The sequence below is a fragment of the Pelecanus crispus genome, chromosome 17 (genome assembly GCF_030463565.1).
Source record: "Pelecanus crispus isolate bPelCri1 chromosome 17, bPelCri1.pri, whole genome shotgun sequence".
In the NCBI taxonomy this organism is placed as follows: Eukaryota; Metazoa; Chordata; class Aves; order Pelecaniformes; family Pelecanidae; genus Pelecanus; species Pelecanus crispus.
The window spans coordinates 6874175-6932559 of NC_134659.1; the positions used below are offsets into that span (position 1 = coordinate 6874175).

General features: G+C 65.1%; 2 protein-coding genes across 2 annotated transcripts; both read right to left on the reverse strand.

The window, feature by feature from the left end:
* Positions 1-6651: 6651 nt before the first annotated feature.
* On the reverse strand, positions 6652-8160 carry GOLT1A (golgi transport 1A). Its single transcript, XM_075722485.1, has 5 exons — positions 8136-8160; positions 7393-7484; positions 7106-7284; positions 6877-6940; positions 6652-6690 (listed from the first exon to the last, which is right to left on the reverse strand). The coding sequence occupies exons 1-5, from the start codon at positions 8158-8160 to the stop codon at positions 6652-6654; spliced, it is 399 nt and encodes a 132-aa protein (XP_075578600.1).
* A 3841-nt stretch (positions 8161-12001) lies between these two features.
* On the reverse strand, positions 12002-30349 carry PLEKHA6 (pleckstrin homology domain containing A6). The gene is made up of 20 exons (XM_075722451.1): positions 30248-30349; positions 30047-30151; positions 29876-29948; positions 29242-29342; positions 26721-26857; positions 25988-26476; positions 25093-25603; positions 19334-19402; positions 18822-18902; positions 18403-18552; positions 17797-17892; positions 17219-17330; positions 16917-17056; positions 14504-14630; positions 14263-14372; positions 13771-13953; positions 13433-13597; positions 13054-13187; positions 12771-12913; positions 12002-12117 (listed from the first exon to the last, which is right to left on the reverse strand). Exons 1-20 carry the CDS (start codon positions 30347-30349, stop codon positions 12002-12004), a joined length of 3144 nt encoding a protein of 1047 aa, XP_075578566.1.
* Between the last annotated feature and the right edge of the window lie 28036 nt (positions 30350-58385).

A 58385-nucleotide genomic window follows, 5' to 3' on the forward strand; every position in this document is an offset into this window, starting at 1 on the left:
CTGGCAAGCGTGGCTGGCAAGGGGAGCTGTGAATAGCTGGGAGCCACCAACCCGCGCTCCCTGCAGTTAACAGCATTGCTACGCGTCAGCACCCGGCCATCGCTAAGGCGGTGGTGCGCAGGGCACGGGCCAAATGCCTGCCGGTGTCAATCAGGAGAGCTGGTGGGGGATGCTGACGCAGGTAGCGGTGGCTCGGGTCTAGACGGCGGGCTGGCCAAGGAGATGTCCCTGAGCTCCGTGCTGCACAGGAACGGGGGCTTCTTCAAAGGGCTGGGGGTGGGAACAGCAAAGGGCACTCAGCCGCAGTCCCCTCGGGCGCACGGACACCAGCTGCAAGCTCACCAGACCCCACTGCTCTTACGGGGGCTGCTCTGAGCACAGCGAGGGGGAAAAGCCCCCCCAGCTCTGTTAAACCAGTGAGGGAGCAGAGCCTTAGTGCAGAGCCTGGGGCAGAGAACAGCTAAACTCATTGCACTTGTCGCATATGATATTAGATCAAGGTACAAGCGTCCACAGCCTGGCCGGGCACACCACGGTCGGGAGGAGCAGTCTGTTCTCCGTCTTGAACAAGCAGGGCGCAGAGGAGCCCAGCATGGCTCTGGGCGCCCGAGCTGCTGTGCCCAGCCCTGCCCTGTGCTTTGGAGGGGAGATGCTGCTCAGAAACTGCAGTGGGGGCTGCAGGGGACTCCCAGCTCACATAGAATCACCGAATCGTTTAGGTTGGAAAAGACCTTTAAGATCATCTGGTCCAACTGTTAACCTAACACTGCCAAGTCCACACTAAACCAATTAAGGGGAGACTAGCAATTTCATGTTTCCTGGCTGTGTTCCCCCAAGCGGTGCCCAGCCCAGGGTGGTGGGTGCCGGATCAGGCCCCATGGCTTCCAGCCCAGTGCTTGACCTCAGGGAACATCGGTGGGAAATGACTGCGAAGGCAATAAAAATGTTCTTGGAAGAAACCTGATGACACACTTGCCCCTGCCTCGAAACCCCCAGATACGCAATCATGCTGGCACGCTCTGTTGGGGATGGGATTTGTTTAGGCACTGCCGTCACCCTTGTCCAGGGCACTCCGGTGCTGGGGGGGTGAGGAGGGCACCCCATAAGCTGCAGACAGCTCCCTTCCAAAACCGGGGCTTTGACGCCTCCTTCCCCTGTGGGATTTTGGCTGCGGCACTTGGAGCCGGGGGAAGGCTGACCTTGTTGGGCACCGAGGTTCTGCCCCGCGGGTCGCAGCCCTGCTCCCCCCGGCCCTGACGTCTTTTCCCACGCTGAGCCCCAGTGCTGCGTCACTCGGGGGAGCCTCCCGCCCCGGCGCAGGTTGCAGCGAGGCGCAGAGGTCAGGAGGCAGCAGCCCAGCCCAGGAGCCGCAGCGGTGCGAGAGAGCGCCTGGCAGGGAGCCATCGGACATAAATCCCCTTCCCGGGCATCCCGTGGGCTCTGCCTGCTTTGCCGAGCCCCTGTTTCCCAAAGGAGAGGCCGGGGTTGCAGCGTGACTTCAAAGGAAAGGGGCCACGTCAGCCGGGGGAAGGGGGTCCCAGGATGCGGGGCCGTGGGGCTCCGGTGTTTCCAGCTCCCCTTGGACCCAGGGCCAAGGGGAGGCACGTCTGCAGGAGCCCTGAGGAGCGTTAGATGCTCTGGGCATGGCTTTCCCCCGGGAGGGACAGACGGACTCCTCTCCCGTGGGGCAGCCAGGGTGGGATGCAGCTGGGAAGGGCAGAGGGCTGCGGGTACCAGGGAAAAGGCAGCACCAGCCCGCTCTGGTCCCGGAGGAAGACAGCCCTTCCCTGCCACAACCCCCTTGGAAGGGAAACCAAGGCATAAACAGGCAAAACCAACTTCCCCAAGCCCATCAGAGAACCGAGGCCTGTTGCCTTGCAGTGGCCAGTGCTAGCCCCGAGGCTGACCTGCCTCGCTGGCAGCACCAGGGCTCGAGGATGCCCCTCAGCACAGGGCACCTTCCCCCATGCAAGGAAAATCCCCGCAAGGCATTTTCCAGTCACCTCCGCCAGCAGCGAGCCGGGATGAGCAGCTGGTGCATGGGAGCAGCGATGGAAAGACCTGACACGGGGCTTTACATGACCTGCAAAGGGTGCGTCTGTGCACAGGGTTAGAGGAAGCAGGGGAGGGAGAAGGAGCGCTGCTCCGCTGGCTCCAAGGGCTGGAGCAGGAGCCGTGCGGAGAGCCAGGCTCTGCAGGGCAGCACGGCAAGGACGGCTGCAGGGACATCAGCCAGCTCTGGGACCCTTCAGGAGACCCAGATCTGCAGGGAGGATGCTGAACTCTTCCCACACAGCGTCGAAGCGTCAGGCAGTTCTAACCAAAGCATCACTTAACCTGAATTTGCAACGACTGAAGGCAACAGGCCATCAGGCAAGGCTGCAATCTCCCCGCTCGATTTGTGCGCTGCTGGGGGAAACCTGCTGCAGTTTGCTGCAAAGGGCCGGGGTTTCGTACACTTGCGTATCCTATAAAGAGCAGCTCATCTGGAAATAGCAGGGGAACGCTCTTAAGTTATTTCCCTGCCTGCTTTCAAGGAGCCAAACAATTGAGCTAAGAGTGAATTCGAAGAAAATGCTTTCCAGAGAGAAACAAATGCTCTCCTGTGAGATAAATGTGTTCCTCTCTAGTGTTGGGCTGAAGAAGTGCATTTCTTAAAATAAAATTTGAAATATTAAGTATTTCCCTCTCTAAATAGAATCATTAGGAAGTTTTACTAAATAGCCTTATTTCTTGACGGATCTTTTAAAACAGTAAAAAAAAAAAAAGGTAGATGCGTTTCTGTCCTTCCCACACATTTTACACACTTTCCTAGTTGGTGAGTTGGCTGGTAGTAAAAACACACAAGACTTGAGAAGATTTTTGTTCCAGGTGACTGAAAAGCTCAAGCACAAAAGCAACTTTTGGGAACGACTTAGAGGAAGCTCTGGATGGCACCGACACCGGGGGAATTCGGCCATTGACGTCAGCAGAGCCGGGGCTTCACCCAAAGTGTTTGCTTAAAACCAAAACTGCTCTGGCACGGCACATTGAAATCGCAATTTACGGAACCAGAGGGAAAACATTCCCCTGCAATAAGCTTCAGAAACGCAGGCTGGGGAGAGCAGCGCCGGCTCCGGCTTGCTGCTGCCTGCTCCGACCCAGAGGCAGCTGACAGCGGTTCCCCAGGGTCACCTTGGAGCCTGATGGGAAGCATAGAATCATTGAATCATCACATCATTTAGGTTGGAAAAGACCTTTAAGATCATCCAGTCCAACCATTAACCTAACATTACCAAGTCCACCACTAAACCAGTTAAGCGTAGAGTCATAATTTCATGTTTCCTGGCTTGGTGGCTGGATTATTTTTTAATGAAGATAAAAACTAGGAATCATTAAGGTTGGAAAGGATCTCTAAGATCATCAGTCCGACCATCAACCCAACACCCCCATGCCCACTAAACCATGTCCCAAAGTGCCATGTCTGCCTGTTTTTTGAATGCCTCCAGGGATGGGGACTCCACCACCTCTCTGGACAGCCTGTTCCAATGCTTGACGATTCTTTCCATGAAGAGATTTCTCCTAATATCCAATCTAAACCTCCCCTGATGCAGCTTGAGCCCATTTCCTCTCATCCTGTCGCTGGTTACTTGGGAGAAGAGCCCAAGACTGGAGCTGCCGCCCAGGGACGATGTTCCATCCTGGCTTGATTTTCCCAGCAGGGCAAAGTGATGGGACACACACCATGCTCATCCGTGCTCGCTGCCGTGAGGATGGGGACGTTAAACAGGAGGGTTCGCATTATCCTGCATGTGAAGTCTCCAGGACTGCTCCTCTTTCTTCTGGTGAAGCCCTGAAGATGAAGCTTGACCAAGGAAAAGTTGCTCTACAGACAAAGTTTTCAGCTGGGGTGAAGCAAAGTCAGGAATTGCAGCGAGGCGCTAGGGAGGCTGCAGCTCTCATTTACCTGCGTCCATGTCCAAGTCCATGCTTCCTTTCCCACCTCTCCTCTGCAAGCAGCTGCCTAGCTCTTGCTCTGCTCCAAACCCCTCTGCTTTATCATCAAAGCTGGTCCTGATACCAGCAGGACTCAACCCACCTCTACCCTCCTCCTGCCCACAGCCAAGCTCATGCTAGGAAGTTGCTAGCTCTTATTTTTTTCCCCCTCTTGAAAGCCTCCCACCACAATCTGCACTCCAAGTAAAGGCAGCCCCTCCAAGCAGCAGCAAGGGAGCGCTTCCCCTGAGCCAGACCCCCCAGGGATGCAGAGCAACCATGCCCAGCCTTGGGGGGGCTGCCCTGATTTATACCCGCCGGGGAGCTCGTCCGCTGTAACCCAGGGCTCAAGCTGGTTGCTGGGGCTGGGGTCTGGGTGCCCACATGAGTTACCCCACATCAGCTGCGCTGTCAGAGCTGCTCCCAGCTCTGCTTTCACCTGGTGCAAACCCACTGCAAACCTGGGCACCGGTGCAGTACCTGCTAAGTGCCAACAGGCCCTGCCACCAGCTCAGTCAGGCTGCGCTTCAATCAAGAGGGAACAGGTTTAACTCAAACTCATTAATTAATTCTTGCAAGTTAAGAAGGGTATCTGCACAGGGACCGGCTTTGATGTGATTGCCTTGGTTTAATTAAACTCCTGCTTGCACCCAGCTTCCCAAGTGCTCATAGAAACCTGGCTCGCATCCATCTAGCTTGTGTCTCTGATCGCACAGACCCGCTGAGTTATCCAACCAGTTCTCCGGCAGTGCTGGCTGTGCTCCTGGGGAGAGGAGTTTCTGCAGCCCGAACAAAATAGCTCCTTTAAAATCATCTGACGTTAAGCTAGGAGAGCTCCCCACTGTCCTCGGATTCCTGCCTGCCGTGAAGGTCTCCCTGCGAGCAGCCGGCCCCTCGCGCTGGGGGACGCTCGTCCTCCAGAGCATCCAGCAGCACAGGTCCTGCCACGGGCAGGGTTTAAAAGCACCTGATGTATCTGGGCCTGAACAGTTCTTGTGGCCAAATCAGTTCTTGAGGCCAAATCAGCTGCAGAGAGGACACAGGGGGGACACGGTGGGCAATGCCACGTGATGGGACCCCCAGCAGCCGGCCAAACCAGCCCCTTTTGTCCCTGCAGAAACAGGCTGGAAAGCAGCATCGCCCTCCCAGAAGGTGTGCTGGGGCTGTGAGGATGTGTGGCAGATGAAAAGGCACTTTGAATGCCAGTGGATGGGGCCGGATCCCTCTGTGGAGCATAAGCCGTGGATCTCCGGAGTGGTGCAGACGCCGGGGGCATGGGTAGGCAGCCAGCCCCCGCCAGCACCCATGCTGGCATTGGGGTGGGCACAGGGTGCTGGAGATGTTCCCCTGGCTCAAACCCTGGCAGAGCAATCCTGGTGCCCACCACCGCCGTAGCTCCCACCAGCTCCATCCCTCCAGGCAACAGCCTGCGGGTCCAGCTCCGCTCCCTCCTGGCCGCATCCCGCAGGAAACAGGTCTACGGGAAATGCGAGTCCTGGCCCGTAATGCTCAGAGATATCAGCACTGTAACTCTGTGTCATTGCTCCAGGCCCTGCTCCCACCCCAGTATCTCTCAATTAATTAATAACCCCGGATGTCATTTGCTTTTTCATGGTTGCTGAATTTGAACGGGGTAATTTACTCTCCCCCGATCAGGTCATGAAATGTTAATGTGGTTTAATGGGTGTTTTCCTAACCTCCCCTGCCCTCTCCCGCGGCTCCCTGGGCCCTGCTCTCCGCAGCCCACATCCCCCCGGGACGCTTGGGAAGGCAGCATCACGGCCACTGCCTGCGAGCCAGGGCTGCCCGCACTGGCCAGCGCTCGTGGCCAGGGCAGCCAGGGCCGTGGCCACTGGAAGGTCCCTGTGCGACCTCCAGCCATGGCCATGGGAAGGTCCCCATGTCATCTCCAGCCATGGCCATAGGAAAGTCCCTGTGTCACCTCCAGCCATGGCCATGGGAAGGTTCCTGCGCCACCTCCAGCCACGGCCATGGGAAGGTCCCCATTTCACCTCCAGCCATGGCCATGGGAAGGTTCCTGCGCCACCTCCAGCCACGGCCATGGGAAGGTCCCCATGTCACCTCCAGCCATGGCCATGGGAAGGTTCCTGCGCCACCTCCAGCTGCGGCCATGGGAAGGTCCCCATTTCACCTCCAGCCATGGCCATGGGAAGGTCCCCATTTCACCTCCAGCCATGGCCATGCGAAGGTCCTGGTGCCACCTCCAGCCATGGCCATGAGAAGGTCCCGGTGCTATCTCCAGCCATGGCCATGATGCCTCTTGGTGACACTAAGCTCCTCTTAGTGCTTGGTGACACTTGCTCCTCTCCTCTCCAGAGCTGGAGCAAGCCCTGAGCCACAGGAAAGGAGCACAGTCTGAGTTTGGTCTCAGACACATTTTTTAATTAAATCTTTCAACAGGGGAAGACAAAAAGAATAAAATAACGTTAATAATTCCAGAAGCCTGTCTGGCACAGTGTCTGGTGTGCAGAGCCTCTCTCAGGAGCTGCTCACAGGAGCCCTGTGGGGCAGCGAGGCACCGTCCCCGCAGCGAGGGTGGCTCTGGCCGGCACCGAGGGTCCTGGGGCCGAGAGAGGCGACAGCTCACCGCAGGAGAGCCGGACCCAGGGCTCACTTGCGCTGAACCATCTCCAGCGATTCGGCCCGTCTTGCAGGTCACACCATGGAGCTGCTGTCTCCCACCTTCTGCAAGAGCTGCAACAGGGACAGATCCTGATTAGCAGTAAAATCCTCCAGCGCACCCTCGGGGGGCTGCGGAGAGACCGTGGTGACCTTTTCTGTCCGGTCCCAACCATGGCGATCGGGATTGATATCACCCAAGGACTGCAAATCCCAAGGGTCATATCTGCCCAGGAGAACCGTGCCCAGCGCCCTGCTCACCTTGCTCAGCACGGGGATGTTTGCCAGCGAGCCCAAAAACCCAAAAGCCACGGGGAAAAAACTCCTGTAGCAAAACAAAGGTCTCTGTTAAACCCCGTGCCAGGATTTCACCGGGATGGGAGCAGCGGGGGCTCTGCCCAGGGCTGCAGGGCACGAGGCTTGCCCAGCTCCCATTTGCCAGCCCAGGGCACCCATGCCACGCCGGGGAGCCGGGTGCTGCGGGACGGACCTGAAGAGGGTGATGAAGCCGTAAGCCTCCAGCAGCATGCCCAGGAGGGGCCACCGCATGAGGACGACGAGGACCCCCCCAAAGAAGAAGCTGGTGCCCTTCAGCTTTGGCCGCTGGAAGAAGAAGGTGAAGGTCCTCCTGAAGCCAATGATGAAGACCAAGCCGGAGAGGAAGAGGATCTGCGAGGATGAAGGGGAGCAGGTCAGAGAAGCACTGTTCAGATGGAGCCTTTGTCCATCCTGGGCATCCGTGCCTGCTGTGGGGAGCACCGGCCCCACTGTACTCACGTTCCCGAAGGCCAGGAGCACCGAGTCGAAGTACAAGAGCATCCCAAAAAGGATGAAGAAGAGGCCGAAGCCAACCAGTCCCACGCCGATCCCTGTGGAGGACGGGAGGAGGGCTGAGACGGGGGCTCGGGCACACAGCTGAGGTCCCACTTTGGGCTGCGGTTGCTCTCCTCAGCACCTCCCTGGCCCATTCCCTCCCAGAAATGTGGTTTGGATTTGTCTCCAAAGCTTAGAAACAGCCTTTCCCCCTGCCCAAGCCTTGGGGAGACTGTCAGGTACCCCAGAAATTCCTTTGGGCTGCCAGATAAAGAATAAACCACAAAAAAAAATAAACGGGAAGGTTGTCACTAGCATTTTTCTGAACAGTGGCACGACGGGTGTCGGTGCAGGCAGCCGGTGGGAGAAGCTGGCGATGCTCTCCGGACGAGCCAGGCACCTCCCCGTTGCTGTTCCCGATGCAGACCGGGGGCAGAGGGTGAGGGCAAACCCGGCTCTGCGGCACCCGTGGTGCTGGTCCCCGCGCACAGCCCTGCCTGGTCCCCACGTCCCAGCAGAGCTCTCCCCTTGTCCCCCCGCCCCAGGGATGGGGCTTGCTGTTGCACCCTCTCCCTGCCCCGATGACCCCGGTCAGCAGCCTCCAGCCCCGCCTGGGCACCGTGGAGCATCCCCACGGCGCGCCCTGGTCCCACGGGGCCGGGCATCGCCGCCGGGACACGGCCACCCCAGCCCGCCCGCTCGCTTACGCTGGAAGTCGGTCAGAGACACCATCTTGCCGGCGACGGGGCTGGGCGAGGCCGGGCGAGGGCGGTTGCCCGTCCACGTGCCTCTCCAGTAGTGACCCTTGGAAAGGCCTTTAGTCCCCACGTCATCCTGCAAATCATTAACAGCCCGGCAGCACCTGCCCCGCGCCCGCAGCATCTCCTTCGGAAGGGATGCGGTGGCCGGGCATCGCCGCAGGCTGACGTATGGAGGGACCGGTGGCCGTGGGTCCCTGCCTGGTCCTGCCCCAGCCTGCACGTCCTTCCTGGGAAGGGATGGCTTGGAGCAATCCCCAAAATAGGGGGATGCACGTGGCTGCGGTGTCCCTTGGGGTGTCCGAGTGGTACCTGGGGCACCGTGAGCCCCCGGCTGGGAGGGAGCCCTGCAGGGCGCTGGGTGCTGCATGCGCAGCTCCCTGCAGCGTCATCACCGGTGCATCGCATGGGGCAGGGACGCTCCCAGCTCACAGCCCTGCGGGACGGGGGAGCTCGGCACCCGCCGTGCCCCAGCCCCGTGCAAGCCCCAGCCCCGTGCAAGCCCCGGCTCCCGGGGTTTGCTGCCCAGTGCAGCGCCGATGGCTCAGCCAGACCTGCTGCCGGTGGCTGATGCAGGGGCCCCGCATGGCACGTGCCACCCCCCAGGGACCTCTACACCCACATCCCTCGGGAAAGTCCGCAGGGACCAGCTCCACACATTTACAAATGAGCCGCTTTCATTCCTTGGCTCTACACAAACTTGCCGAGTACAAATGTGGGGTTTTTTATTCCTCCAAGAGGGCTGGCTATTGAGCAGCTACAGTTAAAATAAACCCCACTGGGCAAACGATCCCCCCAAAACAGGGCGAGGGAGGAGAAGGTGCCCGCAGTGAGCTGTGGGCAAGGCAAGACCCTTCCTGAAGGGTTGAAATGCTGCAGCCATTCGTCCGCTGCCTCTCCAGCCTAATATTGAAGTGTTAGCTGAGGGCACCTCTAGACAAAAAACACCGACACCTTGTTGTTTCTTAGATACTTTTATTTCTCTAACACTAGCAAAAAAACCCAGAAAACAAATGCCTCCCTTCCCACCCTCCCCAGTGCATAAATAGATTTCGTCCCGATGCAAATCCTTTCTCGGTTACAAGTCACTGGTATATGAAGTGTTATGAAAAATAATAACCAAAATAAAATTAAGAAATAAGTTTTTTTTTTTTAAAAAAAAAACAAAACAACAACAACCAAACCAAACCAATGACCACCGGGTTCCACACTAGGGCGGCCGTGGGGTTCCGGTGCACGCCTTGGGGAAGGCTCAGACCCGGCCAACGCGGTACGGCCGAGCCGGAGCTCGCCGGTGGCTCCGGGTATGCCAGGGGCAGGAGCACCGGGATGCTCCTCATCCCCTCCGACCCCAGAGACGGGAGGAATTGCTGCCCATGGGTCTGCGTGCCTGCTCGGCTCCCCGCCGGGCAGCACGGGCTCTGCGTGGGCTGCAGCCGTGCACCGCGGTCCCCGGCACGTCCCCGGCGGTGTCCCCACAGCCGGTGTAAGTGGGGTCTGCCCCGGTTACACGAGCTGGGGAGCCCGCCCCGGCCGCCACGCCGCTGCACTCAGGGACAGGGAAATAAACACGTCATCTCTTAAAACTTACAGTCTCTTTATATTTTATTTTTAAATAAATTTGCTTTTAATAAAAGCAGAAAAAATATATATATTTTAAATAGGTTTTTTTTTTTCTTCTTTTTTTTTTTTTCCTTTTTTTCTCTGATAAATTGGCAAAGAATCTGCTTTTGTAACTCATTGGCAGGGCTGGTGCTAACAACCCCGCGGAGAGATTAGCACAAAACAGTACCTCCCAGAAAAGAAGAGAAAAACAAATATAGATATATATTATAAATGTATAATTTCCATAAAACATATATTAAGGCATGTAATAGCAAAATAAAGGGCCAGCTTTATGAGCTAAGAGGGCTGCGGGAGGCTTGGGAGCGGAGCGGCACTCGGGGCTCCTGGGGTCCTACCAGTATTGCTAAACGGGGTGCGTGGGGGGCGATGGGGATGCAGGGGGGGAGCACGGGGCAGGGGTCCCGGCGGGCGGCAGGAGCAGGTAGGGGAATAGCGGCAGGAGGGACGGCGCCGAGCTCCTCGCCCCATCCGCCTTGCCCGCCCCAGCGCGGGATTCCACTTCTCCAGGCAGTTAGCCAGCTTTTTTTTTTTTTTTTCCCCTCCAGGAAGCTGAAGAAAAGGGTAAACTTGCTACAGGAAACCCAAATAAATCAAAGGGTCTGGAGTGCAACGGCAAAGTCTTGGGGCGAGATGCGGTGCCAGATTTTCAGGGGGGCCGAGACGCAGGCGACGGCGGGGCGGGATCCGGCGCTGCTCCTGGTGCCGAGGACGAGCCCCGCTGCTACCGCCTGGCCCCAAGCCCCTTCCCCTTCTTGTCACTGTCCCCATCCACCGCAGAGGGATCCCTGCCGAGCCCCCGCCTTCACCGGCCCACCTCGCACCCCAACATCCCGCACCGCTCCTCTGCTCCCGCGCAACGTCCCCATCCCCGCCCAGACCTCCCGCTCCGTGCCAGCGGCGCACCAGTGCCCCGGGCAGCCCTCGCAGCACCCCCATCCTGAGCGCACCGCTCCCCCGGGCACCCCCGCGTCCTCCCCCCAGTCCCATCTCCACCCGCCCTGTCCCCGACACAGCTCCCTCTTCCTCCTGAGCCACCAGCGCGAGGAGCGGTGGGGCAGGCCAGGCTCTGCCGGCTACCACCCCCAGCCAGCCAGATGCTAAAAGCAGATTGAGGGCACAGGGAGGGGAAGAGGCACCCGAGGAGCAGGGATGGAGCATCCAGGTCCAGCGTAAGGTGGAAGCACCATCCACGGTGGGGACTGGCCGGTCTGCACCCAGAAGAGCCCCTTCGCAGACCTTTGGGAGACCAACACATCAGCACGGGGAGCCCTACGCTCCCCCGGTGCTGCCCCGGCAGGGAGATGGCCGCTGTCCCGGGGTCCGCCGCTGCAGATGCCCCTGCCTGGCCGACATGCAAGCCTGACGCCCCAGACACCGCCGATCTGTCCCCGTGCCAGCTGGCAGCCCAGGGGCTCCTCGGGAACCACGATGCAGCGGACAACCTCCCAGCACCCGCACGTCTCCTCCGGGACAGGGCAGAGCAGCCGGTGCTGCTGGCGATGCATCTCCCCGCTCGGCTGTGCCGGGTGGTCTCGCCGTCAGTGGGAGGGAAGGGGGTCCAGGAGAACCGAAAACGATGGCGAGAGGTTCGGTGTCATGTCGGCTAAAACGTGGCCCCATGGAACTTGATGGCACCGGCAGCAGCCAGGGCTTGAGCTGGAGGGAGAGGAGAGCAGGGCTGAGCTACACGTGGGGTGGCGGGTGGTGGGGCAGCCCCTGTGCCCACCCCACAGACCCCTCCCACCCTGCTCGGAGGAAAACCTAGCGCAGATTCGGCTCTCTGCTCCCAGCTGCCTGGGGGAAATCTCCAACTGAGCAGGGGGACGCTGTGTCCCCCTGCAGTTTGCAGCCACCAATGCAGACGTGCCAGGGCAGGCGTCCCCCAGAGCCTGGCCCCAAGACCACCCCCCCTTTTTGCTCTGTGCATGGGTCCCCCTGCCCGCAGCGGCCTGCTGAGCCCCCCCTGCCCACACTGGGGTCGCTGGCTGACCCGGCCCAGGGGCTTCGCCTTGGAGGACACTTGCGCTTGGTCCATGGGAGGAGACGGGGCTGACGTGGCTCGGGAGACGTTAGCTGGAGCAAGCAGCGATGGACAGACGGCGGGCACAGAAGAGGCACCCCCCGCCCGGCCCCCCAGGATGGAGAGAGGATGGGATGAAGTACGAGAGAAGAGGTGCTTACTTCATGGCTCAGACACGCATAAAATGGCTGTTGTCGGCGACCCGGGATGTTTCAGACGAGAGGGGGTTGGTCGGTGGAGTCGGGGAGGCTGGGGAGGTGGGAGGGCTTGGGGTAGCGCATTGAGCTGGAAACAAGAAATGGGAGAAGGGCGTGAAGAACACAAGCTGCCGGCAGCGGCGAGGGGAAGGAGGCGACCCAGCGAGAGGTTAGCGGCGGGGAGGAAAGGGAGAGGAAGGAAGGGGGGAAGCAAGCGCGGTCAGGACAAACAGCCACAGCGGCGCCCGGCCGCGGCGTGCACACGTGAGCTCCCTGCAGGGCTCCTCATGGACAAGGTACGGCGTGCCGCCACGCTCGCTCGGGCACGGCGTGCCACCGCGTGCTGCACGGCCAGGCGCTCCCATCCTGCGGCCGCGCCAACGCTTCCGACAAGGTGCCGAAACTCGCGCCCGGCCGGCGCGGCTGCTCCAGCCCACGATGCTCGGCGCTGCCACGGGGGAAGGCAGCCCCGCGCACCGCGGGCAGGGCCCCGGCAGCTGCCGGCATCGCCAGGCTGGCTCTCCCACTGCCCGGGGATGCCCTGCGCCAGGACCGATGCAGCCTGCTCTCCTGCCTGTATCGACCCCTTGCTCTTGCTGCCTGTCTAGCCCGTCAGCTCGTCCTGCATCCAGCCTGCCCTGCCCTCACCCCTCCTGCCCGCTCGGCACCGTAACGCTACCTGCGGTCCGCTCTCCGGCGGGGCTGGCAGGCTCCGACCCTCCGTGCCCCCCCGTGCCTTACCCGAGAGCATGCGGCCCCGGCGGGAGGCCTCGGCAGCCAGCGCGCACGAGATCTCTATCCTCTTCTCCTGCTCCTGCAGCTGGGTCTCGGGGTCCTGGGGGGCATCCACCTCCCCCTCGCCCAGGGGGATGACGTTCTGCAGGCTGCGCAGAGCACCCGGCATCAGCACCTGTGCCCGGCCCCAGCGGGACAGAGCCTGCAGGGATGGGCAGGGAAGGGGTGCAGGCGGGTGGCAGGGTGCACCCCGGGATGGCTGGTGTGGGCATGGGCACAGCAGCCTCACCTGGATTTGGCAATGAGAGTCTTGATCCTTTCCACCTTCTTCTGCTTCTCCTTCATCTCCTCGGGGCTGAGCGGCGTGTCGGGCTCCAGTTCGATGTACCGCTCGGGGATGATGACTTTGTCCGGTGTGGAGAGCTGGGCACAGAGGCAAGGGCTGAGCCGAGTGCCAGCGCTGGGGACCGTCCCCGCTCTGGCACCCACCTGCCCCGCTTGCCCTCAGCTCCCAGCACCCGCTCGGACAAGGGCAGCCCCTGGGCACGGCCAGCGGCTCCAGGATCCTGCCCGAGGCAGGAGGATGGATCAACCCCCCGGCACAGGGTGCGGAGGGAGGGATGCCCCGTGCCCCGGCTGCCAGCTCCCCCGGGACAGCCCGTCCTCACCTCCTTGTTGATGTCCACGTCATAGTGCTGCGGCTCCAGCTCCATCTTGCGCAGCCGAGCGATCTCCTCCTGGGGCGTCTCGTAGACCTTGCCGGGGTCGTCGGAGCGCAGCGCTGCCTCCAGGTCGGAGATATCCACCTCATGGATGCTGCGGTGCCGACGCACCTGCGAGGGACCCCAGCCCCGCTGAGCCCCCCTGGGATGGCACACTGTCCCCTGTCCCAGCACCCAACCCCTTCCCAGCCCCCCCCCATCCCCTCTGCTCCATCAGGGAGCTCAGGCACCCCGCAAAGCGAAGGCTGGTTTGCCCCAGCCCCGCAGCCGGTGCAGGGACTCACCACCTTGTAGGAGGCGGGTGCCTTTGTGCCGGGGGTGTCGGGCTGCTGGCTGCCGGGGAGCTGCAGGCTGCGCCGCTTCTCCTTCATCGAGCCGCTTTGGTGGCGTTTCATGCGGTCGATCTGCTCCTCCACGCTCATCTTCACCTTCGTCTCGTTGGCAAACACAGCGCTCTTTGGTCTCTCCTGGGGAGAGCCCAGCACCACGCTCACGCACCCCTGCGCGCAGCGGGGTCCGGCCCCATCCACCCGGTGCCGCGACCCTCTGGAATGGGGCTGGCTCAGCCCGCTCCTGGGGTGGGGGGGGGGGGTGGGGAAAGGTGCCAAAATAGCCCAGGGGGTCCCGAGGAGCTGGATGCCGAAATGTGGAACCATGCAGGAGTGGGCTCCCCTGTGCACTGCCCCAGCCCCGCAGGCTGGGATACGGCCCCCACTTTGCTAGCCCAGGCCCCAGCCCCACCACCCCGGCCCCCAGCCCCTCGAGGCGAGCCCTACCCGGGAGCCGAGCCCGTTGGCCATGCCGCCGGTGCTCCTCCTCGGCACGCCGGCCACAGGCACCACCTCCTCCTCCGCCGGAGACTTGGTCCTGGGGGGGACAATGCCCACTGCGGAGCAAACCAAAACACCAGGCTGAACCTCCCCAAGGACCAAGGGCAGGGTCCCGGCAAGATGCTGGGTGCTCCTGGCAAGCACGGGGAGCCCGCTGGAGCGGGACCCGCCAACCCCGGTGCCGTACCCTTGTTGAGAGCCGCTTGCTTCTCCGCCTCCTGCTCCTGCCGGCTCTGCGGGAGCCCCTCGGCAGGGGGCCCGGGGGGGGCCGGTCGCTGCACCTCTTTCTTGCTCTGCTCAAAGCTCGGCTTGGGCTGTGAGGGAAAGCAGGTCCCTGGTGAGACCCCGTCCTGCCTGGGGGCCATGCTCTGCCTGGGGACAGACCTGCTGCTCTCCGCAGCTGCGGGGTGATGTACGGCCTGCAGACACGCTCCCGGGAGCGGACAGACACACAGACACCAGCCAGGCATTACCAGTGCACCCCAAACATGCGGGGAGAGGGGCTGGTAGGGGTCTGCAGCCCTCGCCCCAGCCTGTCGGGGCCGGGCATCGATGGCTGTCCCCATAGGACAGGCTCCTGCATGGGAAAAGCTTCCTGCAAGGGGTGACCACCCCAGCACGGCTCGGAGGTGTCACCCGGGAGCTCCAGGACAGGGACACCCTGCCTCTGCGCTGAGCTCCAGCAAGATCCTGTGCCCGCAGGAGGGGGCAGGGTCCCGTGGGGGCAGAAGTCAGGGCAGACACTGTGCCGCAGCGGAGAGCGAGCAAGGGGCCATTTTGAGGGTCCTTCCCTTCCTGCATCCCCTGGGCACAGCCTGCCGAGGGCCCAGGCACTGGGGCAATGGCGCTGGTACAACGGAGGGGTGCGGCAACAAGCTGAGGAGCCCCAACATGGCCCCCCTCAGCTGCCCTGTGCTCTTCATGGAGATCACGCATCCCGACACCCCTTACACCCTGCGGATCAGCAGGCAGCCACGACTCTGCTACCCCGCAGCTGCACGGCTGCTGAAGATGCCGCCTGCGCTCGCGGTGGGGTCCCGAAACCCTTCCCAGCTCAGCACGGCCGCTGCTTTGCGCTGCCAGCCCCCACGTGCACTCATCCTGACCCGCCGGCTGCAAGGATGCTTGTGTCTCCTGGTGTCCAAACCTGGCCCCTTCCCCCGGCAGGAGCACGGCCGAGGCATTGCCAGGAATTCCCAAATCCAGGTTTGCCCTGGGTGGGCAGGAGTTGAGGGGAGGTCACCCCCATTGGCAGAGCTTGCCAGTACTGCACGGCGGGGAGCGGTGCCGCGGAAGGACAGCGAGAGAGGCGAGGGCAGAGGAAAGCAGAGGGGCTGATACCGGGGGGCTGCAGCAGCTTTGGGGGCTGCCCAGGAGCCAGTCCCTGTTCGGAGCGAGGGGAGTGGGTGCTGTGTGTGGGTGCAGGGGACCCGGTGGGGACAGGAGGGCCACGGCGAGGCTGCTGGGGGAACGCTGCCCGTTGCTCCCCTTGGAGAGGGCAGGTAGCAGCCACGCACCGCTGTCCCGCAGCCAAGTGCCACCTCCACACTGTCCCTGTCCCCCCTGCTAGGGCAGAGGGTGGGCAGCCCCGTCGCCTGTCTCATCCCAGCCCCTGCCAGCCGATGCCTTGGGGAGGAAGAGGACGGGGCCGCTGCTGCGGGGCTGCTCTGGAGGTTTTGGTACCTGTCCCCTCTTCGCCTCGCCGCCTTGCTGCCAGGAAGGGGAGGTGGGGTACGGCCAGAGGCGGCTCTCGCCGGGGAGCGGAGGAACGGTCGGAGGAGACTCCAGGGGTACGTAGGACTTGGGGAGGGGAGGTCGAGGTGGGCCTGGTTCCTGGGGTGGAGAGGAGCATGAGGCGTGAGAGCAGAGACACTGAGAGCCGGGAAGGAAGACAGAGTTAGAAAAAGATCAAGACAACACACAGTGGAAGTGTCGAGCCAAGCGTTGAGCCAAGGAAAGGAGGAGGGAGAGCAGCCGGCCACCGCTCCCGGGGCCCCGCGGTCTCCGTGTCCCCATGCAGAGGGGCAGCGCTTCCCACCTCCCCTGCCCTCGCTGCCGCACGTCCCCCCAGGGCAGCGGGGCCAGGCAGGGCTCGGGGGCTGCCCAAGCGAGGGGCTCCCGAGCTTGGGGCTGGCAGCCCCCAGGAGACATTGGCATCGCTTCTGTGCAGCCAGGTGGGGTGGGGGAGTCCCCACGTTCCACCCTAAACTTCACGTGGAGGAGGGCGAGACCAGCACTGCTGGACCCCGAGCAAGGGCAGCGGGAGGGGACTGCGGTGACAGCAGGAGCTGGTCCTGAAGCCACAGGCTGGAGCTGAGCAACCCTCAGCCCTGAGGGCTGCTTGATGCCGGAGCCCAAAGGCTGCAAAGCCCAGCTGCAGCCCCTGCAAAGGACCACAGACCCGGGTGTCACCGGGGGACACCACAGCCCATGCACGTGGCCAAAATGGTGCCCCCAGGCAGAGCCACAAGGAAACCCAGCCACGCTCTGTGCCTGGTGCCCACCTGTCCCCCGAGCGCGAGGGCTCGGGCCAGCCTGCGAGCCAGGCTGGGGACCCGATGGTGGCAAAGGGCTCCCTAGGGACACCCCGGCTCACTCACCTCACCGGGTCCTGGCTTGGTGGGCGAGCCCTGGGAGCCGGAGACGAGGGAGAAGGGGCTGAGGGGGCTGGTGAGGCTGGCTGAGCTCAGGGGGCTGGCGGGGCTGTTGGAGCTGTACGTCCCCGAGGGGCCAATGGCCACTGCGGAGAAAAGCAGAAATAAGCGCCTGCACCAGGGCCTCCGCTTCCCCGAGCGGGCGCTGCCATCTGCCTTGTGGCAGCGCAGGCACCGGGGATGTCCCAGGCTGTGGCACGCTGGGGTTTGTGCTCTGCGAGGGCACACTCTGCTCACAAGCTGCTCACCTCTGTGCTTGGCAGTGTCCGTGCCACGGGACGGGTTGTTCTTCCTCAGCCCCTCCATCACGTCTTGGATCCGCCAGATCTCCTTCTGGATCTGCCGGTTGAGCGCTTCATTCTGGAAGGGAGAAAAGGCAGCGGTCAGAGTGGCTCCGGCCGCTGCCAGCCCCGCTGCACCCCAGCCCCGAGCCGTGGGACCCGTGGGCATTCAGCTGAGGCAGACACAGCCCGGGGGGGGCTGAGCCATCACGCCCACGCCTCATCTCCTGCCAGGAGCCATCCCTCTGCTCCCCCAGGTGCCCGCCGCAGGCTGGGGGGAGCTGACGGAGCCCCAGCAGCATGGGGAGCGCTGGGCTGCAGCCCCTCGATGGCACCCAGGTGCCCACGGTTCCTCAGCCCCTCTGACCTTGCCTGTGGCCAAAGCCGGACACTGAGGGCTGAGCACGGAGCAGCCACTTGCAAATTGGCTCTTTTGGGGGGAGCGGGGGGCTGAAGGAAGCAGGGGGTCTCCACCTCCACGGGGATGGCGGGGGGAACCCCGGGGATGGCGGGGGGGCCGGTGGGGCCGGCGGGGTCCCGCTCACCTGGATGTCCAGGTTCAGCTGCTCCCAGAGGTCGTCGTGCAGGGCGGACACCTCGCTCTCCAGGCTCTCGTACTCAGCGGTGCTATTTGCCAAGGCCTGGGCGGGGCGAAGGTTGGGTGGGTTAGGGGGTCTTTGGCAGGTTCCCCCCCCCGAGCTGCCAGCAGCCCTGGCCAGCGCAGCACGGGAGCACCCAGGAAAGCACGAGGACGCTGCACCCAATGCAACCCACCCTGCGCCACAGAGGGGCCGGCAGTGGCAGGGTGCCAGCTCTGCCGTGCCGCGGCCAGGCTGTGCCCGTGGGAGTGCCGGGTGCCGACGGCACACCGGGCGCAGCAGTGGAGCCAGAGACGGAAGCAGGAGCTGAGATGGCTCCGGGCACATCTGCCAGCTTGGCACCACAGGAGTTAATTTGCTTTGTCCGCAGTGAGGGACTTTGGTTTGTCTGGGACCCCAGCCAGCCAGGGGATTTCCCTTCTCTATTTTTTTTTTTTTTTTTTAACAGGAAGGGAGCAAAGGGATCACTGCGGGTAGGGGAGCCAGTCCCCAGTCCCTGCGGCTGCTCGGGGCTGGCGGGATGGGGACCGCCGCGGGGGGGAAGCCGGTTACCGTGCTGGCCTGTGACAGCTCCACGCGGATGTTGATGAGCTGGTTCTGGAGCGATTCCTTCTTGTGCAGCAGCTTCTCCGGGTAGGCAGGCTGGCTCCCAAACATCTCCAGCTCCTGGTGCGTCCCCATCAGGGCACTCTCCAGGCTCTCCTGGGGGGGACAGGAGGGAGACGCAGCCATGAGAGCCCAGCCGGTGCAGGAGCTGCAGTCCCTCTCTTTAACAGGCCATGAATGCATGGGGACTCCCAGGACCACGGCGTGGCCAGGACGTCTCCTCCAGCTCAGAAATGTCCCCGCTGAGCTGTCCCCAAGACAGCAGGACATGTCGCTTCCCCGCCACGAAGGCGCTGCCTGGGCACGGCCATCGCCGCATGGCCAGGTTTGTCCCTGGATGGCCGCTTGAGCTGCCCACCGCGTACCTTCTCTGCTCGGAGCTGCTGCACCAGCCTCTCCTGCTCCCGCAGCACCTTGTTCTGCTCACAGAGCTTCCCCAGCAGCTTCTGTCTCCGGGAAGGAAAGAGAAAGGGATGAGAGGATGGAGAGCCCAGCGATGGGGTCCGTGGGGTGCACCCGTGCTCAGCCAGGAGAGATGGGATACAGCTGGGACATGGCCCACGGGGTTGGTTTGATGGGACAACGATGGTTCTGGGGAGGGTTTCCAGCCCGCTGCTCTCATTGCAGGGACCCCATCCCCAGCCAGAGTGACAGGGGCCAAATGTGGACGTGGGGTGAGACCAAGCCGCTAAGCTCGGCGGAGGATTTAGTCCCCGAGCAGCACCCGCCACACTTGGGGCAGCACCCGCTCCCACCCCGGCTGTGCAGGAGGACTTGGCACAGCTCTCTCCATGGGGACAGCAGACCTGCTGTGGGGCACAGGGACAACAGCATGGGGAAGAAGGGGGGGACATGCAGGATGGATGTTTGCTCTTACATCGGTGTCTTGCTCGCTTATCTTGTAGGCGTGCAGCGTCTCCCTGTAGGCCTCCGGGAAGGGCGTCACCTGCAAGCAGAGTGTGGGGTGAGCCCGGCCCCGGGAGCCCCTGGGGAAGGGGAGGCAGCTCCCAGCCCCTCTTCCCCAGCCCCGTGAGCGGGGGAAGAGAGGCGAGAGCCGAGTCTCCGGAGGCAGCGGGTGCTCCCCGCAGCCGGCACGGCTGGGCAGATGCCGGCATCGGTCGGGAGGCAGCGGGTGCTGCAGGCTGCGCCGGAGGTCGGTGCTGGAGCTCTCACCCTGGCCCTGCCCGGCGGCTCGGATGAAGGCACAACCTTCGTCCCCAGTTCCTAGCCCCGGTGCCCATCGGCTGGGTGAGCCGTGGGAATTAGCTGGAGACAACCTCCCCGCAGGACGCCAAGAGCTGAGTTGAAGAGATGCCTCGTGAACCATTAACTGCCTGGCGTATAACTGCCACCATTTCACAGGCAGGGAAACAAAGGCAGAGAGATTACGCTGTAATCCCACTTAGCAAAGTGGAAACACCTATAAATCAGCAGCTGCATTAGGGCCTGTTTACCATCCGGCTTCTCTGTGAGTCATTTTCCTTTCCTGGAAATCTAAATTACTAATGCGACCTCAACAATTAAATGCCTCCAAGATCTCAAGATGAAAGGCAGAAGATAGGAAGAAGGGGATCATTATTGCTAGAAAGCAAGATGCTACTTTAGAGCCATTTGAAACTACAGGACAATGCAAATAGACCTTAGCCTGGGAAATGCCCGGCACGGCTGGAGGCAGAGCTTGGCGGGTCGGGATGCTGCCGCCTCCGGGCAGGGAGCCCGGCCAGCGAGAGCATCTCAGCAGCTCCAGCTTCGTCCTCCCAGCACGTCCCCGCTCCCGGCGCACAGCAGATGGAAACGGGCATCTTCCCTTTATCGGAAAACCCCAGCGATCGCCCGGTCGCCGCACGGTTGCGCAGCCAGGAGATGTCCTGGGCGGCACGGCGGGGCCCCACGGCCGCCCTGCCTGGGGCTGGCGGCACCATGGGCTGCGGTCGCAGCGCGGCCGGAGACACATTCCCGGGAGCTGCAGCCCAGCATCATCAGGGACATCCTGATGCTTTTGCGGCCCTCTCTGGGCAGGGAACGGAAGGAGGCAGAGCCTCGGGGAGTAAAAGGTTGTTTCCTCGCCCTGTTACGGGTTATTGCTTTGGTTTAAGAGCCTTGGGCTGGATTCCTGTCCAAGTCTTAAAATGCCCCGAGGGCCGGAGCCCCTCTGCTGCGGGGCCAGGCTGGGGGAGCTGGGGGTGCTCAGCCTGGAGAGGAGGGGGCTGCGGGGAGGCCTGAGTGCGGCCTGGCAGTGCTGAGAGGGGCTGCAGGAAGTGGGGGGGCAAGCTTTTAGCAAGGCCTGTTGTGACAGGACAAGGAATAATGGGTTTAAACTAAAGGAGGGAAATTTAGACTGGATATAAGGAAGAAATGTTTTACAGTGCGGGTGGTGAGGCACTGGCACAGGTTGCCCAGAGGCGGTGGAGGCCCCATCCCTGGAACCATCCCAGGCCAGGTTGGACGGGGCTCTGAGCACCCTGGGCTGGTTAAAGCTGTCCCTGGCACTGCAGGGGCTGGGCTGGGTGGGCTCTGAAGGGCCCTGCCCACCCAAACCATTCTGTGATTCTGTAAGTCATCCCACACCTTCTCCTTGCCTCATCAACACATGACGGCAAACGGGGTGAGCAAAGCACCCACGTCCAGCCCAGACGAGGACGAGTTCAGGACTGCTAGGTCCCCACCTCGCGCTCTCAGCACAAGGCTTTACCGGGTTTTAATGGCTCATGGATGGATTAGCAAAGCCTGGGATGGACTAGCAGGTCACTGAGAGCGTGATGGGCCAGAACCGCATGGATGCTGGAGTCTGCATGAGTGGAAATGGCGGGAGGTGACCTCGGGGATGGAGTGCGGGCGGCTGGCGTGGCTGCCATGCACGAGCCATGCACGGCCCGGCGGCCGGAGGCTTACTTGCATGTAGAGCTGAGCCCTAGGGGAGGAGGTCTCCACCATCCTGTTCACCATACTGATCAGGGTTTCGCTCTCACTCATCTGCGGCAGACAGGGAAGGAAAGTTCAGAGGTCAGCAGAGACGTGCTCGCGTGCCGCGGTGCTCGGGTGCCGTCGGAGCAGCGGGGCGGCTCGGTCCGGGAGCCCTCAGGGCATGGGGCTGCAGGATGCCACCTCCAAGAGATGTCCCAGGGGCTCAAGCCGCAAGGGGACGGCTGCCCCAGGCTGCTGCTGCTCCGTTCTGTGCACTCAAGAGCGTCCTGGGCTGGTTGCAAGCCCTGAAAACTTTGCGGAGGGGAAGACACAGAGAAAACCGAGCCAGCCCCAAGCTGGGTGGCAGCAAACTGCACACACAGACACAAGCTTGCACAGAGACTCCCACGGCTGCAACGCACTGTGTGGTCCCAGCAGACAGACAGACGGGCCCCACTCCTCGTGCTGACAAACGGCTTGGTGCCCTGCCCTTGCAGCAGAGCCGGGGCTGGGATGGCCCCGCTGAAGGCGCAGATGAGCTCCAGGCATACAGGAAGGTGACCAAAGCCTAGGGTCGGGGACAGCAGCGTCCCCCTCTCCAGTCCAGCAGCCTCCAGAGCCGGGTGGGAACAGGGTGCTCCCATGGAGACGGCACACTGCGGCCATGCTGCCACGCAGGGCAAGGATGCGACGGCGTTCGGCGTGCCTGTACCTCCCTAGAGCTGCAGCTGGCCAGCAGCGCTGCCCCGGGCTGTGCCGAGCCCTCCAGGGGAGCGGGACAGACCAAAACCCCCGGGCCCGTTCACACCCCTGCAACCCAAAGCGTTTTGCTGCTCTCAGTGCGCTGCTGCCGGGGCGCGCAGCCGGCAACGGCCGCAGGGTCCCTCGGTGCTGCGCGGTGGAGCCGCTCAAATCAGCGGCGCTGGAGCTTCACCGCTGCAGAAGCGCTGCAGGAGCCCGCAGCCCGGAGCGGGTGACACAAGGGAAGCCCCTCATGCCCTGCGGCCACGACCCTCGAGGTCCAAGGGGTGACGGCAGTTTAAGCACCAACCAGGGACCAAACACCGACTGGGGGCACGTCGGGAAGGTGGGGTGCAGCCGAGGGAGCCGGCCCCACGGCTGGACAAACAAGGAGAGAGAAAATAAAGCAGCAAGCTGTTTGAAAAGAGATACTTGACAGCGTCACTCCGAATTAGTCTCTCCAGAGGTTAGCAGGAGAGGAGGAGGAGGAGATGCAAAGCCTTTTTAGGGAGTGTTTTAAAGAGCCTCGGAGAGTGAGCATTGCTGCCCATGGCTGTGAAGTAACCCAGAGAGCTTTTATCGCAGCGAGTGCTCCTGCCTGTCCTTGGCTCTGCTCCAAGGCAGACACAGATCTTGGCGATTACTGCACCGATGGAGATTTGCAGACTAATGAGATTGTCTCTGGAGCAGCTCCCTTAGTGCAAGCCTGGCTTTTGCAGGCAAGCGCCCGGGCTGCAGCACTGGCCGACACCTCCTGTCCCTGGCTTTGACTTCAGCCGGTGCCTGCAGCTTCCACCCCACCGGTCCCGGGGGTCTCTCCCAGCCGCGCTGTCCCCACCCCGCTCCTGGGATGAAGTCAGTTCACACCTTTCCTCCAAACACCCCCTGCCATGCAAAAACCTGGGAGCTGCTGCTTTGGTATCAGTCCCAGCGGGTGCCTCACCCCAGCCCTGCATCGGGCCTCTCGCCTTCGAGGAGGAACAGGGCCAGCGCATCACCGAAACCACCTTGCACCCATCCGGCTCCCCACGGCTTGCCCGGCCGCCTCCTGCACAGGGGGCACCAGCCCCAGGACCCCTGCAGCAGCCCGGCTCGCCCCAACACCGGAGGCACTGCTGGGTGCGGGGACGCGCCGTCCAGCACGGCCACGCTGCCACCGTGCACCCGTGCCCCGTGCTGCCCCGAGCCAGCGCGGCGCAGACCGACCTGGGGAGGGTTTCAGAGCTGGCTGCCTCCCCTGCACCCCGGGAGCGGCTCCCCGAGGCCCTGGGCATGTGGGAAGCTTCCCCGGCTTCCCCCAAAACCCCCCGCCAGCTCCAGCACACCACACAGAAGGCACTGTCAGGGGGATTTTTCTGCCAAGCAATGAGCGACCCTACAGAGAGGGAAGGATGGAAGAAGCAAACCAAAAGACAACTCGTGCTGCTTTAATGCCAAGAAGGGTGAGGATGGATGTTAGGGGAAGAGATGCTGCGCTGGGAGGGAAGGGGACGCTGCTGGGGACAGGGCATGGGGGGACGCAAGCAGCGTGAAAGTTGCAGCCAGCTCTGCCTACCTGCTGGTCCAAATACTCTAGGTTTCTTTGCAACTGAAGGTCTAAAAGTTCATCCTACCAGGAGCCAGCAGGCATGCGGCAAGAAACGAACACACAAAACATATAAAAGAAGAAGCAAAGCGGTTAGGTGAAGGCTACGGAAAGGCGAAGACCTCTCGGCCGGGGAAGCCAGGCACCTCCCCGGCACAGAGCTGGGAGAGCTGCCATGGACGTGTCCTGCGGGACACCCGCTCTCCTCCCGGCTCTCCCGCCCGGCTAACGGTGCTCGGAGGAGGCACGGCCCTTTCCCTGCGTCTCTGGCTAGCGAGGATGGATGGCAGCATGGGTAGCTTATGGTAATTCGTGCTTCTCCCTCCTCCAAATGACCAGTCCCGCCCTGCGGTTTTGGGACCGCGCTCTGCGGGGGGACCTCCCGGTCTCACCCTGCCAGCTCCAACCCCTCAGCGCTCCAAGGGGAAACACAACGCAGGAAAAAGCAGCAGCTGTAGCCAGAAGTGAGGAAGCAAGAGGCGGAGAGGTGCAGGGTGTGCGCCAGCCTCAGCCCCATCCTTGCCGGGGACCACCCTGGGGGTGACGAGCCTGGCCCAGCATCGCAGGGCGTACGGGGGTCCAAGCTGTCCCACTCCCCACGACCTGCAGGGCAGGGACCGGGGGCCCTTCCACAAGGATTTTCTTTGGCTGCAGCCAGGAGGGACCAGAGATACCAGTAAAAGGACCTGCGGTCCTGACCTGCCCCAGAGCAGCCCAGCGCTGACCCAAAAAGCTGCCCCTGGAGCGGAGCGGTTCCTCCTCGGCTGCCCAAGCAAGGAGCCCCCGAGCTGGCCCACCTCCCCGGGGGGCTCCGTGCACCCCGGTCCGCCGGAGCTCGCCCCCTCGGCACCAGCAGCGTACGTACCATTTTGTCATGGACGGTGGGGGATGCCGGGTAGTGGTACGGATACATTCCCGCAGGGATGGGCCGTCTGTCGCCCAGATAGTCGTACTGAGAAGAGAGGAGACCCCCCCACCCCAAAACCAGAGACACGTGAGAGGCGTGCGAGAGGGCAGAAAGCACTTGCAAGGGCAGACCCCAGCCCCACAGCAGGGTCAGGCCCGGCTTCGGGGCGCACCGCAGCGAGACAGGGACACCAGCGCTCCCTGCGCAGGAGCACGTCACAGCCCTGAGCACCCCCGGGCTCCCATCCCATCCCCTCCCGCCCCGTCCCTCCGGGCTTGCAGTAGCAGCCAGAAGGGAACAACCGCAACCTGGGCAGCTTTGCAGGATGGCAAGGGGGGACCCAAAGCCATCAGCTGCTGCGAGCCAGGGACTCGGTGGCATTTTGAGGCCAGGCTGTGCATGCAGAGGGGACAAGCTGTGCTGCAGCATCCCTGTCCTCACGTCCCCAGCGAAGGTCCCCCTCCGAACGTGTGCACCCCGAGCGCCGATGGGCATTTACCTTTGGAGAACTGATGGATCGCCTCATCATGAAGGTGGCGGGGTCGGCGTAAATCTCCTCTCCCCGGGGTGGCAGCCGCTCGAAGCGGGTGCTGGGCGAGCGGACCGGTGAGTACACCCGTGCCCGGCTGTAGGAGCCCTGGCTGGGCGAGCGGGGCACGGAGCGGGAGCGGGGCTGCAGTGACATCCGTCGCAGAGAGCCCGAGGCTGCATCCACCTCGTCCAAATAGGTCGGCTGCCTCCCGGGACCGGGCAGCCAGAGCGGGATGTCTTGCCGGCCAAAACCGGGGTGCTCTTTCCAGTCGCGGAGCTGGTAGGTGCCCCCGTTGCGGAAGGAGTGCCGCTTGTCCTCCAGCGCCCAGGGCGGGCTCACCCGCTCGTAGGCGGGCATGGAGCAGATGCTGTCGGGGCGCACCCCGGGTGGGTAATACTGGTAGTCCTCAGGGTACTGGGGTGAGTAGGGGGAATAGTAGTCGGGCACCCGGCGAGACACGGGGTAAAACCTGGTGGGGCTGGGAGGGGAAGAGAGCCGTGAGAGCCAGGCTGGCGGCCCCAGCCTCTCGCTCCGCAGCCGGGGGTCCCGATGGGTGAGAACGGCCTTAGAGCAGGCAGCTCTGACACCAGCATCCAGAAAGCTGGCTGGCATCCCTCCTCCCAGGGACCCCGCAGTGGCTTCCCCTCCAAAATCCACCCTGCTCGGCTTTTTGGGGTATCCCCCGCACAGCTCAGAGCTGGCATGTGGGAACAGCCCAGAAATGAGATTTTCCTGACCCCAGGAGGGGATAAAGCAGATGGGAAGGGGAAAAAAACGTTTCCAGAGCATCACCTGAGGGGCAGCCCTGGCCAAAAGGAGCAAGACCCTCCTCTGCCCCCGGCCAGCCTCCCGCAGCCCTCACCTCCGCAGCTCCTCGGGGGGCACGGCCCCCCGGCGCGAGTTCACCCACTGCTGCAGCTGCGTCATCGAGCTCTTGCGCTGGGCGATCTTCTCGGGGTTGGTGCGGGGGGCAAAGCCCCGGCGGTGGGCCGCGCTCTCCCCGTCGGGCGGGGGGTACGCGGTGCTGCCGGGGCGTCTGGGTGACGAGTAAGGCCAGCCATTGGGCTGGGGCGGCCGCTCCACGCTCCCCGGCACCCGGGGTGCCTCGGGGTAAGGACTGCCGGGCTCCGAGGGCATCTCCTGCCCGGCGATGCCGTTGGCTTTGGCCAAGGGCTCCTTCTTGCTCTCCATCCTCTCCGTCTTCCTCTCGATCTTCTCCGAGCCACGGCCGTCGCCTTCCCCCCGGGTCTTGGCGTCGGGGTCAGCTTTGGGGTGCTCGCGGTGGGCGGCATTGCGGTGGTGGTGGTGGTGTTTGCTGGGGGGGATGTTTTCAGAGTCTGGCTTCTCGTGCCTGCAGGGTGCCGAGACAGGAGAGAGGGTCACCTTCCCTTCGCAACGCCCCTGGGACGGCCGGTAACGTCCTGTCCCTCCCTCAGCCTTGGGGGGCCAATGCTCCCCCAGCTGCGCTCTCCAGAGGGACCCTCACGCTCCCAGGAGGTCCCCGGTCACGATGCACGGCCCCTCCGCCCCATCCCCGGTCACGATGCACGGCCCCTCCGCCCCATCTCCAAGAGACCAGGGGAGAGGGGCGGCACGGGGAGACGGTGGGTGCTGACCTCTGGGTCGGGGGGATCTGCACCCGGGCGGCTTCGCCCATGGCTTGGATCCAGGACTCCTGCTCCTCCGTGTTCTCGGCGCTGAAGAAGTAGGTCCGGATGCCAGCGTGCTCGGCCTGGGGAGACAGGGACTGCTCGTTACTCGCTGGCGTCTCCTCCACCCAGAACACCATCACCTGCAGGGAGGCAGAGAAGTGGGGAGAGAGACAGACGGGAGGGTGAGAGCTCCATTGCCACCCCGGCACGAGGTTCCGCCGCCACAGAAGTCAGGCACGGTCCTTCCCTCCCCTGCCCCTCGCAGCCACATGCAGCCTTGGCGGCACTGAGCAGGAGGAAGGCTCGGCAGGCAGAGCCAGCGCCAGCCCTCGGCCCCTCGCAGGGGATCCCCCGGGGCCACGAGTCCCCCACGGTCGCCCCCAGCGATGCTCGGGGCCAGCCCCCGCCGGGGCCCTGCGCCGGAGGAGCAGCACCCCGGTGCAAAGGTCGCTGCACCCCAGCATCGAGTGGGTCCCCGCGAGGCGCACGGGGCTGACAAAGGGTCCGTGTCCCAGCGAGAGCGGCAGCGCCGGACGGAGCGTTATCGTTCATGCAGGGTTAGGGGGAAGGTGGCTTCTGGGCCCAGACGACGTTTTGGGGGAAAAGGGTTGGGTTTTGGTTCAAGATGGTGCCCACTCTCCACCCCGTGCTGGAAGGTGGGTCTGGCTATTCGGCGCCTTTTCAAAACTTCCTCCTTCCCCCTCTCTGGAAAGGGATGGGGGGCAGCAAGGAGGAAGAAAAGGGAGAAAGCGGGAGGGTTTTTCCCCCCCTGAAAGATGGGAAATGGGGTTCTGATTAAAACCCTCCCTTGGGTTTCCATCTTCCCTTTCCCCAGAGCATGCAGCCGCCATGCCCAGCTGCCGGCTCACCTCCTGCAACCCCCATGCACTCCTGCCTCTAAAAAGCTCCGCAGCCAGAGCAAAAGACCAAACCGAACCGATCCGTCCCCTGGATTAGCGCGAGCGGGGTGAGCGGAGCATGCCAGCAAGCCTGCGGGTCCCTCACCCTCCTGCATGCATCAGAAACACAAGAAGGTACTACCTAGGTGGTGGCTGGGTGCTGGCGTGGTGGACGGGCACGAAGAGAGACCTCTTGCCCGGGGATCCTCGCCCACGGAGAGAGGAGGAAACACAGACAAGGGTCAAGCCGCAGCGGGGCAGGAGCGCAGGCGCTGCAGCACAGACCTCTCCCGGCCGTCTGGACCCTCTCTACTCTTCTCTGAACAAATCCAGCCCCCAAAACTCTTGCGTGGGGATGGAAAGGCGGGCAGGCACCTGCAGAGCTCAGTTCGTGGGCAGCAGCTTTGCAAGGCTCTTTCCCCACCGGTGTCACAAGCCAAGAGACATTTTGACACCCCCGGGTCGCTTCTCTGCCTGCAGCTTCTGCAGGTGAGAGCAAAGAGAGACCTCACCGGCTGCCAGCATCAGCACAGGCACGCGGGAGAGCCCACGCTGCCACTTGCCAGCGTTCGCCCCTAAACCGTGCTCAGCTGCAGCTTAAATGCAGGTTTAAAGGAGGCAGCTACAAAAATCCATCCCTCAGATTGGAAAAACTCCTCCGCAGTGCCCTGCGGGGACCCCAGGCGCCGGCTCCTGCCACGCTCGCGTGCAGGAAGGCGCAGGCTGGGTTTTTGCACGAGCGTACACAAGCGCAAGCCAGCCTGCGCATCAGTCTGTCAGCAAGCGAGTGCTAACATGACTCTCCCAGGGACTGCGGGCAGCACGAGCGGTTGTGCCGGTGAAGGTGCATGGTGGTGCTGACAAGCGCTGTGCCAGGGAGGCTCGGCCCCTGCTCTGAGCGAGGGACAGCCAGGGTCTGCTGCCAGAGGCGGGCGCGGGAGAGCCCCGACTTGCAGCAGCCACCCTCCGCCTCTCTCCTCTCCAACACCCACGGCAGCGCAGGCTGACGAGCAGCGACTCATTGCAGGCTACACCCTTGCAATTACATTTGCCTTTCCTTTGCACGCCAGTCAAAGCAGGCTAAAAAACAACGAGGCGTTGGGGACACCCCTCTAGGTCTGGCTCCGGGAGCGCTGCCGAGAAGCGCCGCAGCAGCCGGCGGGGACGGGCTGGCCGGCAGCAGCGATGCGGAGGGGAAAGCGGGGCAGGGAGAGGGCCGAGAGCACCGCGCTGCTGCTCGCCCTGCACCCAGCACCTCCCCGGGTTGGGGGGCAGCAGCGCACCCCAAGGGGCAGAGCCCAGGAGCAGCTCAGGCCTGGGGCGGGTGATGACCTTGGAGATGCTGCTTTGCCCCACGCGTGCCTCAGTTTCCCAGGCAGAAGGCACATCCGCACGGTGTATCCCCGGGGCGTTCCTGCAGTCACCCCTCTCCTCAGCTTGCTCCACGCCCCGTCACCAAGAAAGCAAGAAGGGGGAGCAGCGGGGACCCTGCAAGCATCACCGCCACCCCCAGCGCCGTCCCAACGCTCTGCCCCCTCCAAGCTCCAGCACAACCATGCACTGACCTTGAACGTGTGCTTCCTGCTGATGTTGTCGGAGGGCTGCACGGCCGCCACGCGGAAGCTGAGGAGGGGGATGCTGCCCAGGATGCTCTCCTCCTTCTCATCTGGGGGGCAAGCGCAGGGGTTACGTGCACGGAGGGGCTGGGAGCCCCGGCTGCCCCCCAGCAAAGACCCACAAGCTGCTGCGGGGACACGGGCCCGTCGCTCCTTCCCGGGGGCGGGCGGGCAGGCAGCCCACCTGTGGGAAACCGCTGCCTGCCTGTTGCTCCCCGGCAGCTCGGCAGCTCCGCGCAGCTCGGCTGGGCTCGCACAACAGCCTGCTCAATTATTCATGCCCGCCCTCGGCTGCGATGCCAGGGCTGAACCCAGCAAGCTGCCAGGGAGGCCGGCGAAGGTGCCTGCATTAACCCCTTGGGTCCCCAATGCGGCAAACGCCCGCGCAAAGGGGTGCTGTGCACGGCCGCCGCTCCCCAGCAGGCTGTCGCCTCCAGACCCCTTGCCCACGCCGGCAAAACCGGCTCTGCGCCCGGTAACGGCCCGGCTTGGCGGGGAGGCTCCTGGCTGCTGGCCACCAGGTCCTGCCGGGGTGGGGGGACAAGCCGCAGGAGGCACCCGAGGCAGGGACGCGCTGCCGTACCTTTGTAGTAGAAGAGGCAGCGATCCACCAGCACGAACCAGCGCTTGTTCCACTGCTTCACCCCCGAGCTGGCCTGCGAGAGAGGGGCGGTGAGAGCAGCCCCCACCCGGGGAGGAGCGGCAGGGGTGGCACGGCCCCGGGGGTCACCCGGCACGGCGGGGGCTCGGGTACCTGCTTGTAGAGCCAGCCGCTTTTGGTCACGGCGGCGTTGGGGTTCCTCTTCATGGAATTGGAGCGCTTCCCGAAGGCGATGCCCTTGCGGGAGGAGCGCGAAGCCTGCAGAGGGGGAGAGGAGCCGCTCAGTCCCTGGGGGGGTCCCCGGCACCCCGTCTCCGCTGCTGCCTGCCGTGCCGCACGGCTCGGGGCACCCACCCGGACTCCGGCGCGCTCCGGGGGCACCTCCGACACCATGGTGTGGTTGGAGGGCTCGCTGGTGATGGTCGCCGGTCGCTTGCCGCCCGCTTTGCTTGACATGTCCAAGGTCAGTCTGCGGCACGGGAGGAGAGCCGAGTCAGCAGAGCCGCGTTTCTCCACCCCGCAGGAGCTGGCCCCTGGCATCCTCGCCCCAGGCACCGGCCCCCCACACCCCAGCCCACCTTGGTCCCCCATCAGAACCCACTCCCAGGCCCTGAAACCAGGGGAGTCGGGAGCGAACCTACTTTTGCAAGTCAAGTCTTGAGTTGTCCTCGGGGACCTGTCCCGTCACTGGGTGCAGGAACGTGTTCCGCCTTTCATTGTGGCTGTGAGCGACAGTGGCGGGGCGGTGGTTAGCGTCTCCCATCCCCGTCCCCCCCTCAGAAGCCCCTTGCCTTTAGCACCACGTTTGCTGCTCCAACCCCAGCGTTTCGCTGTCCCATACCTGCGCCGGCGCTGGCTCCCCGCGCCCTGCCCTGAGCATCGCCCTCCCCTGTGCCCCCGCCAGCCCCACACTTCAGATCTGCTCAGCACATCTCATCGGTGTTTCCCAGAAAGCGCTTGCCTCGCTGGGAGCCAAAATGAGGTCTCCCATGGCCGAACCCTCGTTAATTCTGCTGGACACATCCCAGACATCACCATAAACCCCGCTCCCACCCTTAGAAGTCGCTGCAGAAGCAGCAGCAAGGGCCCATCCTGGGCTGCACCCGCAGCGACGTCCCCAACGTCACATCCTCCCCTTCGGCTCGTTGCTTTGAGAGCCGTTTGCCAAAACACCTCGAGTCGGGCTAAGAGAAGGGTCACCTGGCCACGCGGGGCTGTGCACCACACAGACCCCGACCATCAGCCCAGGACCCACCAGCTCTTGCAGCTGGATCAGGCCCAGCTCAGCTGCAGCCCCGGTGCTGCTTCAGCGATGCTGGGGTCACAGGCGGCCGCTGCCGCCAGCGCAGGGCTCCCCGGCAGCGCCGGGAGGAAGGAGGCAGGGCTCCTGCCAGGCTCGGCTGGCAGTGTTTGCCATGTCCCTGCCCTGTCCCGCAGAGCCGGTATTGCCGGGCACCCCGGCACCTCGCTGCTCCGGCTGGCGAATCCGCTCACACGCTGCTTCCCGGGGGCCCTCACTGCTGGAGCCGTGTCAGGGGGAAAGGACAAGGGGCACCCGCAGGTTCAGGGATCCATCCCGGGAAATTTGCATTGGACCCCGTCCCTGTGACACCTCTCCTTCCCAAAGCTGCCGGGCACCAGGACACGGGTGCCCCCAGCCACCCATGAAGCTAACATGCCAACAGCCCGGAACGCCGCTGAACTTCTGCGTGTCAGCAAAACAGGGGAAGTTTGAGCAAGAAAACGCAGCTGCCAAGACTATCCCATCCACACACGCTTCACCCCGAACCTGGGCTCCAGCCAGGCTCTGAAGATATTAACTGCTTTCTGCCCAAAAAAGCCTTGCTGAGAGCTGCTCCCCCTTGCAGGTCCCATCCTGCACCCTGCCACGGATCTGCTCTCCGCCAGCCCTCCCCCTCACTTGGGGTCACCTTAAAAACCTGAGCCACATGCACCCCGCAACGAGGGGCGGCACTCGCTCCCCAAACCCCCCAGTGCCGGGCTTTTCTGTGCCACGACCGACACAAGTTATCTGCCAAGACAGCCTGCCCAGCCCACGCTCCGACAGCGGCACAGGGGGTTGCCGTCACCCGGGGCTGGAGCCGCTCCCAGACCGTTTGCCCCGGGCAGGTGACTTTGGAGTGGCATAACATAGCGGTACCGGGGCACGTCCCAGGCCCCCCGTGATGCTGACACATGGGGAGGGTGCAAACACCGAGCGAGCGGCACCCCGACCACCCCACCCTGGAAAGTGGGGGCTGGCGGGACCTGCCAGCGTGCCCGAACCCCAGCCGGGGATGTCCCCCCAACCCTGCTCGCAGCCCCGCACCGCAGCGGGTTTCTGTTCCCGCAGGCTGGATTCTTCCCCCCGCCCCACCGCCAAGCCCAGGACACGCACCCTGCTTTGCAGCCCCCGCGGCTCCTCCTGGCACCCACCCTGGTGCCTCCCCCCCACCTCCAGGTCTGCACCCACTCCCAGATGTGACAAGACCCCAGGAACAGCCGGGGAACCTCCTTAATCCACCCCCCGGCAGCGGCTCCCTTGGCTGACCCCGCTCCAGAAACTCCCGAGTTCCCATCGCCTCCCAAGCACTGCAATGCAGCAGCCACTGCCCGGGCTGAGGGTCCCCCACCGCCGCCTGCCCACGGCCCCCCACGGCCCCCCACAGCCCACCCCGGGGGTCCTACCTCACCCGCCGGTCCGCCCGAAACTTCAGCATGATGCCAGGGGCCCTCCCAGCTCAGCACCGGCTCCCGACTCCCACCATGGCAGCGGCGGGCACGGTGAGCCCCGTGCCGCCACGCTACGAGGCGATGGCACGTGCCACGGGGGCAGCAGCCCCACGCACGCAGGGGGATGCCGGCGGCGGGAGAAGGGTCTCGCTGTCCTCTCCCAAGCGTCCCAGTCCCCCAAGCCCTGCGCCAGTGGCATTGGCGTTCCCGGCGGCAGCCGTGGCGGAGCTCTCGCGGGTTCCGGCGGCTCCGGTGCAGCCAGGGCTGGCGAGCCCCGGTGTGCGGCAGCCAGCCGGCGGGCGGGCGACGGGGACAAACGGCTCCCGCTCGCGTCCCCGCGCAGAGGAGAGGCGAAGGGCAGCGCTGCACACGCCGCCTCCCCCAGCTCAGGTGCAGCGCCGGGGAGCAGCCGGCGGCAGGCGAAGGGCGAGAGGGGCAAGATGGGGGGCTGCCAGGCCCCCCCACCCCGGCGGGGCAGCGGCGTGTGGGGGGCTGCTGCCCAGGAAGGGGGGGATGTCACGGCGAGGGAGGCAGCCGCGCTGAGATGAGCTCTGTCGCTGCCCTGGATTCACTGGCTGCATCCCTTCCCCCTGCTTCTGTCCCCAAACCGTCCCCGCTCCCCCCGCGCCGCCATCCCTTCCCCAGGTCACACCAGGAGAAAATCCCGGGGAGCAGGATGGGCAGGAGCAGCGACCACCCAACAACCCAGCAGCTGCGGGGGGCGGGGGGGCAGAACCAGGACCCTGCAGGGCATCCAGCAACGGGGCTTCAGCACCCCCGAAAGTCCGCAGAGCCCTCTGCACCCCAGCAGGTTAAGAGGGGGGAGCCCTGGGAGACGGATTCGGGGAGACCCACCCTCCGCCTGGGCACGGCACTTTGGAAAGCGAATGCAAATACATCGGGACTGTTATGATAATGGGAGGGAGGGAGGGCAGCGCTGACATTTCAAAGAAACCTCCAAAGAAGGAAGCGGAGCACAGAGAGCCAGCTGGCCTCCATCATGCCACGTCCCTGCTCCGCCAGCACCCCGGGACCACCTCAGGACACCGCCCGCCCGCGGTGCTGCTCAGCCCGGCCTCTCCCGGCCATCGCATCGTTCACCTGCTCCTCCCCAAAACCAGTGCCCTCAAGTTACAGCTATGCCAGTCAGTCAGCCTGGGGCGGCGAGCTGGGTCAGCACCAGTGCCTGGCTCAGGGATGCTCCCGCTGCTCCTCGGCTGGCACAAGCGGTCCCTGCCAGGCGGGCGGCGGGGAACAGCCAGGGACGGGAACCACGTCCTCAGCGCGGGCAGAGGATGCGCCAACGCAGCCGCACACCGCTCCCAAACCGACTAAACCCGTCCCTTTAGGGCAGCCCGGGCCGGAGCTGCTCTCTGGGCACAGAGGAGCCGAGCGGCGTGGCCGCTGATCTCCTTGCTGGCACGCCGCTGGCCGCTAGCCGCAGGGCGAGGCACGCGTGCACGGAGAAACCTGCGCCCCGCAACACCCGCGGGCAACGCCAGCCTCGCGCCTGCGCCCGCAGCGTTGGCAGACCCACCGGCGCTGGCCGTCCCCGTGGCCCCGCAGCAGCGACTCACCCGCTCCTCGGTCACCGCCGCCCTCCGCGGTGAAGCAGCCGGGGGTCAAGGTCCCCCAACGGCCCGCCGGCACGTGCCAGCCCTCCACCGTACGGCAAAGCCGACGCTCACCCGGTGGCAGGGCTGCCGCAGGGGAAGGGGAGCCGCCAGCCGAAGCCGTGGCCCCTTTTGGGGACGGCAGCCCCGGGGGACGCTGTGGCAGGAGCAGGAAAGGCGGCTCCTGGGCGTGCCGGACGCTGCAGGTAGGAGCCGCAGAGTCCGCCCGCGGCCACGCCGGAGGCACCGTCCCCCAAAATGGGGGGTTTCACCCCCCCCGTCACCCCAGTCCAGTGGCACGGGGGGCTGCATCAGGCTGAGGGGCTGCTCTGGGAGCCTTTAACCTGGGTTCATCCCTGGCTTCAGCAGCCCGGAGCAGGCGCCGTTCTCCCTGCACCAGCTGGGCTATTTCACAGTCATTAGTATCCGGGGTGGGCAGGGACACGGCATCCTCCGCGGCCGATCGAGCAGACACGCTTCAGGGCTCGGAACAGCAGCTCAGGGGTGGGGGGCTCCCCCTGGACCTCCCAGGGGAGAAGAGCCAGTGCTTTTCCTCAGGGTAAACATCAAAGAAAAACCCTCTAAACTTTTTCATGAAGGTAAGGAGCAAGAGAAGGGAATAAACGCAATAACTGGAGAACACAACTCACTCAATGCTGCTTTTCTTCTCCTTCCCCAAAGCTGAAGTTTGTTGAGAGCTGGAGGACAACCCTCCTGCCTCCCCCTGCCCACGAGAGTCACAGCTTTCTAGCTCTTGCAAACCATGGCTGGGACACATCCCCAAGCAAAGCCCGAGGACCCCCACAGTCACTGGCACAGTGCGTGGGTGCTAAACCCCACTGCATCGCCCTGCGGTGCGTGCAGGGGCAGCACTGGGTGCTAAACCCCACTGCATCGCCCTGCGGTGCGTGCAGGGGCAGCACTGGGTGCTAAACCCCACTGCATCGCCCTGCGGTGCGTGCAGGGGCAGCACTGGGTGCTAAACCCCACTGCACACCACTGGGTGCAACCCAGCCATGCCAGAGCAGCAGCAGGCAGGAGGGTGGGTGGCTTTACAGCCGCTCCCGGCTGCAGCTGAGGGTGCGAGAGACTTAACGCTTCCCCAGCTGGGAAGGAGCGGGTGAAATGGTGACAGGAGGGAGCGATTTCCCAGCACTAATTTCCCCGGCACCAGCCAGGGCTCGCTGCACCCAGGGTGCCAGCTCCGGGGCAGTGGGTGCAGGGAGCAGTAAGGTCCCAGCGCACCTGGCCGTGGGGCAAAGCACGGGCGGGTGATGCCAGCCGTGCTCTGGCTGGGCAGGGTTCCCAGCCGGCTGCGTCGGGACCCCTCCTCACGGCGAGAGCTCCTCGTCGGACATGGGGCGGGTGGGATGCACCGGGAGGGCTGGAAGAAGCCGGCTGAGGGCTGGTGTGGGGCGCAGGGGGAGTCCTCCCCAAGAGCAGACAGCAAGCCCGGCTCGGCTGGCTGGATGCAGCCAAGCAGCCCCCCAAGCTCCCTGGCATGCAGCAGACATCAGCTAATGGGAACCATTCCTGCGCCGCGGCCCTCCCCGGGGCGTCAGGGCTCCTGGCTGTTATCTGGCGGCTGCGAGGGCAGCGAGCGGGCGGGAGGAGGGGAGATGCAGGCTCACCGCCCAGACGCTGGAGCCTGCCAGGCCCTAAATCCAGAGCAGAACAGCCGGACACGGGGGCTACGGGAGCCCGACCACCCCCTCCGCACCGGCCCTGCACCGGGTTGCACCAGCCGGGGCGCGATGCCGGAGCCGCGGGGCTCCTCGCCGAGCACTCGCCGCAGGCTGACATGGTCCCTCCAGCTCCCAGGCTGGCTGTGCGCCACGGGGATGCAACCGCCTTGTCCTCCCACGCCCCAACCCGAATTTCAGCTCTGGCAGGCGCCTCACCGCCCCCGTCGCCCCGGCTCCTCGGGGGGCTCAGCTGGGATGGCGGGGTTACCGTCGTGGCTGCTGGGGCTCTGCCGCCCTGGGACCGTGGCAGGCGGCAGGAGGAGGAGGAGGCAGGCGGCCAAGGCTGCCTGCAACCCCCCTCCGAAGTGATAATGAAAACCCTTCGTCCGGAGGTTTCACCCGTGTTCTCGGGGCGAGCATCCAGGCAGCTCCCAAGCAAGGGGCTTGCGTGGCCACCAGCCAAACACGCCCTGCACATTGGCCTCCTTCCTCTGTTTTTCTAGCCCTTTCTTCACCTCTCCCCCTCCTCCTCAGCCACATCCTTCTCCTCCGACTGGAGCCCTGGAAAACCCTTTTCTCCCAGTTAACTGTGGCGCTCAGCACCCATGGGAAGGGACGCGGGGTCACCCCATCACCCCCAGCCCCTGCAAGGGGGCTGGCAGAGAAAATCCACCCCCAGATGAGCAAGTGCAAACTGCCCAGTGCCGTCTTGCAAGGGGAGCCCAGCGCAGAAGCATTATAATGCACTAATAAACCGGACCCTCCGCACCCCTGGGGCTGTTCCGCTCAGCGCAGGGGGTGCAGGGGGCTCGGCTCTGCCCCGTGGGGCCAGCGCAACGCATGCTCAAGATGCAATAGGAAAAAAAAAGAAAAAAAAAAAATTAAATTAAATTCTGCAGGCGCAGCGCGAGCGGGTCTGGCGGAGTCACTGCAGCCAGGGGACGAGTGCCAGCAGCTCGGCTGCTCCAGCGTCTCCGTGCGAGGCCGTCCCCTGCTCCGGCTCTCTGCCGAGCGAGGCCCCGGGGCGGCTCCATCGCTGCAGCTACTTCAAGCCCCGTTGGTTGACTCAAGCAGGGAAAAAATAAAAGCCAGCCCTGCGCATTTCCCACACCCTCGGCAGGGCTGAGCCAGCTGCGGGGTGCCCTGTGCCAGCCCTGGCCCTGGCCCTGGCCAAAAGCCTCGGCCGCAACCCAGTGGGAAACGCTGCTCGGCGTTTCCGAATTGCCCTGGACTCGTATGACTTACGTGCCAGCCCTGGGAGAGGGCAGCAAAAGGACAAAAGGTTGCAGGGGAAGAGGAGGCGGAAGCAAAGGCAGGATGGAAAGCTGCAAGAAACTCCCCCGTGCCTGGCCGGGCACCGCCACGGGCTCATCAGAGCCAACCGGCAGCCCTGGAAATCCCAGCGCCTGCCGGATTTGCAGCGAGATCAGCCTTTGGGAAGAAAACAGCTTGTGGGCATTTGAAAACCAGACCTCGGTGCGGAGCCGCACGCTGAAGTTTCCCTCCGGCCCATCCCCGCGGTGCTGCCGGCTGGCTGGCTCCCGGCACGGCAGGGATCGGCAGCCGGTTCTCCTCCATAACCTCATCCCTGTCCTAATCCCGGCCCCGCCATCCAGCTGAGCAAGCGTTTCCGGCACCGCGTCCATCAGGGCCGGCAGCCAAGAGGCAGCGCAGCCCTCCGTGCTAACGAGACCAGGCTCCCGCGCACGCACAGCCTCCTCCTGCGCCCGGCTCGGTGCCGGCACAGGGGCACGGCCGAGCAGCGCCCGCACCCCTCGCCACGGTGCCCGCGGGCACGGTCCTGCCGCGCTCCCCCTCCAGTGCAGCTGCTGCTGGGATTAATTTTGCCTCTCGCCCTTGCCTGCGCCGGGTGCTCCTACGATGCAGCCCCAGGAGGGAGGGTGCCTGTCGGAGCGCCTGTCCCTGCTGCCACCTCACCCTGTGACAAACCACACACATCAGCTGCCACCGCGGTGCCCAGGCAGGGAGCACCCCCGCTCAGCGCCCACCACGGATGCCGGCGGGAGCCTCGCCGGAGCAAGCAGCCTCTGCCCAGAGAGCTTTGCCCCATGGAAACCACCTCGGGAGGGTTTCGGCGTGAGAGGCTGCGGCCAAGGGAGCACCGCGGCCAGGCCAGGCTTTACCACCCGCTTCTGCAAGCGCACGCTCGCCATCCACCCTGCGAGTCCCCGTGGGACCCTTGCCGGGAGGGAAGGCGGAAAAGCCTGAGCTGGATCCGGCTGAGAAGCAGCGGGGCTGCTTGCCGAGCCGGGGCAAAGTCCTTGGCGAGGGCGGCCGGCGGCTTCCACGCACCCGCAACCCGCACGCAACGTCACCGCTGCCACACAGCCGGGCGGGCGCAGGAGCAGCAGTGGCCCCGAGTAGGGACGTCGCAGCTGGCCAGAGCCCACCGGGATGGAGAGCGGGAGAAGCCCCGCTGTCCTCGGCACCGCAGAGCAGGATGGCCGGGAGCAGGGGGAAGTCAGGGGATTTCCAGAGAACAAAGCGGCTGCTGGCAGCCAGCATCGCCGGCGGCGGGGAGGGCGAGTCCCCCGTTCCTGCTCCAGCTGGGGTCAGGGAAAAGCATAAAAAGCACCGGGAGTTTGTGTTTTATCTCCCTGGCAACCTCGGCTCCATCACAGGCATGGCCCACAGGGGTGGCCCGGCCAAAACGTGCTGCTGTGGGAGACGGAGAATTCAGGGCAGGCGCAGCAGCATCCCACATGCACGGGGTGATGTTTGGGGAGCGTCGCGGCGGGGTGACAGGGTGGGCCAGGACCCGGGGCAGAGCAGGTCACGGTCCATGCCCTGGGTGCTGAGTGCGTGTCCCTGCTTTAACCACGTCGCTCCGTCGTCCCTTCTTGGGGACAAAACCCAAACCCCACGTGCAGGGGATGCTCCCCAAGCCACCGTGCCCACGTGGGACAGGGCAGTCTCACGGCAGCCGGCAGCTCTCCTGCGGCCAAGCATCCTTCCCCAGCTGCGGGGCGGCGCGGGAGCAGACTCTCCAGGACCAGCAGGGATGAAATCGGTCGCGGACAGACGCAAACGCACACTGCGAGGCCCGGGGGCTCAGGGCCAGGGCGGGGGGCTGCCGGCACACCGAGCCGGACCGCGCCAGCCACCGAGATGCACGGGGCACCGCACGGGCGAGCGGACACGAGACATCAAGAGCGTTTATTGGATTGGGACGCAATCCTTCAGCCTCTCCCCCCGCACTCTGCAGCCTCCCACAAACCTGGAACCGCCGTGGGGCTGCAGACCTTCCCCCTTCCCGGCCACAGGGGGCCGGGGTGGCAGGGCTAGGGCTCACGGCTGGGCTTGGCACTGCCACCAAAACCCGGCTGGGGGAGACGGAGGTGCCTGGGCAGCTGCTGCACCTCTGCCAAAGGTGATCCACTAATGCAGCCTCCGAGCCGCGAGCCAGACCCAGACCTGGACGGTGTAAACCTCTCGCTAAGCTCTTTAAGAAACCACTTCCAGCAGGCAGAAATACCTGTCCTAAGCAATCGCTGGTACGAGGCATCAAAACAAACCTGGCCCCAACCCTACCCAGCCAGGTCAGGTCAGAAGCGGGGATTATGGCAGCAGCGCTGGGAAAATCCTGCTGGGACAAATCCTCAGCACCTGCTTAACCCCTTGCACACGATAATCACAGCAGCATCCCAACGGCGACGGGCACCGCGGTGCCTTCCCTGCCGCACCCCGCGCCTGCCAGATTTCCAGCTGTGCCCACCCCTGTGCCGGCTGCCCTCGGGTCCCGGCTGCCCTCGGGTCCTGGCTGCCCTCGGCCACCTCCAGGCACTGCCCGCAGACAATGGCCCACGTGTGCCGTGGCTGGGCTCCATGCCGACGCTGCACGCACGCACACGCGCACGCACTCACCGCTGCCACCGCGCATCCCCTCCGTCCACGCCGCTTGCCAAGCCGGCGGCTCTCGCACAGCCGGGGTAGATGATTTCCTTCCAAGCCCACGGAGACCATCGTTGGTATCAATCATTAACAGCCACGGCAGCTGTCGGCAGCCTTAACCCCCTCGGCACCGTGCCGCCGCAGGACGAGCACGGGCAGGCATCCTCCGCTCGCGCCGAGAGCCCCTTTAACAGCACCGCGGCGCGGCAGGCCGCTGCAGCCCAACCCGCCGGGGATGCAAAGGGGTTTCCAAGGGGCTCTGCGCACCCCGTGGACCCCCGGCCGTTCCCGCAGCGTCATGTCTCTGTGCACCCCAAACCGCTCCCTCAGCAGCGCGGGCCCCGGGAGCAGCCCCGCACGTCCCAACACATCCCGGGGGCCGGATCCTGCCTCTGCATCCAGCCGAGCCGTAAGCAGCTCTGCCACGGGGAAGCCCCAATCTCCCCCGTCCTTGGGGGCAGCCGGCAGCGGCCATCGCAGGGGGCTGAGCCCCACAGCCCTCTGCCCCCCGAGGAGCGGGACAGCCGCCCACGGAGGCAGGAGGCACGGCCATCCCCTCCTCCCTGCGGGAGCTGGGGCAGGATGGGATCTCTCAGCTCAGGGGTCCCGGAGCTCTCCCTTCACACAGCTTTCCCAAGGAACATCAACGGCTGTAACTTCAGCCGAGTGTGTTTACAACCCAGCCGCAGCTCTTGGCTCCCTCGGCCGTGCCGGGGGCCGGCTCCGCTCCCGGGGCTGCTGCTCAGCTGGCGCGCGGTGCTGCCAGCGCCCGATGCCAGGGTCTCCCGCATGCCACGGTACCCACGGGGCCGTCCGGATCACCGCCGTGTGCATCCCCACGGAGAGGGGACGCAGGGGCTCCCCCTATGAGAAGCGGACGGACAGATGTCCCCGTCACCCCCCTCCCGCCACTGGCTTCGTTACCCAACCTGCAAAGGGGTTCAATGATTAACCCCCGGCCGTGCCATCGCCGGGAGCTGGCAGAGCCCTGCTCAGCCCATGCACGGCCCCGGGGCGCGATGGCACCTGGGGAGCAAACCCGTATCCCCCCTGGCCCCGAGCCCAGCCGGCGTCACCGGCCCCTGCTGCCCCGGGAGCATCCCAAGCTCCGCCGGCTTGGCCAGCCCGGGACAGCCGCCACGTCTCCCTGCAAACGCAGAGGGGCACAGAAGGGGCTCGGTCCCCGTCCTCATCCCCGTCCCAGCTCCCATGGGCTCCCGTGGGTCTGGAGGTACTCACAGCCCACGACGCCCCGCTGGCACCGCAGCCCAGCTCCAGCTTTCGGACCCCGACGCGCAGCGAATTTCGCCTTCTCCAGCCCCAGCCGCGGCCCTGGGGGCGTCCGGGCTGCGAGTGCTCATAAATAGCTTTGGACAAACATCTGCACGGCACCACCCCGCGCAGGCTGGAAAGCGGAGAGCTGCTGTGGGGATGGTTTTAATCATGATATAAGACCATCAAATGGCTAAAAAACCACAGACGGGAGTGAGCTGTAAATATGCACAGACAAAGCGGCTGATAAGACCCGCCGGCAGCGGGGCTCGGCTCCCCGCACCCACACAGCTTTTGAATTTCCTTTTCCCCGCACCCACGCGGGACACAAAGCCGCAAGCTCCTTGCAAACATCCCGAGTTCGAAGCACTTGGAGGGTGCAGGGCCCGCAGAAGGGTGCAGCGATGCTCTGGCGCAGGGGGCCTCTGGGGTGGGTCTTGGGGCTCCGCAGAGCCGGGCGCTGCTATTCCCACTTGCCTCCAAGCCCACCGAGACGGGGAATGGGGCGAGCCCCAGCCTGGGCTCGATCAGCCACAGCAGGTTGCGCCGCTCCCTGCAGAGGCAATTGATTTTTTTTGTCTAAATTGCCAATTTTCCGCTGTCGGATCTCCCACGGGCTGCTCTCACTCCAGTTGCTTTAGCAAATGGGTGCGCTCATACGGATGAAAAATAAAGTCGTAAATACAGCACCCCAGGGCGCGGGGGGCACGACGCAGCGCCTTGCTCCGCTAGCACCGCCGTTGCCAGCCTGCGTGGCACCGCTGCCCACCGCGGGACCCTGGCAGAGCGCTGCCGGCACCATTCCCATGGGCGTCTGGGTTCGGGGAGGCTCTGGGTTAGGGGATCGTGGCAGCTCTGGCTCTGCCCCAGCTCACGAGCTTCCCCACGCCGCTGCCAACCCTCCAAGTGACTCATTGGCTGCTCTGCACCCCGACCTCCCGCAGTCAAGTCCCGACACATTCGGCACATTCCTGGCATAGCCGGCTGTGCCGTGCCGTGCCGGCGCAGAGCCCCACACCTGCCGGAGCGGCGAGGCTGGGTGGAGGCCAGCGGCACGCTCGGGTCTTTGCAAAGAGGTTCCATGCATCACTGAGCTTCGTCATGGTCTGCTGGCCGAGATGGCCCGGCGTGGCCACGTGTGCCCGTGGGGATTTACCCCGGGGCAGGAACAGCTCAGCTCTGCCTCCCGTGCCGCAGCGAAGCTGGCCAGGCCAGGGCTGTCATCGCGGGCAGCCTGTCATCCTCCCCAGCAGCACGACTGCTGTCCCGGTTGCCTTCCTCGTGCAATGCCACACTTCCCTTACGTCAGCATGGGTGTGATGGCGGTATATGGGGAAACTCGCCGTTTTTAGCTCTGATCCTGTACCTTCGCAGGCCTTGGAACAGCTTGTAACCGAGCTGTGACGCAAGAGCGCACACGTCCCGGTTGTGTAAGTGCATTGCACCAAATAGCTCCCAAGGACGGGGCGAGCACCGGCTCCGGGCAGCTCGGGGCTGGCCGAGGCTCTCCGACCCTGCAGCCATCTGCAGCGCGTCCCACAACCCCGGAGAACAGCCTGTGAGCACGGTGTGGGTGCCAGTGGGTGCAAAGTACGGAGCAGCCAAAAGCGCTCCCGAGTGCCCGGGAAGAGCCACCACGGCGGGGATCTGCCATGGGTGGGAGCCAAGCCTGGCACCCACGGACGCCTCCGACTCCTGGCCCCAGCGCCGACAGCCCCCAGCCCCAGAGCCACCTGGGTGCATGCCCATGCTGCCGGTGTCCGTGGTACAAACAGAGCGGGAACCAAAGATCCCCAAACCAGGAGGTTTGTTCTGAACCAAACAGACCAAACCAAACATGCACAGTCCCCCCCCGCAAGACCCCAGGCACCGGCTCGGGGTCCGCTGCCTTTGTCGAGCTTGCCTCCCCCCCTGGCAGCGGTGCCATCCCGGCGTGGGGCATCCCTGACGGGGGAACCGCCGCTGACCCCCGCGAGCCCCGTGCCGAGCTGGTGCAGCCAGAACAGGTCTCCGGAGGCGGAGATAAATCAGTGTGTCAGCGCTCTCCGCACCAAATCCCAGCGGTCCCGTAAACCTCAGCTGACCAAGGCGCCGGGCCGCGCTGCCGAGCTCGGAGCAGCTCTGCACCAGGACATGGGCGCTGGGGAGCCGGGCGCTCCGGGTGGCTCCGGGGGATCTGGCAGCCCCCGTCTCCCGCACAGCCGTCCTGGGGCACAGCCTCCGGCGGGCAGCTCAGGCTGGACGCCATCCAATTCCTATTAATACCCACCAAGAGCTCAGCTATCCGCAGGTGCTTGCCATATCGAGCCATTAGCCTCCTCCACCGACCATTAAACGCTCAGCCTGGCCATTAGCACCAGTGCCAGGACGGGCGCAGCAACTCCCTCGCTGCCCTCGGATGGGACGGCCCCGATTTTATTGCTGTCTCCAGCCCACCACACCCTGGTGCGGCAGGGCCACGGCCGGGGCAGACGGGCAGAGCTTCCTGGTGAATCACTGGTTATTCCCAGCTTCCCAACCGTGTCCCAGTGAGCGCACGAAGCCGAGAGCAGCCCCGGGGGGCAGCTGCAGGGGAAAAACAAGGAATTTGCTGGGGGGAAAAGCAGAGGGAGCTGCAAACCTTCCACACCCCTCCAGACCGGACCCTCAGAGTCTTTGCACCGGGGTGGTGCAAAGCCAGCGCGGGGACAGGGCACGCCTCTGCGCCACCGAACAGCCCTCACCTTGCTCCTCAGCCCCCTCCCCGCAGCCACCTCCGCAACGGTGCAAACGCCACGGGCGAGTTTAGCAGCGTGGCGTCAGCTCTGCAGAACGAGATCTTCCCCTGAATGGAGTTTAGTCACCGTGGGATGTTTCCAATTGGAAATCAGGACAGTTCCAGGCTGAACGCACGCCAGCTCTCCACTTCCCAGAAATCCCATTTGCAAACACGCCTGTTGCCGGTTCCCCCTTCTCCCCCAGCATCATGTAAATAAACACTGCCCCGGCCCTCCCTCCGCCCCGGCGGGGAGATGCAGCCTTCGGGCTCCGGCTGCAGCACAGCCCAGCCCGGCCATGCAGCCTCCGGCCCCAGCCCCGCGTCCGCTGCCGTGCCTGGGGAGGGAAGCCGGAGTCGCAGAGCCGGGCTGGCGCTGGAGCTGGGCCAGTCCCAGCCCAGCAAGAGCCCTTGGCGATGCCTTTGCCGGCGGCGGTGCAGCCCGGATGAGCCCTTCGCCGACGCACCTGCCCGCAGCGGCTCCCCGAGGATGCTCGCAGGCAGCCGGGGCCGGGGACCTGCATCGGGGTTAGTCGAGGGGAGCAAGCGCGGCGGCTGCCCTCTACAAGGAGCTGCTTTGCTCAGCGTTGGGAAGAGCCAGAGGCTTGTGCTGAGTTTCCAGAGGGCAGAGATGGGCTGGATACCCATGGGAAGAGCAGTCGGGCACCGCAGAGGTGGGAGATCCCTTCGCCGGGTGCCCGTGGCGCGGTGGCTCCTGCTTTCCTGTGGGTTTGGGTCAGGGGAGAATTCTCCACATGCGTGGAAACCAGTGTCCCCAGCCCAATCTGCCCCAGAAGTCACTGGGAATGAAGGGAATGGACGAGGGAGCATGATCACAAACCTCAACTCCTTAGGAAACCAGTAAGTGGAAAAAAAAGCCAGCCATGCACTTGACTTGCGCCGATGTGTTTGCCCTCCCCATACATCGCCCTGCCCCTGCAAGACAGAGCAGGCGCCACGCAGGGACCACAGAGGTGATGTCCCAGCTCTGTGCTACGCTGGGCATCACCAGAAGCTGCTAAAGGTCCCTCCTCGTCACAAAATTAATTAGTGGCCCTGCGGCACTGGGATGGAGTGAAGGACATGCTGCTGGGAGGAGGGAGTGCTTTGCTCCAGACCGGAATCTGGTTCTTCACCCGCCGTCGCTGGAGCAGCAGGGAGGAAGGAGGAGGATGGTGCCAGGATCAGGCTCAGCTACGAACCCACCGCCCTGTCAGCGCTGGAGAGCAGTGGGGAGATCGCTCCCATCTCCCGGCCATCCCCAGGGATGGCTGGGAGCAACGGGATGGAAACTACAGCCATCCCGTGCTACGGACCGGGGAAGACCTACAACAGCCACACGCTGCTGCCAGCTGCCAAACAGGGGCCGTGGCACCCGCCGCTGCCGCATCCTCCGGTGCTTGCAGGGTGCTGGCGTCGCCATCCCTCTCGCTGCTCTGCAAGATGGCAGCAGCTCGGCTGGAGGGTCTGGGGAGGAAGGGGCTTTTCCAGGCTCCGGGAAAGCAGAGGGAGGCACGGCACGGTACAGCAGAGGGTATAGCAGGGCACAGCAGAGGGTTGCTTTAAAAAAGGCGTTCTTAAAACATCCCTCTAAACAGAACAAAGCAGGCGATGCAGCTGGGACTCTGCCCCAGGAGGAGAGGGGATTTTCAGCAGTGCTTCCCGGAGATCGCAGCACGATTCCCCAGCCAGCTCAGCCAAGGCTGGCGGCTGCCCCCGGCTCCAGAGCCAGCCCGTGGCACAGGGCACCAGGGCTCCCAGCCGTGAACCGCCGGGTGGGCAGGATCCCACCCCACATCCTGGCTGGAAGCGGAGCTGTCTGCATGCACTTGGGTGCCTCTGCCCCACTCCCAGCCCTGCCAGCCTTATCGTGCCGCCACACCTTCCATTTAGCTCCCTGCAAGGAGTTTAACCCCTGGGAGAGCGCAGCCGGGCTTTCCCGCGCGCCCGTGCCGGGTGGGATGCGCTGCTCGCCTGTGGGCACTGGTGCAAATGCCTCCACCGCGCTGACATCCCGGGCTGCATCCACAAGCCCCTCTCCTCGTGAGCCCTTGCCCCACGAGCAGCTCTGCAGCCGTCCTCCAGCAAAGCCCGACTCGCCGGCTGCCCCAGCGCAGCGCAAACCCCTCCAGCATCTCCATCCCCTTCGCTCCAGCCCTCGGGGCTCTTCCTCCATCCCTCTGGTCCCCGCCTTACCCCCGCCATGGGCCAGGCTGTGAGGGCAGAGCACCCACAGCCGGCACAGCCTACCTGCTCGCCGGGCACTGCCGCGGCCATGGCACCAGCCGTGGGGAGGGCGGCAGGCTCGGTGCCAACGCAGGGAGCCCCGGGCTGGCGGGGAAGGGGGAGAAGCGTCGGCCGCCTCCGAGAGCCGCCACGTCCGAGCGTGGCAGGGACGGCCTGGCTGATAAGCAAGGTCTGAAATCTGAAACTGCAGGTTGGCTCCTTCCTATATAAACAGGCGCTCGCGCACATACACACCCCCGTGCACGCCAGCTCTCACGCCACTCCCGCTGCTCCCGGCCACGCCAGGCACCCGCCAAGCCCTCCGCCGCGGATGGCCGCGCCGCCCAGCCGGCAGCCACCGCTGCCCGAGCCCCTCGCTGCCAGTCCTGGCCCCAAACGTGCCAGTGCCGGCTGAAAGCGAAGCCTGACGCTGGTTTATGTCGTGCCTCAGATGGATTTTCATTCCCCAGACAGCTCTGCCTCCGGGCAGTGGGAGCGGGCTCCGTGCTTTGGGAAAGGAGCAGGGACCCACCAGCGGGCACCGGCCGGGCACCACCTGCCTGGGTGCTAAAAACAGCAATACAGGAAGAGCAAATAGGGCGTTTTTTTAACCTCATAAAATGAGTCAGAGGGACTCAGCACCGTGCTGGATCGTCTGACGGGGTGCCTGCGCTCAGAGGCAGTTTCGGTCCCCCTCGCCCAGCAGCGATGCCACGTGCACGACCCGGGCTGGTGGGTGCCCGTCACCCATCCCTGCTCAGCACTGCACGCAGCGGAGCCCCTCTGCTCGCCAGGGCCACCGTGGCCGACAGCCAGAGCACATCCGCGCCGTGCCACCGCGGGACTTCCTCGTGCCAGGGCCGCCATGGCCGTGCTTCCTCCAGCGGGAGGAAACGCTCAAGAAGACAAAACCCTGCCCTGTTTTTCCCAGTTCTCCAGGCTCACCTACAGCCCAGAACCGGGGTGGCCACATACCACGGCTGCTTGCTTCACCCCAGCCCCAGCCCGCGGGGCGAGCGGGGCTGCGCGGTGCACCCTGCTCGGGGACGCGGGGCCGGTCCCGGGCATTTCCCGCAGGAAAGGGGAGTCCCAAAACTGCTTTGCCTGCTGGGGGTGAAGCAGCTTTGTGGCACGGAGAGGGTCTCGGCGGGCACGTCCATGAGGACCCCTCCGATGCACAGCTGCACGCGGCGTCCCCGTGCTGGGGAGCTCGGTGCTCAGAAGGGGCAGCTCGTTGCCAGGGGCTGCCGGCTCTGCAGGAGCGCAGCCGGGGCTTCCCCTGCGCTCCTGGAGCTGGATCCGGCCCAGGAGTCTCCATGTGGGGTGCAATGAGCCCCACGGTGCTCTGAGCCAGCTCCCCGCCCCGGTTGCACAAGCGGCAGCGCACAAACAATAACAGCCTGTTTACGAGCAGGCAGCATGCGGCCCTGGCTGCAGGCAGGGCATCGCCCCAGCCACCTGCCTCCGCAGCTCTTATCGCCCCAACTCATCGCGGGGAGGAAGAGCAGGGGATGCACCGAGCCCCAGCCCGGCTGCCCGTGGCTCCTGGGGCACCCTGTGCCATTTGCTGCCCCCGGGGCTGCCACCAGAGCCCCCACCGAAACGCCACTGCAGCGCGAGGACCCTCCCCAGCACGGGCACCGGCACAGCAGGTCTGCCCCGTGCAGCACCCTGACCCCCAGCATCTTGCAAAGGTACTTTGGAAGAGTAAATTTGCCTTCGGTGAGCCTGGATTGACCGGGCACGAGGGGGATGAGACGGCCCCAGGCAGGGATTTCCTCCCCAGGGCCACCCCAAGGGACTTTGGCCCCACGGCGGGTGCTCCTGCCCTGCCAGGACAGCACCCGCCGTGCCCTGCAAGCAGCCCTGGCACCAGGCAGCATTTCTGCACCAACACCTCCCCTCTCCGGCTCCTCCAGTGCACACCGGCGTGGCCCGGCAGCACCCACAACGGTTTCCTTCCAGCAAACCATAAATCCCCTGGGAACGGAGCAGAGACCACCGGCAAGGTCCGGGGCTCCTGCTGGCACTGACGTTTTGGGGTTGGGGAGAGGAGCTGGGGGCTCCTCCTCAGCTATTTTGAATACACTATTTCTACTTAAGCCGCTAGATGAGCCCACAGTCATCTTCTTGGCCTAAAAATGGGGGGTTTTGCACTTTCTTTTGCTTAAAGAGAGGAAGGGACGGGGTCGAACCTGACATGCGGTTCCCAGCCCCGGTTTCTGCACCGTCCACGCAACAAAAGGCGCATCCTCCACCCGCCGGCGGGAGCGCGGCAGCGGCGGGGGCGGCTGCTTCGTGCTCCCACCCCTGTGCGCTGAGGTGCCGGGGACCCGAGCCACGGAGGGACCCCGCACCGGTGCCCCCACCCCAGGTCGGAGCGGGGGGCTTGGCCCCCACGGTGCATCCCTGCTGCCCACCCGCGCCGGGACACGGAGCATCGCTCCCCCCTCCGCCAACCGGCGCCTGAACCCAAGGTCTGGCTTATCTGCAGCACAAACATGTCTGGTGATAAGCCCAGCGCACGAGGGATAAGATAAGGCCCCAGGCAGCCTCGCTGCTATCACAAGCCCTTCCTCCGGCGCTGCACCCCAAGGCTGAGGGGTCCTGCACCACCTGAACACCCCCCCAGCACCCCCCTCCCCGCGGCACGCACGCAACCTCTCGCTTTGATGAGCTTGAAAAGATTCATTGCGGTCACACGCGACAGTTGCTTGTTGTTTCCAAATCAGACAATCCACTCGATTCAGGGGAGAGGGAGGCAAAAAAAAAAAAAAAAAAAGAAACAAAACCCCCACACCAAATCACACAATTTGTCTGGGGAAACCTGGCAGCAAAGGCAGGGGGGTGACGGGGAGGGCAGAGGCGCACACAATCCGATGGCATTAGGCTCACAATAAAAACTGGAATTGCTAATCATTGCTGCTCAGCCGACCTGAAAGAAGAGATGCTGTGGAGGAAAACAAACCCACAGGACGCGAGCGTGGGGCACGTGGACTTCACCCCGGGCTGGCACACACACACGAGCCTTCCTCAGACGACTTCTCCTCCTCCTCCTCGCTGCCTCTCACCGCATCACCCCTGCCCGCGCTGCCCAGAACCGGGGCTGAGCATCCCTCGCAGGGCAACGCCGCATCCCAGGGCGGGAGGCTGCAAACCCGCCCTGGGGGGGGGGGGGAGAGCGGCTTTTGGGGCCCCCCCAAAAGATGGGCTCTCCCCTGGTGCCCGCCCGTACCCAGCCCCTTCTCCCTCCCACCCGAACTCGGTGCCACGCAGCACGTGGGCACGGCGAGGGGAGGAGACGGGGCAGACTGGCACGCTTGGGCCCATTCCCAGGATCTACAAAGGGGGATCTGCCAGCGCGTGGGCACCCCCACCTCCGGCGGAGCCAGCCTGGCCTTTAAAATAGGAGGACTGAGGAAAAAAAAAGACCAAAACAACCCCCCCCTCCACGCATGTTTGCCTCCCAGCATCCGCGCCAGGCTATAAATACCCGGCACTCTCTGTTCCAGCTGCAGGGCGGGGGGGTTTCGATGGGACCGGAGGGAAATGGCCCCGCAGGGTGGGCGGAAGGGCGAGGAGCCCCCTTCTCACCCCACGGCACTGGGGGGGACGTGGGGCCAGGATGGGGTCCTCTTCCCCCAGGGCGATGCGGGAGCGGGGCACGGTGGCCACAGGTCGGGCAAGCCGGACCCCGCCAGCGGGGCGGCCGTGCCAGCGGGGACAAGCGGGGGCGAGGCAGAGGAAATCCCCAAAGGGTCCCGGAGGCAGCGGGGCGGGTGCCAGGAGGGAGGCAGAGGCAGCGCCCATAGGCACGGGGACAGCCTGCCAGGCTGGCACAGGCACCGCGGGGATGTGCCACCTCCCCGTGCCCCCGGTGCCATCCGCTGGACGGGGCGGAGAGGGAGGGGGGCAAGCGCAGAGACCCCTCGTCCAGGACATCCTGCCCCAGCTCTCGCCATCCCGCTCCCAGGAGGAGCGGAGCCAGCGGTGACCCCCACGGGCAGGCACCCACCCGCCCGGCACCCTGCGGAGGACGGGGTGCGATGCCGGGGGGCTGCGGGGAGCGGCTCGGGGCGGGGGAAGCCCTTTTAAGTGCAGCCCCGCCGCAGGATTGCTACCTCATTACACAGCAATTACAGACTAATTATATGCCGGTAACACCCAAAGCCCGATCAGGAAATGGGACTGCTGGGTGCCGGGTAGTGCACGCGTGCACAGGCGCACACACACACGCACACTCACCCCACAAAACCTCGGGAGCTCTCTGGAGCGGAGATGGGACGCGTCAGAGGGGGGCACCTGGCTCAAGAGAGGTCCCCGGCTCAAATCCCCACTATGCTCCGTGCCTCAGTTTCCCCACGTGTGGCTGGGCACCCCGCTCCCAGCCGCAAAAGCAGCGACCACGGCTCAGCCTCGGCGAGGAGCATCCCCGTCCGAGCATCCCCGTCCGAGCATCCCCGTCCCACCAGCCCCGTCCGAGCAACCCCATCCGAGCATCCCCGTCCGAGCATCCCCGTCCGAGCATCCCCGTCCCACCAGCCCCGTCCGAGCAACCCCATCCGAGCATCCCCGTCCGAGCATCCCCGTCCAAGCATCCCCGTCCCACCAGCCCCGTCCGAGCATCCCCATCCGAGCATCCCCGTCCCGCCACCTTCCCCTGGCCTCAAGCCGGCAGCGGGATGTCGCTGCCAAGCCCGCTCCCACCGGGCTGGGAGCTGGGGTCTGTGCCACCCCACCGAGCACGAGCATCCTCCCGGCGGCCGCAGCAGCCCCGCGAGCCGGCTCCCAGCAGGGCCAGGGCTATGGTGGCACCCGGACCAGGGCCACCCTGGTCTCAGCCACCCCAAACCCCCCGTGAGCGTGTGCTCAGGACGGCTCCTAAGAGCAGGTGAACTTTAACTGCATAAATAACATTCCTGTTGGTCCCCGCTGGCACAGCCCTTATCTGCGGAGGGCTAGCACAGACCTGTCTGCAGCCCTGGGAGGCCACCGGCCCTATCGCCGTGCCCAAGGACACCGGGGAAGGGGACAACTCACCGGGAGCGTGTGGGGCCGGCGGCAACGGGCAGGAGCCGGACCCTCCCCCCCAGCACCCCGCGCTCTGCCCCGTCCCCCCGCGGCACCACGAGCCCATCCCCAGCTGCCCGCTGCCAGGGACCCTCGGGGACAGGGGGGACATTTTGCCACCGGAGCCTCCTGCAACGGCGGCAGGGGACAAGGTCACACCAAGAACAGATTGCAGCGAGCAGGGAGGAGATGCGAGGAGGACGGGGATAGGATAGCGAAGAAGCAGCGCTGATGGCTGCTGAAGGGCCTGGCATCTCCAGGCGCACGGGGAGAGACGGGAAACGAGCTCTTTCCTCCCCTCCGGGAACTCATCACCGCGATTGCAACTGAGTGTTGGAGCCCAGAGGCCCCGGAGTTTGCACGTAGCTCTCAAAACCCTCATCTCCTTGACAAGCGGGAGAGCAGCCGGCAGGCAGAGCCAGAGCTCCCGGCGGCCCCAGCAAAAGGTCACTGCATTTGCACATTCACAAAACATGCATTTAAAAAAAAAAAAAAAAAAAAAAAAGGAGGGGGAAAAAAAAAATTCCCGCGCTCACATGGCAGATCTGGCGAACGCGTCGTAGGCAGATCGGCACGGCGGAGGAGCCGGTGAACACCAGCCCACCCTGCCCCTGCCCCTGCCCCCCGGACTTGGCAGGCTGGCACCGTGCAATTGGCTTTAAAATTATCAGACGCAGGCAAAAACCAGCAGATTTATATCTCCTGATTTGCTTTCGCTTTCTAGGCCCTGAGGGTGCAATTGCATTTTCAAATTCTCTGCAAGAATAAAGGCTAGAAAATTAGTTTCAGTGCATCAAGCAGATGGCCGGGGGCTGGGGCTTTGGGGGACCTCCCGCCCCCCGAGCATCCCCCTGCAAGGGGGGGGCAGGGCAGAGCCCCCCGCCAGAGTCGCCCGGCCCTGGGGTGCGGGTCCCGGCCGTGGGACCCCCGCAGCCAGCCTGGCCCCGAGGACGGCTGCGCAGGGGGACGCCGGGACAAGTGACGGTGACCCCAGGGACCGCGAGGACGGGGGTGAAAAGGGAGAGCAGGAGCCTGGAGCGGGAGCTGAGCCGCCTCCGGCCGCGCTCGCGGCGGGTCGGGGATGCTGAAGCTGCGTGAGCTGCTCCCTCCGGCGCGGCTGGAACCCGGCAGCGTTGTCTCGCTGCCCCACGCACCCCGGCCTCATCCTGCACCCGTCCGCCGGGCCCCAAGGAGCGCAAAAACCCCCGCGCCACCACCCGAGGCTTTTACACGGCTGGAAGTGAATCCCTGCAGAGGCAGGGGGGATTCGCTTCCCGTAACCACAGCGAGGGGCAGAGATGGCGGTGAGGGAGGGGAGGCTGGGCTGAGCGCCGGCGCAAGCGAACAACTGCGCCGAGCCCATGGCGAGCGGCGGCCGGGCTCGCCCTCCCCAGCCCCACCTGCGCCGGCAGAGCCCTTTGAACCCAGCCAGCTCCGGGCTGTAATTAGCCCTCACCCGCCGGATCGCAGGCACCGCACCAGCCACCCGCCGGCTGCAGCTCAGCACCCGCCACGGAGGGGCCGGGACCTCCCACCCCAGCTGGGTCCCTCCAACCCCTCCCGGGTGCCCGGCCCAGAGCGGGGGGCGTGAGGCTGCTGGGGGCAACGCCAGTGCGATGGAGTTTTTAGGTTTCTCCCCGCCTCAGCCAGGGATGCCGCGCCCGGCGCCGGCTCTGCCGTGGGCGCGTATCCTCAGCCGGTGCCGGGCATGGACCCCCCAGGGGCCCAGCCCCCCAGGAAGGGTGCTGAGCCTAGCACCCACTGCGTCGCCCAGGTGTGCGGCAGCTCTGCCGCTCGGGCTGGTGCGCCGGGAAGCGGCGAACGCGGGGCTCGCTGTGCCGGCTGGTGCGGAACCGGCCGAGCAGGGCTGGGAGGCGGCCGGTGCTGCCGGCACCGCCAGACTGGTCTTGGCTGTTCTGCCGGGCGCCAGCCACGGACGGGAGCCCGACCCACAGCGCATCATCCCCCGGGTCGCTGGGGCAGGAGCGGCTGCACCCGGAGAGGCAGCTCGACCAGCCCAGCCCAGTGATGCCGGCGCCGGTGTCGCCGGTGCCGGTGTCCCCACGGCGCAGCGGAGGCAGTCGGTAGCCACACGCCTGTTTCCAGCGTGGTGCTGGGGTGGCCCTTACCTGGCTGCCAGCAGCCGGCGCGAGGCTCCAGGCCTTGGCGGCACTGAGCCGCCTGCGCCGCTGCCGGGGCGGCCGCGCTGCTGCTGCCGGCGGTTACGTAAGGAAACCTCGGAGGCGAGCACCGGCTCCCAGTCCCCGGCGACTGCAGGCGGAGAGGAACAACAGCCTCTCGCCGCTCGGCAGGCTCGCGCGGCCCTGCCAGCAGCCGGAGGAAGACGGGTGCCGGAGCGGTGCGCGGTGGGAGGACGCGGGAGGATGCTCTCTGCTCTGAGCCGTGGGGACAAGCCCCAGTCCCCAACCCCGGGGCTGGGGACGCTGCGAGGACGGGGAGGGATGGTACCTGGCGAGGGGAGACGGTGGCGCTGGAGGGGGCAGCCCAACGCCGTGTCGGTGGGATCCTGCGTCCCCGCTCCGAGAACAAAGGGCTGCGCCGCCAAGGCTCCGGCGGCCACTTAATTCCCGGTGGGACCGGAGGGCTCAGAGTGGCCGAGCTGCCACCCGGGTCCCGCCGCGCAGGGACGGGGCCTCCTCTGCTTTCGATGATCAGAGGAGCGTCAAGCGGCTGTTCTGAGACCTGGCACGGTGGGGACGCGGGGAAGGAGACCCCCAGCTGCCCTGGTCTGCCAGGCCGGAGCAGCGGGGCAGGCAGCGGGGCAGCACCCAGGGCAGGCAGGGAAACGGGACAGGGCGCAGGGCGATCCGGGACACAGCGCGGGGAAATCACCCGTATGGCACAGGGGGATCACCGACAGCGCACGGGGCGTTCGTCTGCAGGATGCCAGGCACACACAAAAGCCGTCTCATTATCCCCTAATTAGTGCCTTGCCAGCTCCTACAATTAACACCCATGCAAGCGGCTGTTGTTGAGGTAAACAGAGGGTTAGGAGCACCCTAGAGAGCCGGCGGGGGGGGCCCTGGCAGGGTGCAGACCACCCATGGGCATGCACGGGGGAGCAGGCGGCCGCGGTGCTGAGCCCGGGAGGGTCCGACCCCCCTTCCCGAGCCCCTCGGCCGCTCCGGGGGAGCCTGCCAGGGCTGGGCAGGTGCTACCGCCCTTGCTGCAAGGCCGCCCTGCACCCTGCGGAGAGCAGCGTGGCAGCGGCAGGACCTCGCGAGGCTGATGGCAGTGCCCAGAGCATCCCAGGGGAGCGGACAGCACCCAGCACCCCGCGGCAGGGAGCCCCACGATCCGCAGGGAGAGGAGGGGAGGCTTTCTCCCGAGCTCAGCCCGCGACTCGGGAGCAGCCGGGGTTGGACTCCAGGCAGCAGGTCCTGCCTCGGAGGTGGCCGAGCCTCCTGCACAACACACGCCGGGCGAGGCGTTTATTCAGAAGTCCTCTGCTTTTGAAACATCAAAGGAAAGCAATCGCCCGGGTCTTAAATAGCCTTTCTCCAGCTGACCCAGAAACATGGATCAAGAGCTGTCTCATCCCTTAATTGAGAAGTTGGTGACTTTGAATCTTTATTAAAAAGCTTTGGTGAATTCACAGATTAAGGGCACAACTGGCCACTGCGATCACCCAACCTGATTCCCTGCATACCGGGGCCGGAGCAACCTCGCCCCGCAGCCGCTGCTCCGCGGGGAAACCCTCGCAGGGCTCTGGCCAGGCTCTTTGCGCTGCTGCGGAGTGAAAACTGAAATAAAACCAGAACTACACTGGCAACCAGGAGGGCCCCAACCTGCCTGCACAGAAACAACCCATTTCGAGGATTTTTTTCCAGCTTTGGATGCTGGAAGGAGCGGGCAGGGCTGGGGGGGGGCAGAGCGCGTGTGCCCCTTCCCTCCCTCTCCCTGCAGGTCACCGTCGCCTTCCCGCCCGCCCGTCACCCCGTGCCGGGGGATGCTCTCCAGCAGCGCCGTGGAATCGGGGGTGTTTTCGGAGAGGAGGGCTGGCAGGGCACGAGGCACCCCCTCCCCGTGCCGCGGTGCTGCCCATGGGGCGGTGGGAAGGGGCTGCGCAGCCGCCGCGGGAGCAGGGCTTCCCTGGGCGGGCGCGGAGCTGCTGGATCCCAGGGAAAAATGAGGCTAAAGAGGAGACGGCACATTCCTCAATGTACTATTCCTGCCTGCTGCGGATTATCGCGTTTCAAGCTAAGGAAAACAGAAGGGGGGATGCTACTACAGATGCCTGAGAGAGAGGAGCAGCTAAGGAGCCGCGCTTTCTCCTCCAGCAAGCAAGGAGAAATCCCCAGCCCAGCTGATTCCCGGGGGCGCAGATGGAGCAGAAAACAACCCGAGGCCCTGCCCGGCTGCTGAGGGTACCGGCGGCCCCAGCAGCCTCGAGGGGGATTAAGCCCCACGCTGCCCATCTGGGTTGGTGTTTGCGCCCGACGTCAGGCCCGGCCGCGGCGTGCACGGGTGTGCACACACACGCACACACGCACATGCACGCACATGGCACGGCGAGCCACGGCCGGCACGCGGGGTGATGCCGGTGCATCTTCCCCGTGATGAGGAGCAGCCCGGGGCGGGCATGGCTGCCGGCACCCTCGCGGCACAGAGGTGCAGTCGCTTCATCCCGGCAGCGCCAGGCGTGGAGCTCACCCTCCTGCCTGCTCCTGCCCGTCCCTCCATTCCCTCGTCCCCGCCAGCCTGGCGGCTGCTCCCGCTGGTTTCTATGGGAACTCGGTAGGAAAACACGGCTTCCAGTGAGGCCAGTGCCGGCCCCAGCAGCCCAAACCCAGGCGGCGAGCTGCCCCATCGCGGGGTTTGCCTGGGGGACCCCTGCGCCTGGCCTTGCCCGGGAGGGTGGGGATGCCTTGCCGCAGCCCCCCTCCCCGAGGGGACAGCCAGGGACATGGGCAGGGTGACGGGGTGCTTGGAGCCAGGATGGCGCTGGTGGCCCGGTGCAGCAGGACGCGTGCCACAGCCCACCGTGCTCCCCAGCGTGGGCTGGGGGTGCTGGGGCTGCTCCCCCCAGGCAGGCTCCAGCCGAAGCAGCCAGAGACCGGCCAGAGGGGACAGGCTTTGCGCTTGCCATGTGATTTTTAGCAGACGCTCAAGAATTTTAATGCCTCGGCCACCGCCTCTCCAGGAGTCCTAATCCCGGCTCTGGCTTGCCGAAGGGCCGGCTCGGGGTGGGCGACGGGGCCGGGTGACCCTCAGCCGTGGCTCCCGCCAGGCGGAGGAGGGAAGGAGGCTCCCTCGGGGCCATCTGGGAAGCCTCGTCCTCTCCTGGAGGAGTGAAGGGGACAAGAGGGACCGGTGCAGATCGGAGCGGGACAGGAGCTCTCCTTCCCCGCGAGGAAACGCCGGTGGGGTTCAGGGGAAGGAATCGGAGCGGCTGCCTGCGCAGACACAGCCCAGTGCGTGTGCACGTATGCACACACATGTGCATGGCTGTGCTCCACAGGATGAGCCATACTGGGAGCGATGGTGCGGGGAGCAGCGCTCCCAGCCCCTGCCCTGCGCTCAGCCCCAGGGATGCACAGTGGGATGCACAGTGGGATGCACAACGAGATGCAGACGCTCTTGACGTGGAGAAGCAAGAGAAACCAACGGGCGCTGCCGATTCCCAGCTGCAGAGCGGCACGCAGCACCGCAAACAGCCTCGCCTGCCTGGAAGGACGTCTCCCCCAGCAAATGCCACCCCGGTCCCCTCCGTGCCCGTTCCCTGGCAGGGCTGCCTGCACCCCTCCGCACCCCGGGATGGCCATGCGTCCCCTCCCCGCTGCAGCTTCCCTCCCGCCTCCCCGCACGGAGGGATTACACAGCCGCTCCAGCAGCCATCTGGAAAGAGGGGGGGAAGCCGGTCCCCCGCACCCAAGGGACCGCGGCGCACGTCACGGGCAGGATGGCGGGGCCAGGCGGTACGGATCGAACCGTGCACACGGGACTCGGCCCTCCCACGCCACAGCACAGCCCTCGGAGGGTGGCAAACAGCCTGCGAGGAGGTGATGGAGGGGCCGGACCTCCCGCTGCGGAGGGGCACCGCAGCTGGAGCTGGGGTCCCCACCAAGTCCCAGGGGAGGATGGCCCCGGGCGGCCAGTCCAGCCCCTTCCGCCGGGGTTTAACAGACTCGTGGCGCATTTAACATGCCCCATCATGTGATGAATCAGACCCTGTTCCCTCAGATCTAACAGCGGCGCAACAAAGCTGCGATTGACTGCTCAGGGTAGCGGCTGCGGCTCGCGCGCTGTCTCCAGCACCGCCAGACACCTCGATGCGGGGCGGGGGGGCAAGCAAGCGCAGCATCTCGCAGGCCACACGCATCCCTGAGGTGCTTCGCTCTTGCTCTGTGCCGAGGAAGAGGAGGCTGGCTCTCCGCTGACAAGCAGGCAGCGAGACGGGAGCCGCGAAGCGCTCGGGTCCCTGGGAAGCGCCAGGCGACATCTCGGGCTCCATCCATCGCAGCCCGTCCTGGCTGCGGCGACCTCAGCGAAGCGCCCAGCCGCGGGGAGCAGCCCGGCACGCAGGGGCGGGGGGTCTGGCCCATCCGAGCCCCTGCTCCTGATCATGGGGGTTTGGGGGTGCTGAGCCAGGCCTCCCAAAGCCAGGTCTCTCCCGAAGCCTCGGTGCTGCCCACCTGCGCGCAGAGTCGGGTCCGAGCCCCGGGGGACCTCAGCCCGCAGCTGCGGGGTCCGGGGACGCGAGCCAGCACGTAGCACCCAAACACGCCGCGGGGCCAGCTCGGAGGGGGTCCCCATTTCTCCCCGAAAGCGTAGCAGGAGCAGCGGGGGGGGGGATGCAGGGGGAGCCGGGAGGTGCTGGCCCCCGCAGCGCACCCTGCTCTGGCCGTGGGGTGCGCTTAGGGCACCCCGGGGAGGGGGCTGTGACCCCCCCCCGCCCCCGGCTGGAGCACAGGTCCCCCCCGCCCTCCCCTAAGCAAGCACCCCCGCACAGCTCCGCCTGCCCCAGGGCACACGGGCCGATGGGGGGGATGCTCTGCCCACCCGCGCCCCCCACCCCCGCAGCGCCCGGGGGGAGGAGGAGGAAGAGGAGGAGGAGGAGGAGGAAGGGAGCCCTGCTGGGGGCACTCACCGTGCGGGGCGGGCAGCGGCCGGGCCCCCCCCGGTGCCTACGGGCGCAGCATCCTCCCGGCCAGCCCCAGCCCGACCGGGAGCGGGCGCGGGAGCGGGAGCGGGAGCGGGAGCGG

Coding starts and splice junctions, on each gene's coding strand:
- GOLT1A (XM_075722485.1), bottom strand. CDS start 8,160: ATGGTGTCTCTGACCGACTTCCAGC. Junction 7,285..7,392: donor TGCTCCTGGCCTTCGGGAAC/GTGAGTACAGTG, acceptor TCATCCTCGCAG/ATCCTCTTCCTCTCCGGCTT. Junction 6,941..7,105: donor GGCTTCATCACCCTCTTCAG/GTCCGTCCCGCA, acceptor GTTTTGCTACAG/GAGTTTTTTCCCCGTGGCTT.
- PLEKHA6 (XM_075722451.1), bottom strand. CDS start 30,349: ATGTCAAGCAAAGCGGGCGGCAAGCGACCGGCGACCATCACCAGCGAG. Junction 18,903..19,333: donor TAAGCGAGCAAGACACCGAT/GTAAGAGCAAAC, acceptor TCCCGGAGACAG/AAGCTGCTGGGGAAGCTCTG. Junction 18,553..18,821: donor AGCAGCTCCGAGCAGAGAAG/GTACGCGGTGGG, acceptor TGTCCCCCCCAG/GAGAGCCTGGAGAGTGCCCT.